The following is a 72089-nucleotide window of genomic DNA, read 5'->3' on the forward strand; positions in this document are numbered from 1 at the left end:
GCCTGGCCACAATCACCTCAGATCTCGCAAGATGGTGGGCTCTCATTTCATGCAAGTTTGTCCTCCTGCCAAAGCTCCTGGCATCCCCCAGCACTCCAGCATCCCTACTTCCTCACCTCTTCCCTAGGTCCACTCCACAACTCCAACCCTGCTCCTCAGACAGGGCCAATCAGGTTTAGACATGTATTGCTCTTAGGGAAGGAGCATCCCTCACGGCTTCCAGTTCCAGCCCTGTCTTACTCCTTAAAGCAGGGCATCCTCAGTGCTTGGTGTCAACTTATGGAGCTAATAATTTATTTATGTTTCTGGTTTTGTCCCTGTCCCTCTGCTCCTTCAATTCTTTGTATGGAGTAGCTATGATTTCTGTGGAGATGGAAACAGAGAGAACAATCAGCATAGCTGGCTTTCTGTGAGAAAGCATTCAGCCAGTCTGTAATTGCAGCAAAGGATGGTCTGTCTGAAGGGAAGGAATCTCTGTCTGACAATCCAGCTCCCTCCATCCTGATCATTCCTTCCCACAAATGAGGGGAAATAAATTACCAGGGCTAAACTCCATGTTTAACCAAACATGTTGTTTGACTTCCCTGTAACAACCAGTGTAAGTCAGATTGGTTGTCATGGATGGATGGACAGATAGACAGACAGATATGTTGTATAGCTGTATGTCAAATGAGCATTTTTTCAGTTTCGATTTGTACCAAATCCAAATCAACCCCATTTTGTATTTTGTCCGAAATTAAGCCTTCCGAATCACTCCAGTTTTGTTTTGTATCCAAATTAATCCAAATCTGAATTAATTCTGATTAAAAAATGGGCCACATGGTCAAAAGAGTGGGTGGGGGTTATAGTGCACAATGAGTGGAAGCTACCACAAAAATTTCAAAGGAATTGGGCAAACTGCTGATTTTTGGTGAATTTTTGAAGTTTGCGCATCTTTCAGTTTTTCCCCATAGGGTATGATGGAGGTTTCAGGAAAAGTATAGCTTCACGCAGTGGGGGGGAGGGGTGGCCCAGAGTGGAGTGTGGTTGGTAGTAGTGCCAATTGGTACAAGGAAGCTACCACAACTTTTTCAGAGGAATTTGGCAAAGGGCTGATTTTTAATTAAGGAAGTTATGTGTCTTTCAGATTTTCCTTGTAGGGTATAATGGAGGTTTCTGCAGTCCCATAACTCCACTTGAGGGGCACTACGGTGTCCCAGAGGAAGTGGCAGTATAGTGCACATAGGGTGCCACCCACCCACATGGGTTGCCAACCCATAAAGTACAGGGTTTTGTTGTTCTAGAGGTGTTCTGAGAGTAGATTCTTGGGTAGCATATGAGAGTTGATTCATGGTTTTTCATTAAAAATATCATTTGCTACCAGAGAATCTAAACTCAATGCCTCAGAAACAACAAAGCCCAGTACCCCAATGGGTTAGCAATCCAGTGGGGTGGTTGGCACCCTCTGTGCACTACACCACCACTCACTTCAGGCCATCCCAGTGCCCCCCAGGTGGTGTTATGGGGCTGCTGAAACCTCCATTATTCCCTATGGGGGGGAAATCTTAAAGACGCGTAAACCTCAAAAATTCCTAAGAAATCAGCCCTTTGCCCTATTTGGAATCACCCTTTGGGCACTGCCACTCAACCCACTGTTTTGCCCCTGAAGCCCCACATAAAGAATTTGAAAGAGTAAAGAGAATGATGAACAACAACGACACTTAATTTTTTGGTACAGTTATTTGAGAATTTTTGCAGCTGGTGTGAGCCTGTCCCTGTGGCACTAGCACAGCAGCACAACCCATTTCTGGATTCAAGCAATCTTTCAATAAAAACACTCCCTCCCCATGGAACAGTGACTACGGGTCATTTGAGATAGCAAGATAGAACAATGAACTGCCTTGGTACAACTAAGATTCCTGGGGATGTCAATAGATTGACAGGGGGTATTCCCCACCCCCCTCCTTTTGTCTCCTGTAGTCCCATGTGGATGACCTGTCCCTGCAATGGCAAAAGTTGTGAACCACTGGCTTAGACATCATGTCCCACCAAATTTAAATTACATTAGAATGCTCAACTTGGGCAACAAAACTTAGACACCACTATAACCCATAAAAATCAGAAGAACAACAAAATAGCTCTTCAAAAGAGCCCTGAACAAGTCAAGAGATTCTTTCGAAACCTTTGGTAAGAAACACCTGTATAATTTCAGAACTTTCCTAACCAGCTTCTCAAAAAGCTTCTCCACACAATTTATACCATGGCTTTTAGCAAGAGCTTTGGAATTGCATTGAGCTCCCAAAGATATTTGGGTATTTCTGTTTCAAAATGCTGTCTTCCAAATCCCTTTGCAAGGTCAGTTTGCATTTCAATCACACAGAATACAACACATACTTAAGTAAACCATTCATGAGCATTTTTTGCATATCTTTTTGTATATCTTATCTTCTGCTAATCACTCAGCGCCTAAACTGGAGTGGAGAGTGTCAGAGAAGTCAATTTGAATTGCATTGCTTTTCCTAAGAACAAATCATTCTGTCTGAAACACAGTCATTTCTGTTTTTTAATTCTTGATTTTGTTTTGGTTACAAAACCTCCAAAATTGCAATTTTCGGGCACAAAACGTTTTGTACCTGAATTGAAATGCACAAGCCTAGAAAATACATAATGAAAATACATAAATAATACTGGCTGGCATACTTCAGAAGACTCCATTAGCCTAGGAATGGAGTGTTTACTTTTTAAAATGACATTTCCTAAGAGGCCAGAATCCTTCTTGTTGGGAATAACTCAAGGAGAGTTCTCTAGAAGAAATTTAACTTTTTTAATGTATGCAACCATGGTGGCGCAGAGATGAAAAGATAATTAAATGCCATCAAAAGAAGACTGGTTGATAAAAAGTTTAGAATATGCGGAGATGGCAAAACTTACAACACTTATAAGGGACAAAAACTTGGAATGTTTTAAAGATTGGGAACCTTTCTTACTTTCCTTTAAGAACTATTTTTATAACATGGACCTTTCAGCTGGGTTTGAAATTTAGTATCACAGCAGGTTGGGGTAGGGTAAAATCGAATTGTAAGGTGGAGTATATATATTTTGTAATATTATAGCAATGGCTTATATGTATAGTTAACAAGAACCGCGCAGACTGGTAAGCGGGAAGTCAACATTTACTTAATTAAGTGTAACTTGATTGTTAAGATATTGTAAAAATCAATAAAAAATTTAAAATGGCAAAGAATTGAGTGTTTACATAGTTGCACAAAAGAGTTCTTGCATAAGACCACACAATTGTGTGAATGCAGTTGTATGGTAGAGGACTCCATCCCCAAAATGGTTTAGGTCTTTCCAAATGAATGAGACCATTATTTTTTCCCACTGGGAAACTACAATGCCTCCCTTAACTAGTGGACCTATTGTGATTTTCAGTATTGTGCAGAATGCGATTCTATGAGTCCTGTAGGAACTGATCATATAATGCTCCTGATGTCTCTTCCAGTGAATTATGTACTATCATGTTGCAAGCCTTTCCCCGCCTACTAGAAATGTGAAGTGGGCAGAGCAACTCATAAGATAACCTGATCCATATGGTGAGTTATTCCAGATATTACAGTGGTGGAGGAGAGAACAGACATGCGGAGGCTGTGTTCAGTGATGCCTCTGTGGGAAACATAGTGAAGCTATTCTCACAAGCGAGCAAAACCAAACTGAGGGACCCCAGCCCAGTTTGAGCGCTTGTGAGAACCACTGGGCTCGAGAGTGAGCCCAGTGGTTCCACAGCCTATGTAGCCACACCCTTAAATGAGGTTTACAGAGCGAGCACTCCATTAACCCTTTTTAATCGACCGTGTGTCAGCCGCAGCTGCTTGCAGCTGTGGCGGACACACTCAGGGGGAGGGGGATCCTAGCAGTACATTACTGGGGCTCTTGGGGTGGGGCGCCGCATGGTGGCGCTTCCCTGTGCCTGACCCCTGGAGCTGCCAGGTGAGCTGTGGTTGGTCATGGGAGCACTGAAGTCAAGCCACCATTCATCTGGGTGGGCAATCCGCCACACAGCAACAGGTGAGTGATCATCTGCGGGGAGAGTGGGTCAAACCCTCTTGGCGCTTCACACTGCTTTTGTGAAGTGCCTTAGTATGTATTTCTAAGCTTTAAAAGAGGAAAGTCAAGCAACTTGATAATCAATATAGCAAGGCTACTGACTGATTGATCGATCAATTGACTGAAATATATATATCCCCTTCAGTTCCCAAGACAGCATACAAAGTAAGGAATACAATCAAAACAACAACAACACCCCTTACTGGTAATGGAAGCAACTTGGCAGAAGGCATGAAAATCCCTTTTCTGGTATTATTTTCTTACATGCCCAACAATATTGGTATGTTTTGTTTCAAGAGTCAATTGCCTGCCATCTAACTGATACATGGGCAAAATTCTAAGAAGCCTGACACTGGAGAATACGTAAACAACAATGGAAGAGCAAAGCTTGAATACAGCACAGTGGACTCCAAAAGCAAATTGATGAATTCACATTAAATGCCAAACCTGACTCAATTTCAAAGGAATTGAATTTTTATTTATTGTGGACATAATTAACATCAAACTAATAAAATGCTCATTATTGTGATGATGTGGGAAACATGTGTGAGAGTGTCCTGGAATGCCGAGGCGGAGCCACCATTGGGCCAATGGGTTCAAAGAACCCGGACCATGCCCAATCAGGGGCCGTGCCTCGTGGCCCCGACACACACTCCTGCATCTGACATCAGATGTGGGGGTGCAGGTTTAGCTCCCGAGCGGGGGCCGCGTGGCCCCTTCGGGAGTTAAACTCCAACTCCCAAACGGAGCCTCAAGGCTCCGTTCGGGAACCAGACCATGCCCCCCGCAACTGACGTCAGATGCGGGGGTGGGATAAGTGGGACCACAGCCGCACCCACACACAGGCCGCTGGTGGTCAGGCTCCACCACTGTGGAATGCCCTGGAAAGTCCCATTCATCCCTGTGAAGCCTCTTGTAGGATCCAAGTTTTTCCTTCACTGTAGAAGTGTTGTCAAGTACAGTGCTTTTCTTTCCCCCCCTTAGGAATGAATGGCAAGCATATGTTTAGCTGGGAGAAAGTGAAGAGGTAGAAGAGTAAACCTGCACCCTATCCTTGGCCACTTTTCGCAGTGAGGTCTGTACTTTAGCCTTACTCTCAGCTCGGGTTCTGTTTCTTGGTCCCACTAAAGTGTTAGGGAATGTTGGACAACTGGTATGCATTGGTAGCTGGAGAAATCGTGTCAGCAAGACTCACTCACTGTTGTTGCAGGGCAATGTTCTTTCCAGGGGAAAAGGGGGTGGGGAGTAGCAATGGAAGTAGGAACAGTGGAGACAGAACCATCAATCAGCACCATTAAGGTGAATTGGTCTGACTAGCCCTAGCTGATGTCACTTGCTCACTGGGGCTGGGTACTAGTTAGAAACCACATGCTTTTATGGTGCTCAGTTGCTCCTTGCCTCTATTGCTACCTCCCAACAGGTAAGGATGTACTTTCAGTGACTCATAGCAACATGGAGATTCCTTTCAGTGAGCTGCCTCATAGGTTATTTCATTAAATGGTGGGAATTATCTTATGTCATTGCCTCAAATACTGAGGGAATATGTCCATGAGGGATGTATATATGAGGTACATATTCCTGGAGCTAAATAGCAACTTTAGAGGGAGGAGAGATCAGCAAAAATCACTCTCTCCTCCAGAAGCGTAGACACATTTTCCCTTCCCAGAAATTTCCCCCTTATAAACCACTCAGATACATCTGCAAGCCAGCTCTGAATATGAGTGAGCCTTTTAGCACTACATAGATAAATGAGTAAAGTTTTCAGGAGGGTAGGAAAGAAAAAAGGTGTCCTCTCCACCCCCACACACACACTTTCCCAAAATCTGAGGTCTCCTTTTTCTCTGAAAGAGCCTCAAACCATGCTACAAAGCTGGATGGAGCACTTCTGTGTTAGGGGATGGGTTATGATGCAGTGTTTTCTTACAAGGAGAGAGAGAGAGAGAATGATGATGATGATGATGATGATGATGATGATGATGATGATTCACACTCTTTGATTCATTTTACCTAGATCCAAGATTAATTATGTGAGTAAATGTGAAGTGTAGTATTCTACCGGCAGGGAAAGATGTAGCCACAAGAACTGAACTATTTAAATGTATGGGGGATACTATATGCCAATTATGCAGCAATGTAATCCTTGAATGGTATGTGGGCAGGAGGGCATCTATCTTCCTAGAAACAGTACCAAGTTCAGCATAAAGAAAGAACTATTTGAGCATAAATAATAAACGACAGTTGAGACAAAACTATGCAGGTGGGACTTGCAAGTAGGCTCAGAATAAAAATCTCAGCTGCCTGAAAGTTCAGAGGTGTTCAGAGCTGAGGTTTGTCTTCCTCTCATTACAGACAAAGTGCCAGCTATAAAGGATGTTGGTAAATCCCAAATTTCAGAAAACTGGAGGTGGTTTGATCAAAGTCTGTTTCTATGATCACAGAACTGCTTTTGGCTTCCCCTGCTGATTAATGCATTAAATTTATTATCCCAAGCAACTCAAGAACGTCATTCACATGAGCAGCTGTAGCAGGGCAGGAGTGGAAAAACCTGAGTAGCAAGGCTCGTGTGGAGCCTCAGGACCCGCTCCCATCCTGTTGCTACAGAGCAAGGCTACCCTGGAATTTAACCTATGCTTTAACCCAGGTTAAAGGGGTAATGCCATATCTTACTGTGGCAGCCCCGATTTTTTGTGCGATCAGGGCTGTGTGTTGCAGCTTCTGGCAGCCCAGCTTCCTTAATATCACAGAGTGCCACTTAGAGAGTGGACAGGAAGCCAGGAGCTGCAGCATTGCCATGGGCAGCCTCTCTGCTGCCCACACAATGCATTGTGCTATACTGGAGGATTTCCTCCTCCATATCCCAAATGTAGTAAGCTCCACTGTGCTGGTAGTGTGGGTGCATGGTGCAGCAGAGCACTAGAGGCATTATTGTCATGTGGGGGAAGGCAGGTATACTCCTGCATTCCCTCCGCCCTTCCTAGCCACCAGGGATTTGGGTCATGTGAATGACCTCAAGGTGCGACTGGTTACCTCCGCTTTCTGGACACAGTTCTTCAGGTGCACCCCTCCCTCCTCCCACTAGTGCTTTGACTAGGCTCAAGTCACTGTAGACACATAGTAAGTACTCAGGTGGGATTCTTCAGTGTGATTTTTGCATGATGCCATTACAAGTCTTCAGCATGGAGGCAGCTGTTGTTTCTCAGAGTTGTTGTACTAGCTGTTTACCTCATTAAGAGAGCTTGGCCAGAGTTTAATTTGTGCTGCTCTGTTTCTCTTCTAAACAACAGCCGTCAATTCTCCACCTCCCCAGATGGCTCTATTAATATTAAATGACACACTGAAATAGAAACATGTTGCTTCCAAACCTTTCTCCAGTTAGAGCATGCTGTCATTTATCACATTTCAATATTGACTTGGTAAGCACTTTTACAGGCTTAGCCGTCATCTTTCTTTTCCATGTGCTTTGTGCTGAATTGCAGTGTTTTGCTGGTTCCCAAACAAAGTGCATAGAGGTGCAGCCCTGAGGGATTCGAGAAGCACTAACAAAGATGTGCCATTCTAAGTAGTGTGAGGCGGGATCGCCCGAACGTGCTGTCAGAGTTGCCACAAACAATTTGGCCTAACTACTGCCTTAAAAATACTCAGTGTGGGAATGTAAAAATAAGCATTTCAAGTGGCTGAGGCAATTCAGTCCAAATAAATTAAGGCAGCATCACATGAAGGCTGCCTTGTGCTTGAGGAACAATTTTGCCCAAGGTTTCTATGTTATAGAGCCCCAATCCCACAGAGTTGTCAGAATGCTCATGATTTGCCTCTTGTATCAACAGCAATAATAATAAAGATATCCAGCTATAGTTCCATCTCCAACCCTGATAGACTATATTTCTTCTCAGTGGTTGATCTTTCTTCTTGTTTCTCCATTTGTTGGCAGATTTGCAATAGGATTATGCAATTGTTCTTTTAAATATCTTTCAAAGCCCTCATCAAGCTGCTCCATGGTGTCACTAAAAGATCCAATATAGTGACAACAGCAAGCAGCCATTAGCCTCTGCATTTTCCTGTTAGTAATCCTAATTCTGAAATTCACAACTTTTAAATGACATATTTCTCCCTTCTTTGGATACTGGCCCAGAGACTAGGGGTGTGCACGCAACTGCCTGGCCCGGTTCGGTTCGAGACCAGACTCAGACCGGGCCAGTTCAGTTCGGCACCCCCTTGAACCATCCTGCCCCTGGTCTGGTCCAGTCTGGGGGGGGTGGTGGTTTCACAAATATGTATATATATATATATATATATACACACACACACACACACACACACACACACATACACACACACACATACACACACACACATACACACTTAACCCCTTTGAGGTAGTTGTTGGAAGTGGCTGGGGCATCTACAGAGGTTCCCCCTCCTCCCGCTAGCCTCCCTTGCAGCCCAAACAGGCCAGCAATTTGGTCTGTTTGGGCCTTCCCCCTCTGGAGCGGTGGCCATTTTGGAAGTCGCTGCACCTGCAATTGGCCTTTGCACAGGTGCAGCAGCAGGGGCGTATCTAGGGTGGGGCAGGCAGGGCATGTGCCCCTGGTGCCACTTGAAGGGGGCGCCATTTCTTAAAATTATTTTTTTTTTAAAAAAAAGAAAGGCTGCCAGAAACAAAATGACCACAGTGCATGCTCAAATGGCCTCTTTGAGGCCCTAGGCCATACCAGGCCTCACAGAGGCCATTTGAGAATGCGTGGTGGCCATTTTGTTTTCAGCTGCCATTAAAAAAAAAATTTAAATGGCCACCGCACATGCTTAAATGGTCCCTGTGAGGCCCTAGAGGCCAGCAGGGGGGAAGGGGAACCTTTTCAGACCCCCCCCCCAGCCTTTAGAAGCCCCCCAAAGGGGCTACAGATAATTTCTTTTTTAAAATTAATATAATATAAGTCACGGTACACATATTCAGATATGTGACTTGTATGTGACCTTCAGACTTGTATTTTTCCACTGATATTATAGTAAAGTTATCTGAAAGATGGGTGTCAGATGTTTGGACAGGGGGCACAATTTCAATGCTTGCCCTAGGCACTATTTTCCTTAGATACGCCTCTGTGCGGCAGCCTCCAAAATGGCCACCGCACCAGAGGGGAAGGTCCGAACGGACCAAAGAGCTGGCTGAATGGGCTGGTTTGGGCTGCAAGCGAGGTCAGTGGGGGGAGGGAGGAGAAGGAACCTCTGTGGAGATTCAACATCTCCCACAACTACCCTGAAGGGGGTAAGTTAAAAAATTATTTTTATTTTTTTTAAAAAATGTTCACGAACTCCCCTTGGACCAGACCGGGGGGCCGTTCAAGGGGCCAAGCCTAATTCCCCCTTTGTTTTGGGTCCACATCTGCCCCCCATCACCCCAGATTTGATTTATTTTCTGAATCCGAATAGATTTGGGGCAAAAAAGGGGTTCCAAGGACAAAAGAGCTGGGTGGGTGGTAGTGTCCAATGGGTGGATGCTACCACCCAAATTCCCAAGTAATTTGGCAAAGGGCTGATTTTTTTTTTAAATTGAAGTTGGCGCATCTTTAAGCTTTTTCCCATAGGGAATAATGTGGATTTCATCAGCCTTAGTTATAACTCCCGGCAGAGAGGCACCAAGGTGGCCCAGAGTGAGTTGTGCTGGGTGGTAGTGCCCAATGGGCGCAAGGATGCTACCACTCAGATTTCAAAGAAATTGGGCAAATTGGGAATTTTAAACATTTAAAAAAAATTTTCACAGATTCGGAGCAGAAAAGGTGTTCTAGGGGTAGAAGAGTGGGTTGGGTGGTAGTGCCCCAATGGGTGCCTGCTACCACCCACATTTCAAAGAAACTGGTGAAAGGGGTGATATAAAAAAAATTGAAGTTGGCATGTCTTTAAGCTTTCCCCCCATAAGGAATAATGGGACATTTCAACAGCCCCATAACTCCACTTGAGGGGCACTAGGGTGGGCCCAGAGTGAGTTGTGGTGTAGTGCACATAGGGTGCCAACCATCCCCAAGACCACAAGCCCATGGAGCACTGGGTTTTCTTGTTTTCAATGTCTGAGGTGTTCTGAGAGTAGATTCTTTGGTGGGGAATGAGGGTGGATTCTTTCTAAGTTCATTCATCATTTTGCACCAAAGAAGCTTATAAATGAACAAAGATGAGCAGTGATATTGGATAACATATCCACTATTAGTGCCCCTCAAGTGGAGTTCTGTGCGGCAGCGATTAATATCCGGTGGACAATGACCTCCCACGTGTGCCCAGAGCCCACTTCTTTGAACTGAGGACAGCCACAGCTACTGCCTTAATGTGGCAACCCAACAACCTATAGAACCACAACTTCCTAGCTGCCTGTATTGGATTTTAATTGTATTTCTCTGTACCTTTTATGTCCTTATATTATATGATATCCTTTTAATGCACATTAGCTCTTATTATTTTAAGTGATGACTGTCATGATTTTATTTTATTTTTTAATTTAATTCATATTTTATAATCTTGCAATGCAATCTAGCCTACTGCTGCATGGTTTATTCCTATGTTTCTTATTGCAGCCGTAGTTAAATTATGTTATGCTAGTAGTACCCGGAGTCTACTATGTGTCTTATTCCAGCCATAGCTAGATTTTTATTGCAGTCTTATGCCTATATTTTATATTTTAAATCATTTTATGCTAGTAATGTATTTTAGTGTCTTTTATATTTCTTATTGTATATTTAAAATCATCTTATGGTAGTACATAAGAACATAAGAACAGCGCTGCTGGATCAGGCCCAAGGCCCATCTAGTCCATCATCCTGTTTCACACAGTGGCCCACCAGATGATGCTGGAAGCCACAGGCAGGAGTTGAGGGCATGCCCCGCTCCCGCTGTTACTCCCCCACAACTGGTACCCAGAGGCATCCTGCCCCCGAGGCTGGAGGTGGCCTACAGCCCTCCGACTAGTAGCCTTCAATAGACCTCTCCTCCATGAAGTTATCCAAGCCCCTCTTAAAGCCATCCAGGTTGTTGGCTGTCACCACATCTCGTGGCAGAGAATTCTTAGAGTGTAAAATCTATCGCTACTTAGGTTTTAAAATGTACTTTATGCTGGTCTGTGACCATAATAAAAATTGATTGACATTCCAATTTCAAAAAATTATTTAACATCACCCCTTAGCCCAATTCCTTTGAAATCTGGGTGGTAGCTTCCTTGTACTCATTGGGCACTACCACCCACCACAACCCACTCTGGGACACCCTGGTGCCTCCCACGTGGAGTTATAAGGCCTCTGAAATCCCCATTATTCCATATGGGGAAAAGCTTAAAGATGAACCAAATTCAAATTATTGTTTTTAAATCACTCCTTTGCCCAATTTGTTTGAAATCTGTGTGCTAGCTTCCACACATTGGGCACGATCACCCAACCCACTGTGTCCACGAAATGGAGGTCCAAATCCCCAAATTTTTTCAGGTCCAAATCTGGGTGATTTGTTTTGTACCCGAATCTGGGCAATTGAGCACAGGGACTATTTGTTCTCTCTACAGATTGTCTATATCTGCTAGATTTGCGTAGAAATCATTTTGTTACTCGGATCGATTTGCACATCCCTACTAGGAACCTTTCAATCTGTGATGCCAAAGAGCTGGTCACACTCTTCCATACATATTTATAACCAATGAGATATCATGCCCAAATAATCTGAAAATAGTATTATAGTTTTTAGTATACCATGTAGAAGTCACATTATGTAATGCTTTGATGAAAGAACCATTTCTAATTTATGCCATTGTAACATCCAACATTTGGAAACAGAGCAACTCTGGCAAGATATTGCAGCAGATGGCATCTTATTAAATTCACTACATCTCATGGGTCATGATAAGTCAATAGTACTGATTTAGTCTGCTGGCCTTATAATCCATGAATTAAATATGTTTGAAATACTAGTCTTGGAATGGGTGATATTCCAGAGCATCAAGGGAGCTATTAGAATCTAATTTGCTAAAGAGATCAGTCAGATCCATCAGATTCAAAGCTAATGTGCATATTAGACACATTGTCTTAAGGTTCTGATGACCAGCATTTCAACTTGGAAGTTTGGTTGTTTGGGAAGGACTTAATATAAGACTTACATAGAAAAGTTTGTTTTCACTCAAGCGTGGCAATTAATAAAGAATCTATAAACATGATTTAATTTAGGATTATATCGCTAACCTTGTGTGTACTACAGAAAGTTGGCAAGACAAGACAGCTGGTTGTGTTTGGCTAGCCATCCTCTATAATGTTACCAAAAGGCAGGAGTGAACAGCATATTTTCCATGAGAAGTGGTAGAGAGCTGAAAAGACTGTTTGCCTAAGTATTTGGCCAACATTCTCAAAGCTTAGGACAGATTTGAAATGCTGGCATTCAAGCCATTCAGCTGCTTAGCAACTATGAAGCCTGTAAAGCCACCCAACTCAAATGTTCTAAGGGGCGACAACACTCTAACCCTACTCAGGGCCAGACTGGGGGCACTGAGAGGGCAGTGGAATGTATGTGGGGAGGGCGCCTGGTTTTGAGCAGAATGGGTAATTAAGGGTGGGAGTTGGGGCGCAGGGGCGCCCTGTGGGTGGGGCGCACCGGGAATATGCCCTCTGGGCCAGTCCAAGCCTGACCCTACTGCATTTACTTGCTTACTTACTTACATCCTACAGTATACCATCAGTCAAGGGTGCTTTATAGCAATTTAATCAGACTTTTTGGCCCCCGATGATAATCAGAGGCTTGTCGCAAATGGAAAAACTCCTCAGTACTATGCTGTGAAACTAATATTTTGTAATGCCTTGGGTACTGATTTCCTTATGATTAGGCATGTCAAAGTAATAAGGTTGACATGGCCAGTCAAACCATTACTGTCTAAAACACAGTTCCCTGCATTCCTACAATGAAAATCAAGTAGTGGATAAATTAGGCTTCTGGGATCCCAGAAACACATCAAGTCCACTGAATTTCCAAACCTTCAGAGGGAAATACTATTAGTGTTGAGGGCTTGGTTGAACTGTAGAACCCATTTTTCAGTTACTGCAGCAGAGCACTGTCCATATAAGAAATGTTCTGTTCTAGGTAATGATCGCTTGGTGGGAATAGTTTTTCAATGATGAAGAAACCAGGGCTTGTCACAATATATGTTGCTTGACTCAAGGGCTCCTAGATCTAATGCATAGTGAGAATTTAAAGGTTCATGAGGCTCAGTCTAGTTTTAGCACAGAAGAGATTATTGAATGCAACAAGTATAGACCCACAACAAAATATTGCAATATATCCCTTGTATGCAAGTGTTATACCTGAGCCTCTTACTGAGCATGGTGAAAAAACAAGTTTGCAACAAAGACAGGAGTCCCTACTCTAAATTGAGTTTTACTTTGTCTGCAAATCTTTTTTTCCTCCTGTTTTCTGTGGCTTTTTTGTGGAGGGTGGGGAGGAAGAGGCACTGGTGCTAATCCCAGTTCCTTTTTATTCAACTCTAAGAGCCCATACCATTCAAAGATTACTGTTAAAAAGCTGGGTTCTTCAATTTTGTGAAACTGCTACAGAGCAGACCAGGCCTGTGTACCATATGGCCCATGGGCCACATCCAGTCCATGAGGCCTTTTTTCTTGGCCAACAAGGCCATTCCCACTGCTTGCCGTATGCCTCCCCCTGCCACAAACCCCCATGTTCTTCTTTTTTACATTTCAGCCGCCACACAGCTGAGGGGATGGCTGCCGGGGGTGAGCCAGTAGTCTTACCCACGCCCCCAGTGGCGGTGGTTATCAGAGTGTCAGGGGTCCTGCCATTTGGCCCGTGACTCTTCCCAACTGCGAGGCATGCCTGCACAGTTGAGAGATTGTCCCAAGCCCGTGATGCCACGGGCTTGCGACAATCTCTTAACTGTGCAGGAGTGGCTCACAGTTGGGAAGAGAAACTGGGCCAAACGGCAAACTGCTGCTGGGGGGGAGGGGTAGAAGGACTACTGGCTCCCCCCCACCAGCAGCCATCCCATCAGCCACATGGTGGCTGCAATTAAAAAAAGAAGAACAGAGGCTGGCAGCAGGGGGAGGCAAGCGGCACGAGGTTTGGTGGGGCGGTTCTTTCCATCTCTTTCTTTCTTTTTTAACTTTCTCTCTCAAGCCAAACCTACCCATCCTCTTTCCATCTCTTTCTTTTTTTAACTTTTCCCTCTTTCTTTCTCTCCCTCCCCTCAAACCTGCCTCATCCTCTTTTCCTCTCTATCTCCCCCCCCCTTTCTCTCTGGTCAAGCCTCCCTCATCCCCTTTCTCTCTCATCTTCCACACTGGTGGAGTTTGTGGTGAAGGATCAAAACAGTGTGTGGTGAGGATCAAGGTGTAATTTTAATCAACATTTCAGAGAAAAACTTCTCTTAATTTATTCCTTACAAGTGCTCCATGTTAAGTGGGGTGATTTGTATGAATAATAAACTGTGAGACCATGGGGGCTTGTATGATTTTTCCTTACAAATGCACTATTTTCAAGTTTGTGAATTATCAAGAAGGGCTGTGAATCCATGGAGGAGCCTCTGCTGTTTTTCTTTTTAACAAGTGCATGTATGTATTTTATTAGAATGAAATTTGATTTTAACTTAATCGGGGCCTGCCAACAAAAGTTAAATTGTATTTAAATCCATTTTAATTTGATTTAACTAATTAATTAATATTAAGTGTTACTTTAATAATCAGCACCCTAAAGATTGACCTTGGCCCCCACACGCCAAGTCACGGTCAGTTTCAGCCCACCAGGGCATTTGAGTTGAGCACCCCTGGAGTAGACTATGGCATGTTTCTTCTGTTACATATTATTGTGATTTTTCTGGAGCTCCAGAGTGTTCCCATCAAGCTGGGGAGTTGTGAGGTCTTGCCCACCAGCACTTGGAAGGGCAGTATTACAAAACACAAGAGATTAACTGTGTCAAATTCCTTCCCCTTCAGAAACAGAACAGGATTACCTGATTGGTGAGGGAGCCACAGAGTTTTGACATTTTATTCTGTGGAGACTATTAGACAGCATCCCACTCAGAAGCAGAAAGGGTGACTGTTGACAGGTTTCCCACCTCTTTTGCTCAAGCCCTCCTCCTGCACTCCACTGATTCTGCAAACATTCTGTCGCATTGACTAGCATGGGGACAGTGGGGGGAGGGGCGGTGGCCCCCTCGGTTTTTTTCTTCAGATTGTTGCGAAACTGATGTATTTGCAGATCACCCCAAGTCTGTGGGTACCTCCCACCTGCCCACAGGAGCTCCACCTCTCTGTTTATAAGGATTGTAACATTTCCAGCTCTTATGAAAATAGTAAAGCCCTGAACGGCTTAGGTCCAAGGTACTTAAGAAAGCACCTCCTTTGTCATGAACCTGCTGCCTACCAAGATCATCTGGGGATGCCCAGTTATGGTTGCTGCCAGCTTGGTTGCCTGGCCTTCTCTGTGGCTTCCCCGGGGCTTTGGAATGCACTCCCTGTCAAAACAAGGCCTTCTCCACCTCTGCTTGGTTTTTAAAAGACCCTTAATACAAGCCTGTTTTCTCAGGCTTTAAATTAAAACTGTTTAATTGTTATACTCTCAGAAATTGTTTTAATTGTTTTATTCTGTGAAAGAAGCAGTTCTCATGAGCAGCCAAGCCCCGGCCTAGGCAGCCAGGCCTAGGCTTGGTTGCCAGAGAATCACTGGGATCCCTGTGGATCCTGGTGCTGCCATGGGGCCAAACCTGGCTCTCAAGCCTGGCAAGTGCTCCATTAATGGTTAATGGTTGCTCCATTAATCGTTAATGGAGCAAGTGCTCCAGGATAGTGTGTCAGTGTTGGCTGCTTGCACCCCTCACTGATAAAGAGATGGGCGCCTAGAGTGCCTGTCCCCTGGGGGAATTCCCCAATGCACCATGCTCATTGCACAGTGCATTGTTAGATTCCCCCAGCCTCTGGAATGCCGCGCTGGTTGCTGCCACAATGATCATGTGCACAGCAGCATAGCACGGCTGGGGCCATTCTGGGATCATCTGTGTGGGAAGGTAGGCTTAACCTTCCATGTGATCATGTGAAAGGCCCCCAAGTGTTTATATATATGCATGCGCGCACACACACAGACACACGCACACACACAGATGAATGTTTTAAATTGTTAATTGCTCTTTAAATTTGTTAATTGCTGTAATCTTTGCATGTGCTACATTTTTGTCAGGAGGGCTCTCATCTCCACCCCACCCTAAATTGTCAGCTTGGGTTGGAAATTCAACATTTTCTAACATTCCTGTCAGACCCTAGTTAAATGGCCAGCAAGCCACTTCTCAGCTAACAAGTGATTTTCTGTCTATTTAATTTTGTTCCAACAGGAATGTTGGAACTCCAACAGAGTTTGAACACAACACCAGAGAGCTCAGTTGGAGATTCCAGTTGTCCTGAACTCATTCTGATAATGCCCAACAGTGGGCATATCAGGTCCAACATGCCTGTTGGATCAACATAATTGCACCATCTTAATAAATAAAATTTATGTTCACAGAGGATGAATGGTAGGCAGAAAACCTAAACTCTAGATTTGAAAATATTATTTCTTGTGCCAACAAATTGGCCAGTAGCGGCTGGAGAGAGCCGCTTCGCAGGGGGAGGGGGAGCAGTGAGGGCAAGAAATTACCACTTTAAATAGCACAAACCTGCCCACTCTTGCACCCAAAGTTCTCTATGGGGCAGACGCACCCAACCCAGCATCCCGTAGTCAGCCTGCCCTGCCCCTGCTGCTCAGTTTACCTTCATGCATGCCACCATTTGAGGGGTTAGTATGGTAGGTTTGTGCCATATTAAACCCTCAAATGATATCTGCACATGTGTGGAGGCCAACTGAGCAGGGAAGACAGGGCAGTCTGTCCACAGAATGCCAGGTCAGGCACCTTTGCCCCATACAACGTTTCAGGTATAAGTGGCAGGTAGGTTTGCCACTGTTTAAAGTGGTATTTTCCCAACCTCACTGCCCTCCCTGAAGCGGCACTCACCAGCCACTACTAAACTGACCTGAAGGTTTTCCTTGACAACATTTGACTATATTGGCTTAGTATTTCACCATTCTACAAACAGAAATTTAGAGCACAATGCTAGGCATGTTTACTCAGAAGTAAGTCTTATTGAGTTCCATGGGACTTAATTCCCAGTTAAGTGTGCACAGCATTGCAGCCTTAGATCATTATTTATTCATTTACATGTTATGCTTAGTTAATTATTCTAAACTTTTCATCTATATCAGATTAACACATCTTTTTATCAGTCAAGAAACATTTGTAAATCCTGCTGTGTATTTCGAATTCATTAAGCAGCATTTAATAGCTGAATTCCAAGTTTATGCTGGATTTCACATTCTTATATTCTACTTACAATTGAAGACCTTGATATCTGGGGAAAGGATTTTAAAACCCTGCAATTACAATCAGTATTATAAATGATATTCTCACTTAATTGCAAATCCTGATTAGATATTACAATGCAAGCTCTTTCCTAATACTAAGATGTAATAATGAGCATCGTTAAAACTACCTGGTACCATCTTACACAAAATTGCTTCTAAATATCAGCCTAGAAGAATGCATTCTTTAAAAGCCTCTTAGCTCTTTGGGTAGATTGGGTTGTATGATCTCTATTAGCATTGCTGCTAGTTTTCATTTAATGATATAAGATGTCCTATCTCCAATGTTACATCCTCAGCTGGATTTGGAGTCTGGAGCTTTTCAAATATAAGGATTGTGTAGTCAGGTCTTTCACTGACAATTAAATCATATGTACTGCATGTGTGGGGAAGAGCAAGGTCACAGTCAGATGACCTTACTTCCAACCTCTGCATATGCATCTGAATGACAGAACAGACTCCCTGCACATTTTTATTAACATAACTATTGTTATTATTAAAAAATATCTATATACCACTCCCTTTCCAAACAGGGCTCACAGTCCAAACACATACTCACTAGCATTACCCACGGGGGAGGTATTATGGTGAGCTGAACAGGAACAGTTGTTCTCCCCTACTGAATATAAAGTGTCACCACTTCAAAAGGTGCTTCTTTGCCCAGTTAGCATGGGGTAGGGTCTACCACTGTAATTATATTCACTACCACACATATTCAGTATGCCTGTGGTTTGTTTGACCAATGACAAAATATAATGAGTTAATCAGTGGGAAAGAAACTGACCTCCCAATTAATGAGTTAATTAAGGCTTTGCAAACCACGAGGTAAGTTGTTACAGTGTTAGTACTCAGCCTTCTTCAGATGCTTGTGAGCACCAGTGCACTAATGGGAAGTCCCACCCAGGAGCTGTCACTCACGCCCTTGAGCCAGCACTCATGGTTATGGCACTGTTTGTATGAAGGAGGAAGTGCTGTAACTGTGATGGCCAGTGGTTACTGTAAGCAGCAATCTGGATCACCTGAGGCTGCTGCTCACAGAAGCACCAGCTATCATGGTTATTTATGGTGCTTCCCCCTTCAGATAATTGGAGCCATAACCTTGAGTATCTGGCTCGAGGGGGTGAATGACAGCTTCTGGCTGGGACTTCCTCTCTACTTTGGGAGTTGTAGCCATGAGCACAGTGGTGCTCACAAATGTCTGAAGATGTCTCTTGTTATCATGATTCAAATCCTTGTTCAGCCATGGCTCATCAGGTGATCACTAGGTGCTAGCCTTCAGGCTCTATACAACAAATAAAAACAAAATCCTCTCAAGGCTGTTGCAAACAAAGTAATGGTCAAGACCAGATACAGGTACTGTATATTGTGAAATAAATGACATTAAGGTCATTTACACAACCCATTTACCTGGGCCTGGGGAGGCAGGCTCCTACCTGCACATGATCCTGCCACTCCCCATCCTTCTGCTGCTTGTGCACCCACATGAATGGCACCACAGCGAGCAGCAGAGCAAGGAGATGGAGGACAAAGTCCTCCAGCATCCCACAAGTGCAGTGCATGGGGTGATTTCCCTGCCCAGCTCTGGGTATCCACACAGGTGGGGAGTGGGGAAGAAGAGCAGCCACTCAACTGGAGAGTGGCGAAAAATGGCAAACCCACACCCTTCTACCTCACTATTAGCCCGGGTACAGAACTCAGGCTACCCCAGTGCAGAGTGCAAGGATTAGGACTGATCCCAGCACCAAGTTGATTATTTAACTCTGCAGTTTTTCATAAGGCTTCCATTTCCTGTTAGAGGGTGGGTTCATACATAATATGGAGCCTACCTGCAAAGTTGGTAACCAACTTGTCTGTGACTATCTGAACCCACACCAAAGCAGGAAGCTGAGGTTTACTCAGGGCCTCAAACTGAGATAACCAAGATTTGAAGTTGGCTTGCCAATCAAGTTCTGCTCTCAGTGAGGTGCACAGTATATCTGAATCTGAACTCTTGATGAACCTCTGGTTCATTCCAGGTGAGTCCAACCCTTTGTCATTGGGACAAATAGCTACAAGGAAGAACAAGCCAGGCTAGGATAGCATTCAGGGCTTCACTAGGAGGCACAGCTAGGAGACATACCTCTGGAGCAACTTGGCTAATGCAAACAAATGGAGGTACAGGTATGTGACTGTCTACAGTAACAACTTCAGGTTTCCTCCATATCTGAGATGGAAGAACCTCAAGTTCCACGTTATGTGTAAACTGCCCAGTATAAAGTGGACCTCTAACCTTCCTCCCTTCCAGACAATAGCCCTATTGCTTGTACCTAACAGTTTTTGGGTACAGTCTCATATTTTCACTGTGTTTAATATCCCCCCTCCTAAGATTTGTTTAAGTATCCAATTTGTAGACATTTATGATGGTGCAGTATTTATGACTAAAAAAGCTCCATCTCCCCAACAGAAGCCCCTGTTGGGACCTACTATAGGGTGAACAGAATACAAGACTTTTGTAGTTTGGGTCAAAGAAGGAAATTGTTTTATTACCACCTACACAGAGAAACATTGCTATATGCCGGCCCTCCTCATGTGTGCTCACATTTCCCACAAATTATGAACCCAGTTGCAATACATTGCTGCCAGGCTTCATCTTCATGAAATGTGTCAGTTTTCCCATGAAATGCCATTCTTACATTGTCTCTGTTGCACTTTTGTAGAGGGCTCTCTGTGGACAAAACAAGCACTCTCTTACTTTGCTGAAGACAAAGGAAAATGTCCCTTTCTTGCAGAAAAGATAAAGACGAAACTCACCTTTCCACATGAATGTTTTTTCAGCTGATCAGCAATCTGATCAGGGTTATAGGGTGTGCTGAACCAGTTTCAAATGAACCGGGCTTGAGTCTCACCAGCCCATTTGAACCGGTTCAAACTCAAACCAGACCCGCTGATATAGACTGGTCCAATATGAACCAGTTTGATCTGGTTTGTGGGCGATGCTTGTAAAGCAAAGGGGTAGGGGAATCCTTTAAAAGTCTTCTAGGGTGGCCGGGGGGACAGTGAGAGGATCCCATGATCTCTGCACATCCATGGAGGACACACAAATTACACCCGTGCATCCATGGAGGCCGGAAAAGGGCCGCCACCAGCCTGTGCTGCTGGGGCAGATGGTTGGTGGGTTTTTCAGGAGACACTGATAAGGTGCCCTCTTGCTGACCTGCCCCGAGCCACCCTTAGAAGACTTTTAAATGATTCCCTCACTCCTTTGCTTGTAAAGGGGAATCCTCACCTGATGGGTCTTGAATTGGTTTGACCCAGCCCTTGAACTGGGTCAAACCAATTCGACTTGGTTCAACCAAATGGACTGGACCACTGGCCAGTTTGACCAAATCAGCAAACAGACCGGTGGTTTGGTTTGAATTTAATTCTAATTCAAACCAAACTGCCAAACCTGGTTCCGTGTACACCCTTATCAGGTTACCTATTGCCCATAGTTCATTCTGATTGCTGCTAGTCCATGTTGACTAACATGATTAATGGTCATCATCATAGGAGAAAGGGCTGCTATTGTGTCAAAACAAAAATGTCAAATCTCAACCCTTGCCACAGAAAGCATCTCTTTAATAAGTATGTTGTCCTGCTACTGTTGATGATTTGGGGAGCTGTAGACCTTTTAAAAGGAAATTGAGCCCAGGTGCTATGCATGGCTTTTGACCATTTGGTTTCTCTGGCTTGGGTTTAGTAAAACTTTCAAATAATGGATGAATGAGTTCTCTTCCAATTCAAGAATTTTCAGATATCTTTTAATAGAAGTTCAGATTGGCTGTTGATTTCATGCTATGCTTGAAAGCTTTCAAATAGCATCTGGCTGACTGATGAACATAGAATGTCAGAATAAATGGACCTTTGGTCTGATTTACCAGAGCTCTTCATATATATTTGAGTCCTTGCTTATGTGCCTAGTATGTGATGCATACAAAACATTTTACAATAGGGAAGTGTGAATAGTTTTGAGGTAGAATTGAACCGACTCCAATTTGGTCAATTTGAGTGATTCAACCACGAAATGAATCTGCCCAGACACCCGTGGCCAAATTCAAGTTCAAATCTAATCTCCCCAGATTCTATTCAAATCAATCTGAGATTTCAGTTTCAAGTTTTCCCTTATTCCCAGCTTTCATTTAAAATAATAATAATAAGCCAAGGTCTAGCCCTCGTAGAAGAGGAGTTATGAAGCAGAATGTGTGGTCACTATTTTTTTATGGGTTTAGACTCTTTGGTGTGTAATGAATTCTCATAGGGATTCATTATGAGGGAAAATTGTCATCATCATAATTATCATTATTATTCAATTTCTATACCGCCCTTCCAAAAATTGCTCAGGGCGGTTACACACCAAAGAGTCTAAACAAAAATAGTGACCATGCATTTTGCTCCATAACTCCACTTCTACAAGGGCTAGAGCTTAGCTTTAAAAAGAAAGAAAGAAAGCTGGGGATGGGGGTTAGGGTTTAGGTTAGAACTGATTTGAATCCCCATTATTCCCCATGGCCAAAAATATCATTATAAAACCAACTGAGTACCTCACTGCCTTGAAATATGGGTGGTAGGTGACAGCCATGGAGCCCTACCCATCACCCCATGTTGCTGCCCCCTGGACCTTTAAAATTGGGTCAAATCAATTTGAATCGAATCAACTCAAATAAAATCTGATCAGATTTGAGTTTTGAATCAAGTCTGGCTGATTCAATTCAACTTCGAATTGAATCACAAAAATTGATTTGTTCACATCCCTATTTTTAAATAGTTTATTTAAACTATTTCTGGTTTTTGATGATATGATTTTTTTTTTACTCAGCCAAAGAAAGTCACTAAAATATTTTGAAGGTGATCAAATAAATATACTGGTTTTAACCATTAAGCAGCAGAGGAGAGATCAATTGCTGATTCTATGGCACAGCTTACCCCCACAGAACTCATGCATTGTTATAGTTATAAAATTTGCTGCATTTTTTAAACAAAATTGAGTGTGCTTAAATAGAAAATTAAGGCATATTTATTCTTAGAATTCAAGAAGCAAGCATGGCATACACATGTGAGTCTTATCCCACAGAACCATTTCCTCTTATAATAAATAATGCATAATATGTATTAATAGAACTGCTATCATCTGCTGATGCAGGATCAGGTAAATTGCTCTAGAAACTGGTTTGAGTCTAAATTGCCTTTATGATTTCTTTTATTAATAGTTTTGTTTGTAAATGATAATCTAATGCTTTTCATTAATTTAAACAATATCTGATTGTACTATTCTCCTAGGATCCTATGGGTTTCGGGCCGAAAGGTTACTTTTTTCTTTAAAAAACCACCCACTTGCCCATTTCTTTTGTGGGTTGGACAGTAACTAGAACCCATCATATCATACCACCCAACCCACTTTGGTGTCTAGACGACCTACCCATCGGGAAAATGAGGTGATTCAAGTTCCCTATTGTTTCCTATGGCCAAAATAAGCAGAGTGCACAAATTTTGCAACCCTGCCTTGAAAAACACTGCAGTACTGAACCACACAGTCTCTCCTAAAACTGAACATACATTGTTCCAAATACACAGTCCAAAAATGGCCAAAAAAAGAATCACTGACCCTGAATCCACTGCCAGCCACAATGCCTGCACTGTAGTAATGTAACTGGCAAGTTGCTCTTTCACACACAATTATGACTCCTTATTTCAGCATTAAAACAGCTGCCATAGCAACACCCTTAGCAGCCGGCATGCATAGCCATAACCATAAGCTCAATTATAACAAGTTCTTCAGCCACATTTTGATTGAGTACATCTTGCAATGCTTAATACAGATAGAAGAGCAGACCAGAGCAGTGAGTGAAGCACAAGTTAGTCTCAAGGCAGACAAGGAGCTCATCACAGCAGTCACCAAGAAATATTACACAAAGACACACAGAGCTGAGCTGCCCCAGTCCATTTCTTACCACAACACCATTTTACAAGCAGACTAAACCACAACTCAAGGATGGCAGGCAGGCACACAAATTCTGCCTTTGTCGATCTGAGATCCAAAACCAGATAGTTAACAGCAAGCATATTGAAAACCCAAAAAATCAAATGTCCCTTCCTTTCATCCTGCCTGCCACAGAGAGACAGGAGGACAGAGCAGTCATGGCCTGATGGACCAATGGTTTGACAAGAAACAAAGTGTATGCTCTTACCAGGAGAATTCTTCTTTCTTCTAATCCCCAATGTTCATCCCTCCATCACTTCCTGCCTGTGTTTTGATAACACCACAGCCTCAGATTGGTGCTGGGCCCCAGCTCATAGGCTGACACATGGGTCAAGGCACCAGTCCATCATCATCATCATCATCAGACATGGCTATGGCATGCGTGTCTGTCTGCATGTGGCAGCAGCACTAACAGGCAGACTGTGACACATCTGGGTTTGGGATTGGCCAGGGTGGGGTGAGCTACCAGAGGTGTTGCTGTGGGTGGGGATGACCATGAGTCACTCACCCTCCATTGCTAGCTCAGGATAGCCCAGCAGGGGGAGGCTGGCCTTCAGGAAGAACAGCTGCACCACCATGTCAGCATCCATGCATGTACAATGGGTTGTCACCACATCCCCGGCCATGGAGAACACCCTCTCACTCTGTATGCTGGTTGGCAGGCACAAGAGGAACCATCCGGTGACCACCACCAAGTCCAGCCAGACTTGGCACTGCATTGCCCAAAACTGGATTGACTGCCACCAGCTCCTGGAGGTATTGCAGCACACACTGCTCAGCACTGCTGCAGGGCTGAGTGGGCTCCTACCATACCACTGGCAAGGAGCCAAGGAACCCCTCCATGAACTAATGGTGGAATGCAGAGGTAGAACCATCATCTCACTTGGTCCTGCCAGGGACACCATCCTGCTGGACTGAGAAGTGGTGGTGACACTGCTGCTAGGTGGGGACTGCACACTAGCAGTTGGTGCTCCAGCACCCTCCTCCTGGTTGTGCCCCAGCCTCCTCTTCTCTGCTTGCCTCACCCTTGCAACCAGGAGGTCGCTCCACCTGGGCAGCTGGACAGGGGTGGGTCACATAAACAGAACAAAACATATGCTGCTGATGCACCCAAAGGGTTGCTGAGCTGATCTAACACTCCAGTTCACAGCCAACCTGCCAAGATTATTACTTCCCCAGTGGCCAGCTTGGACTGGAGCTCACCCACCATGTTCTCAAGAAAGAGCAGCAGGGAAAAGCCTGGCTCAGCCTTGTTGCCTCAGCACACAAGTTGTTAGTAGCAATAAAGAATGGTTTGAGTGCCAAGACAACCTCGGAAAGGAACAACCAGTCTTTGTTGGATAGGTTGCACACTTCCAAGCCACACCTCCTTGCCAGGATATGGCTGGGAAGCTCTTGCTCCTGCAGGTGCCAGAGAAAGAGAAACGTGGAGTTCCACCAGGTCTAAACATTCTGAGAGGTCAGGTGTTCAGGTAGGTGGAGCTCAAGCTGCTTCTCCTTGAGCATCCACCTACCCTTTATGCTCTGGGGGAAGAAAACTGCTATCTTTCTGCACCTCTCTACAAGAGCAGCCATGGCAGCAACAGGAGGGAACCCAGCACCTGCAGTGGGGATGTGTCACCTGGCTGCAGCCCCAGAAAGGCCAAGTGTACCACACATGACAAGGTTCAGAGTATGTGCCACACAATGGAGGAACGCAAATCGACCCTGCTCAGCTGCCTTAGTTATGTTGGCAGCATTGTCGGTGACCATGAATCCCCAGTGAAGGTTTAGCTACCTGGACAGCCATCCCCACACCTGGGGATCCATAGCAGCCAGCAGCTCATCTGCCATATGGTCAGTGTCCAGCACCTCCACTTGCAGCACAGCCCACCTATGTTTTTCTACATTGGAGAGTCTGGCCACACCACCAGCAGCAGATGTCCCCTCACTCTCCTGCCCAAACCAGTGTGCCATGAAGAACAGGAAATCAGTGTGCAGCCCACTCCTGCTGCTCTACAGATCAGCAGTGACATGCACACTGGTGTCAGAGGCCACTGCACACTACCACCCTGACACAGCCTTCCTCCACAACTAGTATAGGGAGGGCACCACCCGCCTGCTGAAGGTGAAGCATGAAGAGGTGTAGTTGGGGGCAAGCAGTCAGAGCAGTGAGTGGAAGCTGGCATTCTCCACCATCTGTAACGGCTGGTTGTACAAAGCAATCAATTTATTTATTTATTTATTTATTTAATTCATTCGATTTTTATACCGCCCTTCCAAGCTGGCTCAGGGCGGTTTAAAATTAAAAAACAGAAATCATTAAAAACAATTAAAATAGAAATACAAATATAAACATCAAATTTAAAAACATCTTAAAAACCAATTAAACTATCAAAACAATTAAAACCCTGAAAACCAGGTTAAGATTAAAACAGTTAAAACTAAATTAAAAACCCTGAAAGGCCAGGCCAAACAGATAGGTTTTAAGGACAGCAAAGAATTAAGACTATGAATTTCTGCTGGGAGTGCATTCCACAGTCCAGGAGCAGCCACAGAGAAGGCCCGCCTCTGAGTCGCCACCAGACGAACCGGTGGTAACTGGAGACGGACCTTCCCAGATGACCTTAACGTGCGGTGGGGATCATGTAAAAGAAGGCGCTCTCTAAGATATCTCGGACCCAAGCCGTTCAGGGCTTTAAAGGTAATAACCAGCACTTTGTATTTTGCCCAGAAACATATTGGCAGCCAGTGTAGCTGTTTCAAAACAGGCATCATATGGTCTCTCTGGGTTGCCCCAGAGACCAACCTGGCTGCCGCATTCTGAACTAACTGAAGTTTCTGGACTATGTACAAAGGCAACCCCACGTAGAGCACATTGCAATAGTCAAGCTGGGAGGTTACCAGCTGATGCACCACTGTTCTGAGGTCATCCTCTTCGAGGAATGGGCGCAGCTGTCGAATCAGCCGGAGCTGATAGAAAGCACTCCTGGCCATGGCCTCCATGTGACATACCAGGGTGAGGCCTGGGTCCAGGAGTACTCCCAAGCTGCGCACCTGCTCCTTCTGGGGGAGTGTAACCCCATCCAGCACAGGAAGATCTAACTCGCTCCTCAGCGAGTTATCTTGGCAATGGCCCAAGTGATGAGATGAAGCTCTGGGCAACCAGACTAATGGCCCACCAACTGCATCCACCATGCAGACAACTTCTGCTGCTTGGGAGCTGGAGCAGGTACCTTGCCACTAACCAAGGACACACCAGGCCTAACAGCAGACGTAGGGACCCTGGGTGATGCAATCACTGATGCTGCAGCATCTTCAACATCTTAAGATGCTTGAGGTCCTTCTCCTTGCTGACCTATGTCCCAAACTATTCAGGCAGGTAGCATAGTGTGGGTCATAATGGTAAAGCTCAAAATGGTCCCATACCAGGCTGCTATCAGTCCAGGATCATTTTGGTGGTGGTGGTACTGGAGCTACTGGTTCATTCTGGGGGCCACCAGCTCTCCATCTGGGACTGAGAAGGTCCAGGAAATTGAGATACTTCCTGCTCCTCCTCAGTCTCAAACTGGGGTGTCACACTGTGAACAAGTATTGGGGAGGATGGAGAGAGCAATCATCCACTGCCGCCTCCACTGCCACAGGAAGGAGAGCTTCTTCCCTGACAGGGGAGAACCTCCCTCTAATTCTACCTTAGCCACCACAGGTGGCTGCACTGGGGAACCAGGCTCCTCCAGAAAGTAAAGCCTGTGCATAACCATATCAGTGGGGACTGGGGCAACTCAGGGAATAGGCCCCTTTGCCGGCATCCACCATGACCAGCAGCATGACCCTTCCCTATGTCTGCCACTCTGCCCCTGGCTCTGCTTCACACCCTCCCAGACATCCTGGGTTTTTTTTAAAAAAGCCCTAATTCTAATGTGGGGGTTAAGAGTGGGGAAAGAGGAAGTGTCTTTAAGGGTGTGTGGGCCCTGGTCTATTTATGCTCTGTGTGCTACGCACAGTGCCATCTATAGTATTGTGGTGCACACACAGAAGTTAGAAAAATTAAATCTCTCCAAACAAAGAAGCAGGCTTGATAATTGTTTAATTCTCTTTTAAGCAATCTTTATAAGTGCTGTTTCTCATAAGGGTAGCAGGCTTTATTTGGGGATTGGGGCTTTTTTTTTTTAGGGGACCGAGCAATGATGGGGCAAGTCTAAGGAGAGGGGAAGGCAAATGGCAGGGGATTACAGTGGCCTGTCTGACTCAAGCACACCCCTCCTGTCCTACAGTCCTGCCACTACCTACCTAATCCCCCTTCCCCAAACTAGGCCCTATTTAAAGAATTATACGTTCTAATAACCTATCCAAGGAAGGGACTCTCTCACCTTCTGGTGTCTTCAGCTAGGGGGTTCCACTCCGGTGTCTTTGGCTGAAGTCTGTCAGTTGTTGCTCTCAGAGGCACTCTGGGCTGAGCAGACACCGGGACTCCAAAAGCTGGTGGGAGAGGAGGAGAGTTCCAGCAGGTGGGCACACACCTCCATCTCCACCCACCCCAAATAAAAACAAAAACACCTGGTGGTGGGGAGGGAAACAGAGAGAGCCTGGCAGGCTGGGCACCACACAGAAGACACCAGCCTACAAAACCCAAAAATAAATCCACCAGACACACAGACAGCAGCAGCAAAGGTAGCAGGGCTGCAAAATAAGAAAAATAATAATCACATCACCCCAGTTATTAAAACCACTGGGGGATGACTATAAGCAAGAATAAGAAGACATCCGAATAACATCAGATTCCAAGCAGCACCCAGTTAAAGCCACTGGGGGCTGCTGGTACATTTGTTTAAAGAGGGGGGTGGGGGAGTTGGGCACGAATCAGCAGAGCAGGTATTAAAGCCAATGGGGCTAGTTACAAGCAACAACAACAACAGCAACAACTATTTATATGCTGCTTTTCAACAAAAGTTTCCAAAGCAGTTTACATGGAGAAATAACAAACAAATAAGATGGATCCCTGTCCCCAAAAGACTCACAGTCTAAAAAGAAACATAAGACAGGCACCAGCAGCAGTCACTGGAAGTACTGTGCTGGGCGTAGATAGGGCCAGATACTGTCCCCCTGCTAAATAAAGAGATTCACCATGTTAAAAGGTACCTCTTTGCCCAGTTAGCAGGGGAGATTCAAATTTAAAATTCCAAGCAGCACCCAGTTAAAGAGAGGGAAAGGGGAGGGGGAGAGGCACAGAAGCCCAGCACGCAGGAACTCTTTGTCTCTCTCTCACTCACTGGGCCAGGCAGGCAGGCCCAAATCCCCACCACCAGTCTCTGCTCTTGGTAGTGGTAGTGCTGCTGCTGCTGTCACTCTCTTATGATCCTTCTCTCCTGAGGCACAAATGACTCTGTCTTTCTGCTTCCATTAGCAGCCCTTTAAATATATTTTGAAAATCCCTCCTTTGGCCTCCCCCCCTCCCCCCAGCCAATGGGGGCATAGCCCCTGACAACACTTGATTTGAATGAGAACAAGCAAGGAGATCTCAAGCCAATCAGAAGTCAGTGCCAGTAAACCAATCAGCAAGGGGGAAACAGCCCCAAATGGTGCTCACCACGCGAATCAATTTGAGTGATTAGAACTCAAATTGGGCCGTTTATTTAGGAGCAATTCGATTTGAGCTCAAATTGATTCAATTCAAATTGATTTGCACATCTCTAGTTGTTATAAACGGAGCTTCAAAATACAAGAGACTCAAAAACTGCTGCATCAAATCATACACACATTGCCAATAGCAGAAGTACATAATCCGGTGAATTTTAAGATAATGTAAATTACAATGGCTGACATCCTAGCTAACAAAGTACCAGCCCTTCTAATAAAACACTCATGTTTCACATGCACAGTTGCTGCTTCCAGACAAAGGAATATGCACACTTGCATGGGGTGGGGGGATTTTTGTTCATCTCCTCAAACTACTTCCTGTGATCCGGAAGTGGGTCTGTGAGGCTCACACAGTCCTCAGGGACCCACTTCTCTACACAGGGAGCACTTCAGGGGGTGGGAGAGATCAGTGGAAATCTCCCCTTCCACTCTGTACAACCAATGAGGTGCTGCTAGTCTGCCGTGCAGAAGCACCCGCACTCTCCACAAATCGCTGGTGCTTCATTAGTCAGTATGTCAGCCACTGATTTCTGTGGAAAAGATTTAGGCATATACTTAACCCACGTCTTCTGAAAATATTGGGATTTAAAAGTCCTTACATTTGGCTGGATTCTGCCCTAACATTATAAACAGATTAAGATGTTTGAAAGGAAAATAGAAATTAAAATTCAAAATAAAAGGAATATTGTGAAAAAAATCAAATTCAGAAAGCAAATTATTTGTTCCACCCTCAGAATCTACTATATTAATCTTGCCTAGTGAAGTAGAAATGAGCAGGACTGTTAGAGTCTGTAGTCTATTATGAATGGATACTTTTAATGGTTACTTCTTTTTAATATAAAGAAGTCTGTTACTGCATCATTTCAGTTCCCCTCTAGGTATAAGGACTTCTGGACAGCAGGAGCAGGTTAGAATAAGTTCCCTAGTGTGTGAAAGTCTGTGAAAGGAAGTCCCAGGGGCTGTAATGACATTCTGTAGTATTGAACTTTTAACTGATTAAAATTTATCAGCTTCAGCACACAGTTAATTAACTAATGACCCAATTCTATAAGCCACTGATTGCCTAATGAGTGTATAGGATGGGGAGAGCTAGCGTATTGTAGGAGCTAGAAGCACTAAGAAAAACCCAGCTACAACCCCTCTCCCTCAAACGATAAAGCTCACTAGATGCCCTTGGGCAAATGACTCTTTCTCCGTAACCAAGGTGTTATGGGGATAAAAGGAGAACAGCATGTGTGCTCTCTGTTGTGGCCTTGAGAAAAGGTGGGGTGCCCATATGGTGGATAAAATAAGGGTGCTGCACCAGCATGTTACCAAAATGAAGGCATGTGGCATTCATATACCTGCCAGTCATAGGCCCTCAGCAAAACCTAATTCACAGGATAGTTGTGAGAATAGAATTGGGATGGATAATCTCCACTTGATTGCCACAAGATTCTTAGAGGACTGTGAGGAGGAAGAGATTCTGGCATTATATTAGATTAGAGCAGGCCTGCTCAATTTAGGCCCACCCAGCTGTTTTTGGATTACCACAATCCCCAGCTACAGTGGCCAATAGCCAAGGATTATGGGAGTTGTAGGCCAGCATCTGCAGCAGGGCCAAAGTTGAGCAGCCGTAGATTAGAGTGTCGCCCATGAGCTTGTGGCAGTGCTATTACCCTGCCAACTGGCCTCTCCTCAAGGCACAGAAAACCCATGACGGGAACAGGGAACTCAGGATGACTCATTTATGTACAACTACAATGTCTATGTGGTCACTACGTGACTGCAATGACATTTCCTCGCCTCCTGGAAAAGATTTACTTTAATAGGCTTTAAACACAGACAGACTTGTTCACAAAGGATGCTGCTGTTGCTGCATTAGGGCAAGCTGCTGTGTGCTAGTCACGGCTAAAATAATTGATAGGCACCAGATATCTTTAACTGATCTAAAGCCAGGTATGTTTAACTAGTCGAGAGACCATCTGCTCTCCAGGACACTAGAACTGAACCTAAATATTTACATTGATTCAACATCAGTAAAACTCTTCTTTTAAGTTTTACATAGAATTCTCTTTTGCAGCCATTTTGTTTTGAATCTGGAAAATAACACACCCCATAATGGCCACAACAAGGAGCACCAGCCTATGAATACATTACCATGCAATGGTTTTCAAACCATAGGCCTGGATAGTGACCAAGATGAATAGCCTGCATAATGTTAATCTTCAAAAAGGACTTGTTTCTCAGGTCATCAGAAAATCCTTCTCACAAGTGATGGAGTTTACCCTGTAAATTAAATCTCTCAACTAATGGAAGAAATAACCCATGACACTGGTGAGGGAAATTAAATTAGAGTCACTAATAGTAGGTCAGTGCAGTCTGAGCTGTGGTAATAGAAGTGACCACATGAATGATAAGCAGGCTTCCATGAGACTGTGACAACTGTCTCCCAGCAGTGGTGATGAACATCCATCTATGTGGCAAGCAAATCACAATCTAGACACTAACATGTTTATAGTGTAGTCTGACACTCCAACTCAGCCAGAGAACGTCAGTCTTTCTCAGCAGAACACTCTAATTCCATAATGAAGGAAATCTTTGATGCTATTCCCTTGCTAAATCAATTTGTCACTGCTCAGAACCCGTTCTTGCATTGCTGGGCAACCTATTGAACCAGTCCCTGCTAGCAATCAAAGCTTTGTATTTCTTTACTTTGCAGCAAATCTACTCCAAAGCCCTAAAATAGAAAACGTGTTGATAGGTTAGAAATGTGTAGCTCTAGCATATTTTCAAATATATTGCAGCAGCTATTGACAAGAGACTATAGTCGATAGATGGGTAGAAATGGGATTTTGCTCTGCATCAACTACCTTGGAAGCTCGGGCAGTGATTTATTCATTAATACCCCACAATAATCAGTGAACTCTTGGTACAGAAAACATAATAGTGGAATAATAGGACATGGGCATGGAAAATAGAATTTGGTAAAAAAAAAAAAATCATAAGGTAGAGTCAGTAAATCAAGTATGACTGATTGTTGCCTCTGCAATCTAACCATTTCCTTACTTACTTCACCTTGGCATCATGGCTGCTTTAACAGTTATCCTAAGCGAGTATATTTTCACAAATAACGTCAAGCCCACTGAAATAAATAATGATGTTGATTGGTAATGATCTTTTTTTATAATGTCTCTAGTGCACAAATTTCTGTTTAGGTAATTAAAAAGACAGAAAGAAATGAGTGTTTACATTATCCACAGGATATATGTAATTTTAACCTTTTAGCATTCTATTAAAACAAACAGTATATTAAAATGGAAATTTCCCCAGAGTTCATGATTTGCAGAGTGAAATAATGAACTTCATATCCCTTGTTTATTCACTCTACTTGCTTCCATTTAAATGGTGATAATGATTTTGCTGCTGTTAATGATCACTTGGTAATATGTGTTTTCGAAAACTAAAAAGCACAGCTACAGGGATTATATCACAACTAATAACTACCAACAAAATTATAATATCTTCTCAATGATCATCTTGATGATATAATGCCACGGCTCCTCAGGTTGCCAAGGGGCTTAATTGTCACAAGTATGGAACATTCATAGGGGTTCACTTCATCTGTGTGAACTAGATATGTAAGAAAAGTCCATTCTAACTTTGCACCTCACCATTACCTAAATAGTTATGGCTGGTTCCTGATCCAAAATGTATTCCTATCTTAGATTTCCTAAGTATGTTTGGAATTGGGGAATTCGTAGTCTGTTGTTTTGTTACATAGGTCCAGTGATTCTATCTGCTGCAAAACAGGGGGAAACTTCAGCTTAACCTTAGGCTTGTGCATTTCAATTCGGGTACAAAACGTTTTGTGCCTGAAAATTGAAATTTCGGAGGTTTTGTAACCAAAACAAAATCAAGAATTAAAAAACAGAGATTTTTCTTTCCAAATAGAAATGACTGTTTTTCAGACAGAATGCTTTGTTCTTAGGAAAAGCATTGCAATTCAAACTGACTTCTCTGACTCTCTCCACTCCAGCTGAGGCACTGAGTGATTAGCAGAAGATAAGATATGCAAAAACTGTTGAGCATGAATAGTTTAGTTAAGTGTTGTATTCAGTGTGATTGAAATGCAAACTGACTTTGCAAAGGGATTTGGAAGACAGGATTTTGAGACAGAAATACCCAAATATCTTTGGGAGCTCAGTGCAATTCCAAAACTCTTGCTAAAAGCCATGGTATAAATTGTGTGGAGAAGCTTTTCGAGAAGCTGGTTAGGAAAGTTCTGAAATTACACAGGTGTTTCTTTCCAAAGGTTTAGAAAGAATCTCTTGACTTGTTCAGGGCTCTTTTGAAGAGCTATTTTGGTTTTCTTCTGATTTTTATGAGTTATAGTGGTGTCTAAGTTTTGATGCCCAAGTTGAGCAGTCTAATGTAATTTAGGCTACAATGTAATTTGGTGGGAAATGATGTCTAAGCCAGGGGTTAACAACTTTTGCCATTGCAGGGACAGGTCATCCACATGGGACTACAGGAGACAAAAGAAGGGGGTGGGGAACACCCCTGCCAATCTCTTTACATCCCCAGGAATCTTAGTTGCTTCTCTCTTTCTTGTAACCATGATCCATGGTTTTGCACTTTCTTAAATGCAGTGATGATAAATCTCAACAATTCTGAACAGTAGACTGATTTTTTTTTTTGGGCTATGGCTCACTCCAGTTCAGTTAAATGAACATTTGAAGCTGTTCCATAGTACCAAGGCAGTTTTATTTTATTTATTTACATTTTATATCCTGCTCTTCCTCCAAGGAGCCCAGAGCAGTGTACTACATACTTAGGTTTTTCCTCACAACAACCCTGTGAAGTAGGTTAGGCTGAAAGAAGTGAATGGCCCAGAGTCACCCAGTTAGTATCATGGCTGAATGGGGATTTGAACTTGGGTCTCCCTGGTCCTAGTCCAGCACTCTAAGCACTACACCACACTGGTCATTCTCTTCACTCTTTCAACTTGTTTATGTGGGGCTTCAGGGGCAAAACAGTGGGTTGGGTGGCAGTGCACCCAGATTACAAATAGGGCAAAGGGCTAAACATTCTTAGGAATTTTTGAGGTTTGCACATCTTTAAGATTTTTTCCCCATAGGGAATAATGGAGGTTTCAGTAGCCCCATAACTCCACCTGGGGGGCACTGGGATGGTCCGAAGTGAATGGTGGCGTAGTGCACAGAGGGTGCCAACCAAATTGCTAACTCATTGGGGTACTGGGCTTTGTTGTTTCTGAGCTGTTGAGTTTAGATTCTCTGGTAGCAAATGAGATTTTTAATGAAAAACCATGAATCCACTCTCATATGCTACCAGAGAATCTACTCTCAGAACACCTCTAGAACAAAACCCTGTACTTCATGGGTTGGCAACCCATGTGGGTGGTTGTCACCATATGTGCACTACACCACCACTTGCTCTGGGCCACCCCAGTGCCCCTCAAGTGGAGTTATGGGACTGCAGAAACCTCCATTATACCCTACAAGGAAAATCTGAAAGACATGTAACTTCATTAATTCTTTAAAAATCAGCCCTTTGCCAAATTCCTCTGAAAAAATTGTGGTAGCTTCCTTGCACCAATTGGGCACTACCACCAACCACACTCCACCCTGGGCCACCCTTTCCCCTCCACCCCGCATGAAGCTATACTTTTCCTGAAACCAACATCATACCCTATGGAGAAAATCTGAAAGATGCACAAACTTCAAAAATTAACCAAAAACCAGCAGTTTGCCCAGTTCCTTTGAAATTTTTGTGGTAGCTTCCACTCATTGGGCACTATAACCCCCAGCCACTCTTTTGACCACAAGACCCATTTTAAAATCTGAATTAATTCAGATTCGGATTAATTTGGATACAAAACAAAACTGGAGTGATTTGGAAGGCTTAATTTCGGACAAAATACAAAATGGGGTTGATTCGGATTTGGTACAAATCGGGGGGGGGGAATACAAAACGCACAACCCTACTTAACCTAAACATCACAAGGTCCCTTGTGAGGAATCTCCTTCTGGTCAAATAGAAAATAAACAAGTATTTATCAAGGAAGCTTTAGCTATTTGTTTAGGCAGTTGGACTAGATTATTTGTGTAGACTATTCCAATGCTATGTTTTAACAATTTGATATTTAATATGCATGTGTATTGCTTCATTTCTCTTTGCTTGATTACTCAGCCCTGCACCCCACCCCAGACGTCAGTACAGGATAGGAGGCAGCAGAATTGGGAGCAGTGGCCATGCCTTTACTTTTGACTCGCTTCAAACTATAAACAGAGCTGTGTACACAGGAGATTATGTTTATCCATGGCTACTAGTCCTGATGTCCTCTGAATACCACTTGCAGGGAACGTTACCAGACCCGCTTGCTTTGCCATTTGCACGTACTTCAGTGTACTTCCTAAACATAAAGCCATTTTTTTGTCCTTGTGATTACCTGGAAGAGAAACGCTGACTGCCTTCCAGGTAAATGGTTGTTCTGACAAGGGGGTTTCCTTAAAAGGCAATACTCAGCTCCATTTGAAGAAGACCTGCCACAAAGCCAATGAAATACCCTCACTGATTGCATTATGGCATAAGCAGGTGAAATACAGAACAGACCCACCTGAATGCTGCAAAAAGAAACAAAAAGAAAAGGAATACTAGTTCTCTTTCCTCATGGTTTTGTAAGAAGCTTCCACATGTGAGTCAAGCTCTATATTACATTTCCTCCCTATCCTTATCAGAATTGAAGGTCTGTTCCAGAGGGTGTGATGTTCCCTCCTCTCTCACCCTCCTCACACATGGGATCACACTTTTGATTTTGCGATCATACCTTGCTGTTGCCATTGCATCTGCCACATTTGCTGTCCGTGCACCTTGCCATTGGACGCTACACCCCCAATCTGCCCAGGTGTACCAATGGACTCGCTCTGTCCTTGATCTCCCTGGAGAGGGGAATTCCCACTGCAAGATCTAGGTAGATATGACAAACAGCTTCCCTCTTTCTTTCTCTCTTTCACCCCAAACCCCCTTCCTAGTATAGCAACTTAGTAATGTTCCTAACCAACTACCTTTTCATTCACTGTGCCCCTATTACTTCTCAATAAAGCAACTCTTTGTTTTCAAAGTCACATCCTCTTTCTTTCCTTTTCTAGTGTGCCCATGTCACAGACACCACCTGTACAGCACTGAAGGTATTCTTATTACTGTTCTTGGGTATGTACCCATTTGACATGCATTTCCCCCACTTGTGCCAAAACACAGTCACAGAGGGTGGTAGGTGACACCCCTTGGAACAGGAGCAACAGCAGGAGAGTGACGTGCCTTCATTTCCTGCTTGTGAGCTTCTCAGGGGCATCTGCTGGGCCACTGTGGGAAACAAGATTCTGCACTAGATAGGCCTTGGGCATGATCCAGCAAAGATCAAAGTGTCATCAACCCTTTAGGGAACAGTGACCATAGTGTGATCAAATTCAGCATACATGCGGGGAGAGAATCACCATGGAAGTCTAACACAGACATTTTGAATTTCAGAAGAGGAAACTTCTCCAAAATGAGGAGTATGGTGAAAAAAAAACTGAAAGGGAAAATCAGAAGAGTCACTTGGCTCCAGAATGCTTGAAACTTACTCAAAACCACAATACTAGAAGCCCAGTTAGACTGTGTACCCAAAAGGAGGAAAGGTACCACTAAGTCCAGGAGGAGGCCAGCATGGCTAACAGGTACTGTCAAGGAAGCCATAAAAGGGAAAAATACTTCCTTCCAAAATTGGAAGGCCTGTCCAAATGAGGAGAACAGAAAGGAACATAAACTCTGGCAAAAGAAATGCAAGGCAACAATAAGGGAGGCAAAAAGAGAGTTTGAGGAACATTTAGCTAAAAGTATCAAGGGAGATAACAAACATTTCTTTAAATACATCAGAAGCGGGAAACCTGCCAGGGAGGCGGTTGGACATTCAACAGTGAGGGAGTGAAAGGGATTATAAAGGAGGATATGGAGGTTGCAGAGAAGCTAAATGAGTTCTTTGCATCCATCTTCACGGCATAGGATACTGAGGATATGCCTGTTCCTGAACCAGGCTTTTTGGGGATGGAGGCTAAAGAACTGAGTTAGATGGAAGTGAAGAAGAGATGATGTTCTAAACTGTTTGGAAAAACTAAAAACTAACATATTGCCAGGGTCAGATGGCATCCATCCAAAAGTCCTCAAAGAACTTAAATGTGAAATTGTTGACCTCCTTGCTAAAATATATAACTTATCCCTGCAATAGGGCTCTGTACCAGAGGACTGGAAAGTAGCAAATGTAACACTAATTTTCAAAAAGGGATCCGGGGTGATCCGGGAAATTACAGGCCGGTTGGCTTAACATCCGGTCCAGGCAAATTGATGGAAAGCATCCTCAAGGATAAAATTGTAAAGCACATAGAAGAACAGGCCCTGCTGGGAGAGAACCAGCATGGCTTCCGCAAAGGTAAATCTTGCCTGACCAACCTTTTGGAGTTCTTTGAGAGTGTCAACAAGTGTGTGGATCAAGTTTATCCAGTTGACATAGTATACCTGGACTTGCAAAAAGCTTTCAACAAAGTTCCTTATCAAAGACTCCTGAGGAAACTTAGCAGTCATGAGATAAGGGGACAAGTACATGTGTGGATTGCTAACTGGTTGAAAGACAGGAAACAGAAGGTAGGTATAAATGGAGAGTTTTCACAATGGAGGGAAGTAAGAATTGGGGTCCCCCAAGGATCTGTACTGGGAGCGGTGCTTTTTAATTTATACAGTGGGTATAGAAAAGAATTACCCCCTTTGATAGACCTTAAATTCTGGTTCCCTTACATCCTGAAATGAAAACACAAAGAAAATTCCCTGCACCAGCTGTACTTATCCAATGCAACCTATAACATCCAACTGAAAAACATCACAATTACAGTCCAGAAAAAGTGTCAGAAACAAAAAACAAGAATTACTGAGATTGAAAAAGGATCACCCCCCCCCCATGTCAATATTTTGTTGAACCACCTTTTGCTTTAATAACAGCCTTGAGTCTGTTGGGATACTTCTCTATCAACCTTGCACATCTAGATGGAGCAATATTTGCCCACTCCTCCATACAGAACTGTTCAAGTTCGGTCACATTGGATGGTAGGTGTTGGTGGACTGCTATCCTCCCTGGATCCGGTCGGCCCTCCAAACTGGATGGAAGAGCAAGGAGGAAACTGGTAAGAGAGGTTACCAAGAGGCCAATGGCCACTCTTAAAGTTAAAGTTAAAGGACTTCATGGCAAAGAGTGGTTGTTCTGTGCATGTGACAACAATTTCACGAGCACTCCACAGATGTGGCTTGTTCAGGAGGGTCGCAAGGAGAAAGCTACTTCTCAAGAAAGGCCACATTAAAGCTCATTTGAGCTTTGCCAGAAGGCACCTTGAAGATTCTGCTGCCAAATGGAAAAAGGTCTTATGGTCAGATGAGACCAAAATTGAACTATTTGGCCTCAACACCAAACAGTACAACTGGCGTAAATCCAACGCAGCTCACCATCCACAACACACCATACCTACAGTGAAGCATGGAGGTGGCAGCATCCTGTTGTGGGGGTGTTTCTCTGCCTCAGGGACTGGGGCTCTCGTTAGGGTAGAAGGAAAAATGGATGGGGCAAAATACCGTCAGATTCTGGAAGAAAATCTGCTACCCTCTGCCAGACAGTTGAGGATGGGCAGAAGATTCACCTTTCAACATGACAATGATCCGAAGCACACAGCAAAATTGACCACACAGTGGCTGAAGGAGAAAAAAGTGAACGTCCTCATGTGGCCCAGTCAGAGCCCAGACCTAAATCCCATAGAAAATCTGTGGGGAGATTTGAAGATAGCAGTCCACCAACACCTACCATCCAATGCGACCGAACTTGAACAGTTCTGTATGGAGGAGTGGGCAAATATTGCTCCGTCTAGATGTGCAAGGTTGATAGAGAAGTATCCCAACAGACTCAAGGCTGTTATTAAAGCAAAAGGTGGTTCAACAAAATATTGACATTGGGGTGTGTGTGATCCTTTTTCAATCTCAGTAATTCTTGTTTTTTGTTTCTGACACTTTTTCTGGACTGTAATTGTGATGTTTTTCAGTTGGATGTTATAGGTTGCATTGGATAAGTACAGCTGGTGAAGGGAATTTTCTTTGTGTTTTCATTTCAGGATGTAAGGGAACCAGAATTTAAGGTCTATCAAAGGGGGTGATTCTTTTCTATACCCACTGTACATATATGGTCTGGAAGTAGGGGTAAACAGCGAAATCCTGTTTATCCTGGACTGAACTAATATCCTGAATTGATCAATAATTGTCAGGAAACAGGATCTAGAAGATAACAGCAATTTACACTTTTGAGATTTATGACAGATCAAAAGGACCAGCTTGTATAAAAGGGGCCACCTGTCACGTGGCCAGCTAGCAAGCTTTGCCTAACCAGCAGACCTTTGCTCAAGAGCGATCCCCAGACTTAGCTGTTCAAGCCACGGGACTAAAGCAGGAATTCTATCCATGGAAAGGGACTGTCTGTGATTTCTGCTGTGTAGTGTGAAGTCAAGACTACCCAGCCACGGCTCTCTCATGGCTCTCTCAGAGCAAAGCAGAGGCCTTGCTCTGAGCATCTACCACTAGCCTGCTGGACTGCCTGTACCTGCATCATTTCCAAGCCTGCATCATTCCCTCTGGCTGAGCCTGCATCATTCCCTAAGCAACAAACAAGTCCTTTGAAGCCTTCTTCATGAACCTGGTGAGATGCTTTTTCAACCGACAGCTCAGCCTGATCCCCCTTCCCTCCTCCTTACTAATCACTGCCATCCCTTTCCTAAGCCTTCCCTTCTTTCTTCTCTCTCTGTTTCTCTCTAAATGTTTTATTGGGATTTGTTAGACAGCTGTAATTACTGATTGCATATACATTTGATAGCTAGGCATATTGCACTACACTTTGAATTGAAAACATGTTTAATTCGATGACCAGTTTGAACTTTATCCTGATGAGCAACTTTCTATAATAAAGCCCACTGAACTTTCTGAATGTGTCTTCCTCTGTCTCTGTTTGCACACCCAGATCCTACATGGCCACTATCTCCAAGAACTAATGCAGTTTATGTAAGATGTGACTTTCCCTCTTTCCCTCTGAGCATATACAGAGTGCGAAACCAGATGTAGCTCACAACAGTGCCCCTGCTATATTGGCTCATTCACCCATGCATGTTTAAAAGACCTGAAGGCGTAAATAATCATAACTAGCTATTCACATAAATGTCCCTCACATACCAGATGCACGGGCATCTTTCTATCATCTTGATTTCCAAAAATGCTGAACCACTGCTATTTCCTGTACATTAGGAATTCTGACTCTCAGTGCCTATAAGCACAGAATACAGAGCTGACCAGCAAGCAATAGCAACTAATGCATTGTGTGTCTACTAATGTCTCTCATCCGATAGGAAAGCAGCAAGAAAACAACTTATCAGCAAAATTCTGACGTGCGTCAAAATAATGATGGGCAAAGTACTCTAGAAGACCTTTCAGGAGATAAATATTCTGACAAATGTATTGATTTCAACCTTGCAGAGCCATGTTGAAAAGGTGTATGAGACATAACTGGAAATTGAAAAATGATGTTGAAAAACAGCAACAACAAAAAAGTCATTTCAGACAATTGAAAAAAGTTTATCTTATTTTTTTTCCTCCTAACATCTACAATTTCATAGGTAGCTATCTTTTAAATCCTGCCCCACCGAAAGTTACTAGTTTAACAATTAGCAGTAAACCCAACACTCTTATCCTCTTTTCTTTTAGATGTACCAGAGTACAGAAAAAATATTCACTCATATCTAATTCAGTGGGGGAAGAGATGGTAGGTTAAGAAACAGGTTGAGACTTCTCAGCATCTCAAGCTGTTCTTTAATCTTCCCTCCCTTAGGGAAAAAAAACCAACTGATTATAAAGAACCAGCTCTTGCATAGAATCATTCAAATAAAGCAGCCGGACCACAGAACAATAAGCAGCACATGGTGATAACTTCACATGGAATATCAGAATATTTGTTGAAATATTATATCAGAATATTTGTTGAAATAGGTCTTGTGTTAAAAATACTGGGTAACATTCAGAGTAGTTTGTGACTAATGGTGCCTAAGCACTACAATAAATTAATCATGACTAACCTAAGTTCCATTAATTTCCATGGGACTTAGTTACGACTGACTTAGGGCAGCTTAACAAGATCCACTGCAAGTAAGAATGGCAGGGAAATATTGAAATTGGGGATCAGCAGCGCATGCAGATGAGTATTTCATGTGAACCACCCCGTGTTCAGATCCCAAGTCTGCTGCCTGACATTCTCCCGAGATTTTCTACCTAACTCCAGATCTTGGTCGAAAGTCAGAAGGACGTTGTGTGGAAAATCTTGGGAAATGGACTTGGGTGGGTTAGCATGAGAAACCTGCCAGGAGTGCACACTGCCACTTTCACATTTCTGCAACACTTCCCTGCCTCCCTTACTTGTGACAGATCATGTGAAACCACCATTAGTCTAAATGCTGTCCACCATAACTTGTAAACTCCACATTTTTTTTTAAAAAAAAATCAAAATTAAAAATATGAATATGATGAAAATTTATATACCACTTTTCAACAAAAGTCCTCAAAGTGGTTTACATAGAGAAATAACAAATAAAATGGCCCCCTGTCCCCAAAGGGCTCACAATCTAAAAAAGAAACATAAAATAGACACCAGCAACAGCCACTAGAGGGATGCTGTGCTGGCGATGGATAGGGCCCAAAACTGAACAATATGTCTTGCTGAGTCTGATGAACCACAGTGTGCCTGTCCCAGCACTGTGTTTCAAGCAGCAGGTAGCAAAATGCCTCTGGAAGTTTGAAAGACGGACATGAAGATGACTTCTGCCCCTCTCGTTATTTTCCTCCACTATAACTCAAATTTTGCAAAATTTACACCAAGAAAAACTGGATTTGCAAATACTGACTAATTTTTACTTATACCTGGGGTAAAGGGCACAAGGGTCATGGGGTAAATTTATGGGGATAAAGGCTTGGAGTCACGTGTCTGCTCAGGCTGCATGCAGCCCTAGCAACACAGAGACAAGCACCTAGAGCACCTGTCTGATGGGGGTGTCCCCCAATGCACTCTACTCATTGTGCAGAGCATTGTGGGATATTTGGAAGCTGGGAAACATCATCCCCGCCTCTGGAGATCCATGCTGCTGGAGCAGTGTGGATCATTTGGGAGTATGAGTCGCACTCCCAGCAGTATTTCTTTGCTCATATGGAACATAGGAACATAGGAAACTGCCATATACTGAGTCAGACCATTGCTCTATCTAGCTCAGTATTGTCTTCACAGACTGGCAGCGGCTTCTCCAAGGTTGCAGGCAGGAATCTCTCTCAGCCCTATCTTGGAGAAGGCAGGGAGGGAACTTGAAACCTTCTGCTCTTCCCAGAGCGGCTTCATCCCCTGAGGGGAATATCTTGCAGTGCTCACACATCAAGTCTCCCATTCAGATGCAACCAGGGCAGACTCTGCTTAGCTATGGGGACAAGTCATGCTTGCTACCACAAGACCAGCTCTCCTCTCCTGGGGGAAAAGGTAAGTTGGATCCTGCCTTCACTACCACCTCGTCTTCCACCCGCTTCCCCCACCCGCCTGCCACCTTTGAATAGGCTTTATGCGTTATTAAATTGGGAGTGGGCATATTTTAAAAATAGAAAATATATGACCTATTATGTAAATTACAACAAAAAGGGAAAATAGAACTACACAAACCATTTCCCCAGTTCTAGAAATAATTCTAACTCTATATATAATCCCTGGGGGGTGGGGTGGCGCACGCACGCTGAACACGTAATCTCTATTATGCCAGCTAATGGTTTATATCTGACGAGAGTCAGCCTGAAAGCAAGTGTTCAGCAAAGTTTTGACATGAGTCAAAGGGTTATTAGGTAGGTAATGGATTACAAATGGCAAAAGACACTTAAAACCCCAATGTTAATCACATTTATTTGGAAGAAAGTCAAATTGATTATATCTGTATAAATGTACTTAGGCTGCAATCCTATGTACACTTAGTTGGGAGTAAGCTACATTGAACACAATAGGGCTTATCTGGACAGGATCAGGGCATAGATGACGTATTCTAAGGTTATGATTTTATTCAGTCATGTGTGCAGGTTTCATTGATGTATAGGCTTTACCTTCAAATAAGTGGGCACCTAATGGCACAGCGGGGAAATGGCTTGATTAGCAAGCCAGAGGTTGCCAGTTCTAATTCCCACTGGTATGTTTCCCAGACTATGGGAAGTTCACCTATATCGGGCAGCAGCGATATAGGAAGATGCAGAAAGGCATCATCTCATACTGAGGCACACTTGACGGCACACTTTACCTTTTAAATGGGCAAGACTACAGAATGATGTCTGCACAATTCTACTGGCCAGTCTCCAGAAGAAGCAGCTCGTGAGAACCAGAGTAATGGTTTTAAGGCCCATGAGGGACATCACCTCCTGCATTGGTGGTGCTAGGACCCAATTCCAGACCTAGAATAGCACAGTAGCTTTCTTAACAATAAAGCCTTGTCCAAACATGCATGTTCTTCATATGAACTAACTTGGTTGCATGTGTTAAGAAACTATCATATAACACAAGTATATATATAACACAGTACCAATTATATATTTTGAAGAATTGGTTGGTTGGTTGGTTGGTTGGTTGGTGCAAAATAAAAGTCATACTTCCCAATTACCTACAGATACCAAATTTTGCATATACAATCCTGCCACTGAAATTAGCTAAAAGCATCACTTTGTACACCACAATATGCTTGGTGAAAATTTAAATAATTTTATATTTTTAAGAAAAAATTCTGAATATAATTATCATATTTTAACGGTTATTTCTCTCAACAAATTTTTAATCTGTTTTTTTTTTAAATCCAATCAATGATGGGCTTCACCTACTATATTAAAATGTTTATTATATTTATTTATTATACAGAGATGTAAGTTTTGGGCAGTATAAGAATATTTTAAATAATAATAATAATAATAATACCACCTATATCTTTGCTGGATTCTAGCTAGAGTACATAGTTTTCCTAGTTGTCTTTCGTCCAGGTACTGATCAGTGCCAGAACAGTATCATGTCAAGAAGGCTGCTGTACCAGATACTTTTCAAATTGTGCCCTAGTTTTAAGAATAAGCAATAGTTCCAATGAGTCAATACTGCTTACATCAGGGCTGCACAACTTTGGCCCTCCAACTGGTCTTGGACTACAGCTCCCATCATCCCTGACTATTGGTCACTGTGTCTGGAGATGATGAGAATTGTAGTCCGACAATAGCTGGAGAGACAGAGTTGTTCAGTCCTAGTTTATGTGTTAAGCTGTGATTCATTGAGTAGTCAAGAGTTGAGATATCAAATGATGTGAATGCAAGAATAAGCCAGCAGGCAAGGATTAGATGCTGGGAGGTAGAGATCTATCTGAACAGAGTGGTGTGTGTGTGTGTGATCATTATATTGCTTGGTGCATGGTCTGGTATTGGTGCTGGTAGTGCTCTGTGGAAAATACTTTGTATGATTTTTCACAACTTAAAAGCATTAAGCAAAGCAAGAAGTGCACCTTAATTCTCCTACAGTGAACCCAATGAGAAGTGGAGGAGGGGCAATATTGGCCGTTGGCAGGCATGTTTATGATAATGATGCAATATTTGCATATTTAGAACATTTATTCCTTCCAAAGTGCAGTTATGCATATGAACTTCATAACTGCACAGTTCTAATGCATTTGTTCAGGGGAATAATATGCACATATTCTAAATTCAGGAAAGTCATATATACAGTACATTCAAAAAACATCTGTCCCTTACAATTAAGGGCCAAACAACACATTACATTAGTTTGGCTTTTTCCCCTTACATTTTTAAATAACAGCTGAGGGGAGCAATTGGTGCTACAGCATGGCCGGGGTCTTTTAAAAAAACCATTTCTACCATGCTGCAGTCCTGACTATACCATCATCTTCATCTCAAGCTGCTTTTGTGTCAGGACATCAGCTGTGATTCAGAGCAAGGGGTGTTTTAATTGGGACCACAAATGTGTGGAAAGAGTTGGTGGGGGGAGGGGGAATCTCCACCTGTGCCAGATTCCCCAACCACAACTGCTATTGAAGACAAAAGCAGAAACAAAACCCCAAAGCAAATCCAAACTAAGTATCGAATTAAATATGTAGTATGACCCTAACAATGCAACTGATAGAAGGACATGTTGCAATATATACAGAATATTTTGTTTATTTTTTACTTTTTATCAGCAATTGATATGATGGCCAGTAAGAACAGCATAAAAGAACAGCACTACTGCATCAGGATATCAGAACAAATAATAATTTACGCAGTAGTACATGCTTCTTGGAATATATGACTCTTAACTGTATTATAACTACAACCAACAATGGAGCCAGACAGATCACTCACAGGACAGTGCTCCCTAAGTCTGGATGTCCAGAAAAGGTCCTGTCAGGGGTGTGCACGACACTGGCTGGTCCGGTTCAGTTCAAGTCTGAACCAGATCCAGACTGGACCGGGCCAGTTTGGACCAGTTTGGGCCTCTGCGTGGCCTGGAATGACACACACCATGCAGAGGCCCACTGCTCAGGTGCCTCAACTCCCATCATCCCCCATCAACTACAACTCCCATCATCCCCCACCACAATTATCCCAAAAACATTCTGAATGCAAAATGAATGAGACAATGGTTCCCAACTAAAATGGACTCACAATCTAAAAGGGAGACACCAGCAACAGCCACTGGAAAGAAGCTATGCCAGATTGAATATTGATATCTTCCCCTCTACTGCTAAATATAAGAAAGCACCACTTTAAAAAGGTGCCTCTTTGTCCAGTTAACCTCTACTGGAAGTGAAAAGGACCACTACAGGATGGAAAATCTACATCCAGCACTTGGGAATATGTAGCAGCATAGATATCCAACAGCAAGGCTGCACAGTTTCAGCCCTCCAATAGTTGTTGGGCTACTATTTCCTTAATCTCCAACAACAACAGCCAATAGTCAGGGATTATGGGAGTTCTAGTCCATATGCAGGAGTGCCAAAGTTGTGCAGCCCTGTCCTACAGAGACAGGAGCTATCTTCCCCCAGTCTACCCTACCCATTATGAACCCTAAAATGCTGTCCAACACAGTCAGATAATTGGATTGATTGATTAAGTGCCATCAAGTCAGTGTCGACTCTTAGCGTCCACATAGATAGATTCTCTCCAGGATGATCTGTCTTCAACTTGGCCTTAAGTTCTCTCAGTGGTGCATTGATTGTTGTCATAATTGAGTCCATCCACCTTGCGGCTTCAACTTTCCCCAGCATTATGGACTTCTCAAGGGAGCTGGGTTTTTGCATAATGTGTCTGGAATATGATAGTTTGAGCCTGTGGTCATTTGTGCCTCGAGTGAAAATTCTGGATTGATTTGTTCTATGATCCATTTGTTTGTTTTCCTGGCTGTCCATGGTATCCACAAAAGTCTTTTCCAGCACCAAAGTTCAAAAGCATCAATACTTTTTCTATTTTGTTTCTTCAAAGTCCAGCTTTCACATCCATAGAATGTCACGGGGAAAGCCATTGTCTGAACAATACTAATCTTTGTAGGTATAGACACATCACAGCATCTAAATATCCTTTCCAAGGCCTTCATTGCAACCCTACCAAGTGCTAGTCTGCAGCGTATTTCTTGACTGCTGGATCTTTTACTGTTGACAGTCAATCCTAAAAGGCAGAAGCTATCCACCACTTCAATGTCTTCATTGTCAATTCTGAGGCTGGTTGCTGTACCTGTTGTCATTAGTTTAGTCTTCTTTACATTGTCGTAGTGCCATTTTTTCACTGTGCTCCTTGACTTTCATTACTAGAGCTTGCAGATCATCCACATGCTCAACTATCAGAGTGTTGTCATCAGCATAGTGCAAATTATTGATGTTTCTTCCTCCAACTTTAAAACCACACTCATCTTCTTCCAATCCAGATTCTCTCAGTCTATGTTCAGTATATAAGTTGAATAAATACGGAGAAAGTATACAGCCTTGTCTTACTCCTTTGCTGATATGGAACCAGTCTGTTTTACCATGTTCCATCTGGACGGTGGCTTTTGTCCTGTGTATAGGTTTCTCATGAGAACAATGAGATGTTCTGGGACAAACATTTTCCTAAGGATATTCCACAACATGACTTGGTTGACGCAATTGAAGGCTTTTCTGTAGTCAATAAAGCACATATTAACTTCTTTTTGGTATTCTTTGGCTTTCTCAATTATCCAGCATACATCAGCAACGATGTCTCTTGTTCCTCGGCATTTTCTGAAACCAGCTTGGACATCCGGCATTTCCCATTCCACACAGGGCTCTAATCTGTGTTGGATGATCCTAAGCATTATATTGCTAGCATGTGAAATTAAGGATATTGTGCAATAGTTTGCACAATCTGTTAAATCTTTCTTTGGTATGGGTATGTAGACCAACCTCTTCCAATCTGTTGGTCACTGTGTCATTCTCCAAATTTACTGGCATAGTTTGGTTAGAGCCTTGACTGATTCTTCTTCTGTTGCTTGCCATATTTCTGTAGTGATTCCATCAGTTCCTGTAGCCTTCTGACTTGGTAATGACTGGAGTGCTGATTTAACCATCTTCCCATACTAGAGATACTTGCAAGTAGGGAATATCTTCTTGAGTATCTTGGATGTTGACGTCCCTGCTGTACAGATTTTCAGTATACTCCTTCCATATCTGTTTGATCTTCTCTGAATCAATTACTATCTGTCCTTTGGCATTCCTTAACATAGCAAATCAAGATTGGAACCTCCTTCTGTGTTCAGAGATCTTTTGGAATACTTGCCTTGTTTTTCTGTACCTATTTCCATCCTCAAGGTCTTTACAGATGTCATTGTAATACTGCTCCTTGTCTCTTCTAACAGCTTTCTGAAATTCCCTATTAAGTTCCTTCCTGAGGTCTCTAACTTTCTTGACTTTGGCTTCTCTCCTCTTCTTGGCAATTTCCACCATCTGTTCTGACATCCATTTTGCTTTCTTTTGTTACTTGGTCTTTGGCAGTCTCTTTTCACATTCGTCCTTAACAACTTCCTTGATTTCATTCCACAATTCCTCCGGTTCCCTATCAATGAGGTTCAGAACTTCAAAGCAGTTCCTGATGTTTTCCTTGAAAATGATGGGTACATTCTCAAGATCAAATCATGGAAGTTCAATAGCTTTGTTTTTTCGCTTTAGCTTGACTTGGAACTTGCACATGAGCAGTTCGTGATCTGTTCCACAATCAGCCCCCAGCCACATTTTTGCTGTTATAACTGAGCTCTTCCACCTCCTTGCACCAATAATGTAATCCATTTGATTTCAGTGTACTCCATCTGGTGAATTCCATATATATAAGCACTGCTTTGGTTGGTTGAAGAATGTGTTAGCAAAGAAGAGATCATTGGCTTGGCAAAAACTAATAAGTCGTTCTCCTGTCCCATTTCTGTTTCCTAGGCCATACAGTCCAACTGTGTTTTCCTCTTTACCATTACCAACTTTGGCATTCCAGTCTCCAACCACCAGCAGCACATCTTGCTTGCATGTTCTGTCAATTTCAGACTGAACTTGAGCATAGAACTCATCAACTTTCTCTTCTTCTGCATCAGTCATTGGGGCATAGACTTTAAGAACTGTCATATTAAAGGGTTGTCTACAAAATCTAACTGATATTATTCAGTCACTGACTGCATTGTACCCAAGTGCTGTCATTGCTATATCCTTCCTGACTATGAAAGCAACATCATTCCTTCTTTGTTTCTCATGTCCTGAGTAGGAAACAGTATGATTTTTGTCTGAAAGTGTTCTATTTTAGTCCACTTTAATTCAGTGATGCCCAAGATGTCAATCTGTAGTGGATTCATGTCCTCTTTCACTGCGTCAAGCTTTCCCATATTCATGCTTCTTACGTTCCACATTCCCATTGTAATTCTGTCTTTCCAACTTCAGATTTTCTTTTCCTGCATGGCAACATCAGCTGCTAGACATCTAAAATGCTTTAGTCTAACCGCGACATAAACACCATTGGTACTCTGAGAGATCCTTAGCTCTTCCTCAGTAACATGTTGAGTATTATCCAAACTGAGGGGCCCACCATCCGGCACTACATCAACAATCATTCCATCTTGTCTATCCATGTGGTTTTCTTGGTAAACTACAGGAGTTGTTTACCATTGCCTCTTCCAGCGCAGTATGAAATGATGCCTTTGTTGTTGTCACTGAAGTGATCGTCTGCCTCCAGCACCTTCCTGTATCACCGCTGCCCAATATAGGTGTCTGCTTGCTTTACCTGAGCATCTGGGATGACCTTTGCAGTTTGGGTGACCCTACTGGGAGTATACCTCCCGGTGTACTTTGCTCATCCTTCCCAGGAACATCCCCCTCCACCACGATGAGGCAGCATAGCAGGACTTGGGGGAGGGGGTGTCAGATAATAGCCCTCTTCAAAATGCTGTACTAACATACAGCATCTCAAAGCAGGCCCAGAAGACAGGGCCTGTCTCCTCTTGAGAGGAGAGCTGGTCTTGTGGTAGCAAGCATGACTTGTCCCCATAGCTAAGCAGGGTCTGCCCTTGTTGCATATGAATGGGAGACTTGATGTGTGAACACCGCAAGATATTCCCTTCAGGGGATGAAGCCACTCTGGGAAGAGCAGAAGGTTTCAAGTTCCCTCCCTGGCTTCTCCAAGATAGGGCTGAGAGAGATTCCTGCCTGCAACCTTGGAGAAGCCGCTGCCAGTCTGTGAAGACAATACTGAGCTAGATAGACCAATGGTCTGACTCAATATATGGCAGGTTCCTATGTTCCTATGTTCCTAAGACAGGACCAGCCCAGTCAATCACTCAAGCATGCTTCTTACAGTTACCGTGGCGTTTGTTTGCTGAGGGAAATTCTATCATTATGATGGCTGCCATTTCCATGATTGGCAGTCTTGGGCACCCAATGTCACACCCAATCACAGAAATAGCAGCCATCATGGCTACAGTGTTTCCTGCAGCAGACAAATGCTGCTGTAACCATGAGTGGGGCGCTGCCCGGAGTGGACTGGGCATCTAGACCTGCTTTGAGATGCTGTATGTGAGTATAGCATCTCTTTTGTAGCATCGGAGGAGAACTATTTTGTTGCGGGTGGGAAGAATAGCAGGTGGGCTATTGTGCGGCAGGTAGGGAGAAAACAGGAACAATCCCTAAGGCTGAACTTTAAAAAAAAAAAAAAACCACCATTATACTTTTTTAAACCCCATTATACTGCCATTATATTTTTTACTGATAATGGAGGTACAATTTTTAAAAATGCTCTAAAAAGAAAATGGTGCAGGCCACAAGGCAAGTCTATCGTAGTATTTTCAGTCAGAAAAATAAACTCCACTAAATGTCAATGAAAATGAGACATTTTAAACTCAGTCGAGGTACCCCATGGCTTTGTTAAAGGGAGGTGTTCTCTGATTAAGATGCTTCATGATTTCCAGGAGGCATAAAAGGCAGAAGCAATTTGTCCAGCTGCTGATTGCTCTGTGCTTAAGGCCTGCTAGTAGGCTTATTTGCTGATAGGCTTGTTTGAGAGTTAGGTCATACTGCAATCAGAGGTGGTCCAAGACATTTGCTGCCTGAAGCAGATAATATCATGCCCCCACCCACTGTCAGTAGGTGCTCAGCATTCTCAGGTCATGCTGCTGAGGCAATGGCAGCAGCACATGAGCATTTCCCGACTATGCCACCAAGCCAAACACAGGAATATTCCTAGCTCCCACCACTGGATGCGGGGGGGGGAGGGGAGGAAGAGGACAGAAGAGGGGGGCGGGGAGGAAGAGGAAGAGGACAGAAGTGCCTCCCCGAAGGGCAAAGAGGGGAAAATGAACAGTGTGCATCACTGGGATGCAGATGGGTGGTGGCAGCTGGCAGCAGGGAGGCCAATGGACTGTAGCCTGTGGTGGTGGGGAGACTGGTCCTTGCCATGCCCTGTACCCTATTGACTCCCATGCCTAAGGCAACCACCTCACCCTGCCTCATGAAAGGGCCGCCCTGATCACAATGTATCTTAGGAGAAGGAGGAGGCTTCTGAAGGCTTTCCTTGCTTATTTCTGAGATAGGATTGAAAAGGTTTTACTTCCAATAGTGGCTTCCTGGGCAAACCAAGACAAAACCTAATGGATAAGTGCAGAGCCTTTGAAATCTAGCAAATCAGGGATGGAGCTAATACAAATCTGGCAGTCCAAAACAGCCAAACAAGTGTCTGGTGGATTATGGGCAGAATCTGGAGTTTCTTGGCCTTTCAGGCCAAAAGCCTGAAATAGGTTACCTTGCAACTTGTGCTCCCCTCTCCCTAATGACTGGTTAATAAGCCCTTTCAGAGAAGATTTGCTTAAATCCAAGGGCAAAATTTAGCAGAACAAAATAGTATTCCCTTCAAGATTCTGAGGTATTAAACCAAAATAATAAAAACATTTGAAAGTCCTGGTAACTTACTATTTAGAAAGCCTCGTTACAACCAGTCACATATTTTTGCACATGCTGAAGTGTTTTTCCCCCATTTTCAGCATTTGCCATTCAGAAGCTGGTGTGCCTGAGTAATCACTTTAAAGTGTTTCCAAATGGTTTACATCCAGTAATGTTATCGTTTAGGCTAAATCTTGGTTTGGAGGAACACATTTATACCATTTATCTGAAGTGATTGGATCCTTGCCTACAGTATTGCTTTTGTCCCAGGCAGCTCTGGGCACAATGATAGGAAACAAACACCAGCTGGGCAAATAAGCCTACCAGCAGCCTTTGAGCAACCAGCAGCTGGACAAATAGCCTCTACCTTTTCCTTCATGCCTGCTTGGTTTTCTACATCATTTTGCACTTAGGTCCGGAAATCATGAAGCATCCTAATTAGCGCATGCAGCCCTTCCATCAATCTTTAGATGAGTTATTTACAATGCTAGTTTTGGAAATCACAGCAGAGCATATTCCTTTTGTGGACTCATCCCATAATAAACTGAAGGAACTGCACCATTTTCTGCCATGTTGTAGTTAGTTTGGTTTAACTGAGCATGTTAAGGTGTTATAAAACGGTTGTCTTTAGTGGGGGGATGATCTATTGCTTACATATTTGAGCAAGAAATTTCAGCCCCCATAGGATCATTTGGAGTTCAGCATTAGACTGGGATGTTCAAACAGCACAAGAAATAGATGTGGAAGGTGCTTTTAAAAAACACAGTTAAGAATGATCATAGACCAAAATATGGATGGCAGGGTGTCAGAGTTCATTTCCTGGGCTTTTCCAAATGGCAGTAAAACATACTACAGACATAGCTTGTGAATAAATATAAGATGAGAACTTATAGAGACTCCAGACACTCCTGCAGATTATCACTGTCTTTTCTTCTGGGATCTGAGAAGGAGGTCACACAGGAAGAAGGCTTCTGGTGTAGTTTCCATAGCACCACTTTTGGCCAGCTCTTGCTTTCCATGATTAACTCACATTCGCCAAAAAAGCAGTTTGAAAAAGTGGTGGGTTTATTATAGAAGGCAATTATGAAATATTTATTTGCAAGCTGTGTACATAGCGTGTCTAGAAAGCCTTGAAAGAGAGGAGAGAGAAAAGAAACAAATGAGCCAGGATAGAGAATTCTCAAGAAGAGGCTGCTGGAAAAGAAAGACAAGGAACCAGCAGAGTAAAAAGGACCCACATTCAGGAGGACCTTACTATCCATGGGTCCAACACTCATGGAGTCATGTATCCACAGTTGGGAAATTAGAATCCAACCTCAGTGTATGCGGGAGGTGGGGGAGGTTAATAAAGTGTTACACTCACATATCTGTGGGTCGGGGGTGGCCGGAAATTACCTCAGAGGTAATTTCTGGCTGTCATTTTTATTGCTCAGGAGCCATTTTATGGCTGAAATCAAGGCAAAACCCGCAAACTTTGGTCTGATTTCAGAGCAGTATGGCACTTTGCAGCATGGTAGGGCACTTTTGGGGTCATCTGGAGGTGATTTGGGGCAAAAATGGGAACAAATAACATTCAATCTCTCTCTCTCTCTCTCTCTCTCTCTCTCTCTCTCTCTCTCTCTCTCTCTCTCTCTCTCACACACACACACACACACACACACCCCAAACCTACCCATCTTCTTTACATCTCTTTCTTACTTTTTTATCCTTTTCCCTCTCTCTTTCTCTCTCTCCCCTCAAGCCTGCCCCCATCCCCTTTTCCTTTGAAAGAGGGATAGAAAAAGGAAAAGGATATTGAGCAGGCTTGAGGAGAGAGAGAGAGAGAGAGAGAGAGAGAGAGAGAGAGAGAGAGAGAGAGGAAAGAGATGGAAAGAGAATGAGTAGGTTTGGCTTGAGAGAGAAAGAAAGAGTGAGAGGGATAGAAAAAGGAAAAGATGATGGTGCGGGCTTGAGGGGAGAGAGGGAAGAAGAAAGAAAGAGAGAGAGAAAGCTAAAAAATAAAGAAAGAGATGGAAAGAGCTGCCCTTCCCCTCCAAACCTAGTGCTGCTTGTCACTTTCCTCCTCTGGCCACGAACCTTCATGCCTTTTCACTCCAAAACCTGAATTTGAACCCTCAGATTGTAGTTAGTTTCACTGCTGAAAACTGATGGTGCTGAGGGACCCTTCCCAGGGCTTTGGTTGGTCAACTGGGCCAGGCAGTAAAAGCCCTCCAGCCTGTATGTGTATCTCTATGGCCAGGCACTCTCATGAGAGAGTGGTCTGTTTTGCAGCAGGATCCGTCTTCATCACACAAGAAGAATCTCTTGTGTAGTTTAATCCTGCTCTAAATGGACAGTTCTGCTCATGAGGTTTGGCCAAGACAAACCATGTTTGCGCCCAGAGGAAGGGTCTAGGCTCCCCTTCACTTATCAACTTGTATCATCCTCCTCCTCCTCATCATCATCATCAAGGCATGGTTGTGGGGCTTGGCATGGTTGTGGGGCTTGCGTGCTCTGAGGAAGGTGAGAGCTATGCCAAAGGTCCAACCACACTGGACAGGTCTCACCAGGGGAGCCAGACAAAGAGTGCCTCTCCCATCAACAATATCGTGAGACGTAACTTTAATAAATCTATACCCGATCGGTCGTCACCCGGGTCAACAAGGACCACACCAGGTGCTGGAGTCCCTGGATATCTGGTGGCAAGTGGGCAACAGGACTCAGGATCTTCAGTTGAGCAACCAGGGCTGGAGACTGCAAGGTTACTGGAAGAAACATCGCTTAACCGGAAAAAATATACGAAAAATGCCAACAAGGAAATAATGATCTGCTATTACAAGTCTAGTCCAACTAGAAGAGGTTATTTAAAAAGAATGTACCAAATTTGGAAAGAGAAGCATCCAGATACAGAAATAACAGAACAAAGGCTAGCAGACCAGAGAAGATTCATAATAAGAAATAAAGTATTCACAGGAGTTGAGCTGGAAGAACTGCAAAGAGCAACACAGGCTCAAGACATGGAAGAAGAATTACCACCAACTGAAGAAGTTGCTCAGGCACAAGTGGAGGAGGTGCTGGAAATAGAGGATGCCACTGTTGCTGAACTGTTTCAAAATCAAAACCAGGCAACCGCCCCTTTGCCTACACCTCAAAAACCCAAATGCCGTTTAACAGAAAAGCAACAAGAACTAAAGCAAAAAATAACTGAGCACATGAACCAAACAACCACCAGGGTTCGACTTCCAGCTCTAAAAACAGTTGCCAAAAAACAACTTGCTCAGGCATTAAAAGATGTCAATGCTGCTCTTGCAGAAATAACAACCAAGAATTTGCAAGAAACAAACCAACTAATGTACTGTGCAGCAACAATAACAACACAAGAGCTCAGATATAAGATCAGCGGACCTGTAAAAAAAGAAAGCAGTACATCACCTAAATGGAAGATTCGATTAGAAAATAAAATCTCCAGGCTCGGATCAGATGCTAGTAAATTGAAAGATACAAAAGATAAGAAGCTGAAGAATGAAAACACCAAACAGTATCTGATCCAAAAATACCACCTTGATTCAAGGAAAATTAGAGAAGTCCTGGAAATAATCAAGCAGCAAATAACAGCAGTGTCAAAGAAGATTAGCAGATACGAAGCCAGAATTACACAACACAGGCAGAATCTCCAATTCCAGTCGAATCAGAGACGTTTCTAACAAAGCATAGAAGGAGAAACTGCAAGAAACGTTGAAACACCAAATAAAGAAGAAACAGTGCAATTCTGGGGGAAATTATGGGACAATCCAATAGATTATAATAAAAAAGCAGGCTGGATGAAAGAGGCCAAAAAATGTAACCAACAAATGCAAGATCTAATAATAACACCAGAATTAATAAGTGAAAGAGCAAAGAAAATTAAAAATTGGACTGCGCCAGGCGACGATCAACTGCATGGCTTTTGGCTTAAACACCTAACAAGCCTTCATAAAGAACTATCAAAACAGTTCAATCACATTTTGCAAGCAGGTGATATTGAACAATGGCTAACAACTGGGAAAACTCATCTCATCATGAAAGACCCAGCAAAAGGTGCAGTTCCAAGTAATTATAAACCAATAACCTGCCTGCCAACCATGTTAAAATTATTAACTGGAATAATAGCAGATGAAGTAATGCAACACTTATTAACTAACAAACAGCTTCTAGTTGAACAGAAAGGAAATTGCCCAAACACCAGAGGCACAAAAGACCAGCTGCTGATTGACAAAATGATTTTAGAAAATTGCAAGAGAAGAAAAACCAATCTAAGTCTTCCATGGACTGACTACAAGAAAGCCTTCAATTCATTGCCTCACACATGGATACTAAAATGTTTAGAAACAACTGGTGTCAGCAAAAACATTCAGATATTTACAGTATAAAAAAGCAATGAGCATGTGGAGTATACAGTTAACAATCAATGGCGAGACACTTGGACAGGTTAGCATTAGAAGAGGTATTTTCCAAGGGCACTCACTATCCCCTCTGTTGTTTGTAATCACCATGACCCCACTTTCACAAATACTAAACAAAACAGGCCTTGGATATCAAACATCTAAAACATCAAGTAAAATCAACCATCTGCTCTACATGGACAATCTGAAGTTGTATGGAAAGTCCCAGTCAGAAATCAAATCACTGCTAAACACTGTCTGTATATTCAGTAGCGATATAGCAACGGAGTTTGGACTAGACAAGTGTGCTGCATTAATAATGAACAGAGGGAAAATAACAAAAACAGAAGGAATAGAACTACCCAATGGAAGCAACATCAAGAACCTGTAAGAGAAAGAACATTACAAATACTTGGGCATTCTCCAGGCTGATAAGATTGCACACACAGAAGTTAAAAGAAAAATGGGAAGTGAATACATCAGGAGAGTTAGGAAGATCCTCAAGTCCAAACTCAATGGCGGGAACACCATACAAGCCATAAAAACCTGGGCTATACCTATTATCAGGTACACTACAGGAATAATAGACTGGACCCAGGCAGAGCTAAAGACCCTAGATCGTAAGACCAGGAAAATAATGACCATCAATCATGCTCTGCACCCCCGCAGTGATGTCGATAGGCTATACCTCCCTCGCAGCTCAGGTGGAAGAGGAATGCTGCAAGTCTATCAAACAGTAGAGGAGGAGAAAAGAGGCCTTGCAGAATATATCAAGGACAGTGAAGAAGATGGACTTCAAATGGTCAATAATGAGAAACTATTCAACGCCAATGAAAGAAAGCAGGCCTACAAGAAAGAACAAGTCAAGAACCAAGCAGAAAAATGGAAAAATAAGCCCCTGCATGGTCAATATTTGCACAATATAACTGGAAAATCAGACATCACCAAGACCTGGCAATGGCTTAAGAATGGCAACTTGAAGAAAGAAACAGAGGGTTTAATACTGGCTGCACAAGAACAGGCACTAAGAACAAATGCAATTAGAGCCAAAGTCGAAAAGTCAACAACAAGCAGCAAGTGCCGCCTTTGTAAAGAAGCAGATGAAACCGTGGACCACCTAATCAGCTGTTATAAAAAGATCACACAGACTGACTACAAACAAAGGCATGACAAGATAGCAGGGATGGTACACTGGAACATCTGCAAAAAATACAAGCTACCTGTAGCCAAAAATTGGTGGGACCATAAAATTAAAAAAGTTGTAGAAAATGAAGATGAAAAAAATATTATGGAACTTCCAGGTACAAACAGACAAACATCTGCCACACAATACTCCAGATATCACTGTAGTCGAGAAGAAAGAAAAACAAGTCAAAATAATCGATAATAAAATTCAGCCATCCCAGGTCCTTGGGAAGGACTCGATGTCTGGATAAAACAAACCAGTCAATAACACATGTCTGACTGTGTAAACAACAACAACAACAATAATAATAATTCTATCAAAAATTGAAGGGGGAAATTCTAATAATCTCGACCTGTTCCTAGCAGTCTCATCCTATTGATCCATACATAAGCACTCATACACAAGATAGGGGTCTAGGGGGAGGAGAAAACAGAAATACCTGGAGAAATACCTGGAGAAATGGGAGGGGGGGCATACATCTCCTGACATATTTGCTGAGAATGGGCTGGTGTGGGTGTGTCACAAATGGCCATTGCCAGTAACAAACTCATTCTGCAAACGTATGAAAAAAAGTAGAGAGAATGCGTGTGCAGTCTATTTTTAACCAGTACAAGTGGGAAGAGAGGGGTCCAGTCCTCTCTTCCCGGGGGGGGGGGGCGGGGCACAAGACCCTTCCTTCCCAACTGCACAAGACTGGTGTGAGTGGTGTGAGGAAATGATTAAAATGTCTTTGCCCTGCCAAGGATGGGCAAAAACTCCCAAAAAGACGCAATCACGCTGAGCACACTCCCTCTAACATTGTGGCAAATGGTTGCAGCTTCACTAGCATGCCGACACCTTGCCCATGGTCTGGCGATGCAAGAAGAATGGAGCTTGCTGGGATGCAGCCAGGGTGGACTAGGAAGAGGGAGGGGTTCCTCTGCCCAGAATCTGGAGGCTGCCAAACCACAGTTAGTCAATCGTCTGCGGCATCGTTCCCAGCTTCACAGATTAACCACAGTTTAATCTATGGTTCTTTCATGCTATGTCCAAATGGGGCCATGATGTTCGTATCACATTGCAAGTCAGGGTTGTAGCTTGCAGTGATGTGTCCACTGTCAATCATATAGGCTAATATAATAGTTTGAGCAATGGACATTTCACCTATCATGTTCTCATAATATCTATAAAATCAATGAGAAATATTTCCAGGTATCTGCTTGGGGCTGGAGTGCCAGGAAGACTAATGAAATGCATAATACTGATCAGACAGTATTACAGTAATGTATAGTTCAATTACTGAAATATGCTGGGCTGTAAACAACCAAAAAAACACCAACTCATCTGGTCTTTGAAATCTGGTCAAAATGAAGTAAGTGATATGCATAAGGGGGGAAATCCTACTAGTAACGAGAGACTGATAATGGAGAAGTATGCACCTCGACATAAGGGTTCATGGACTTCCAGCAGCACATTAGAGCTTCTGTTTGAGTGTGTGCACACTGGAGCCACTCAATCAATATTTTTCTAGCATGTGTCTCACCTATATGCCTCTCATCCATAGCTTTTTGTCCCCTCGTCCCCCTCACCCCCGCCAGTTAAATAAGATAATTGAGAACCAGAATGGTGCAGCAGTTAAAGTATCATATTGTAACTGGGGAGACTCAAGTCTGATACTATCCTGATCCCCTTGGAGGAATGGCAATACTAAAAGTAGTAATACTAAATGTAATAGTACTAAAAAAAAAAAATCAAATCAGAATGCACTTTCTTCTCAAACTTGGATGTATGCATCCACTTCCTTTGTCTTCATTTGTGTGCATTTTGACAGCCTAGATTGATGACTGACAGTGCCAGTAAAGCTTCTCCCACCCACAATACTGCTGCATCTAGTGTGTCTAACACTCAGTTCTCCTGCCATGATCAACATCTTGCTCACTTCCTCATATAGCTGCTATGTTAACTTCCAATTTTCCAGTTCATGAAAGAGAATCCACAATTTCTCACAAAGTTAGCAGTTCTGGCTGCAAGTTACACTGCTCACACATGTAGGGTATTCATGTGAGCAGTTATTTCTGCAAGTGAACTGATGGTTAATCAGAAGTTTAATTCTGTTCATTTCTCTTATCTTTAATCCCTCATTCCTTCTAACAAACTAAGAAAATATAAATATTAAAATATAAAACAACATTATCAAGAAGTCTGAGCGCTCATCCCTTCAGCCTAGTCATGCTTGCCCATCTCTCATATTAAAATGAATACTTTTAAACATGTGCTTCTATTAGATTTCAAAATATTTACATCAGAAGTAGGAGGGAAACACATATACTAATAAATAATATGGAAACTGAGGTCCCTGAGATTCCTTTGAGCCACCGAATGGGTCTGGACTCTATGAATAATTGGAATGGGACCCATTTTATGCATATAGCTGGTATTATGGAGACATTTATATTATATTTATATGGTTGCCAGTGAACACTGACAGGCTGTTGTACGAAACCTGAAGCAAAGTGCCCATTCAGAAATATAATGTGGCACAGCTGCCATAGCACTGTATCATTTCAAAATGCAGACTCACATGTTTGAATGTTCCCCCAGGTCAAAAAACATTCAAACTAGCACATCAGAAAGAAGAGTTTGACATGCTAGGGGAAAATTCAGCCCCTCACCCTGCCGTTCCCTGCCACATCCTCTACTGCACAGTATTCCTAATAGCAAACCTCCTGCCTTCTACATCCAGCTGTGTCTTTGATGTGCTAGTCTTTATGTACTCTGAGTTGTTTTAGGCAGACTAGCATTTAGACATGTAACACCACTGCTTGCATTCTGAAAAGACACAGTCCTGAAAGGACTGTGCCAACTTAAATTCTTGAATGTGTAATTCAGATATTTCACAGAAGGAAACAAAACACACACACACACACACACACACACACACACACACACCCCACCAGGTATGCTGCTGTTCCCCAAAACTGTTATCAGGGATCTGGAGTTGGTAGCACTATATAGATATGCTTAACCACCCAAGGGCTAACTGGTGTCCCATTGATGGAAAAATAGTAAGAATCATGTTTTAATCATACTTTGATGCTTATTAAACTATTCAAGCAGGTTGTTAGTGTGCACACTAACAATTTTATCTGAAAACATACACCAAATAATAACAGGAAAATAAATCAAAATCCTAACACAGTGAATTTTATTCAGAAAAATAAAGATGTATTGAGGGATGCATTGAGAAAAGTCCATTATATTGATTGCAGTAACTTCTCTTCTTCCGCACCCCTTTAATAATTGTTAATATCAGAGAAAGCCAATGCTAATTATATTCAATCTGATTTTCCTCTTCTTAACTGGTGGTTAAGTTTTAAGGAGGAAAAATGGTTCTGCAAATGCATATCGACAGTCCTTTGTGATTTTCACAGTCTGTTCCTCTTAGCAACAAATGAAAATAAATATAGAACAAAGCCTCCCCTCAGTACAGGATTGCTCTTCCCCCACCCTTGTTTTTTTTTTTTACATGAGGTTTTCAGTATCTTGTAGTTGACTAGTTATTTATTTGTTTGTTTTATTCCTGCTCATTAAATTCTAATTTTCTAGCCCATTTGACCATTTGCTTGTAACTCTCTATGTATCAGCCAAAGAATAATGACCAGTAAATGGTAAATGTTATCTCAATGGTTTACATCAATGGTAATTGCCCGTGATTTGTGGGTGAGTAGTGACATTAATGACAAAAGGGGTGACGAAGAAGAATGCTTTTAAACTGGCAGTAAAGGACACCATGAAGACACTTTTCTGCATTTTATAATACATTAAGTGACCCAAGTAAGGCTCTCGTCCTTTAAATCACCTTTTGAATTATTCCCTTTTGACATTTTCATGATAATATAGGTAGGATTATGTACTTAAAAGGAATAGCCACAAATACTATATCAAAAGCAGTGTCGGAAAAAGAAGATTTCAGAAATTCCTGGATGACTTACAGACCAATCTTCAGAATGGTTGTGTCAGCAGGAGTGCCATCAAAAAAGGAAGAGAATCCCTGCCTGCATAAGTGCATGAAGAATCAGACTGATTTGATCATATGCCCCCATTTGCAGCAGACTTTGAAGCCAAAAATCTTGCCTTCCAATGAGAATGGCCTGTACTCATGTGACCAATTAACTGTAAAGGAGTCCCAGAGGAGTTTAAAGGCATGGATTTATAAAGGACATCATGTGAATAAGACATAACCTGTCACTTTTAATACACATGCATACCCTGGTACAGGACTAGTGCTGGCCATAGGATCATGGTCAAATTGAAACAGGTGAATGGGATTTGGAAGGTAGCAACTTTGTGGCCACCTTCGCACATAATGCCAAACCGGAAGCAAAGGAGGCAGAGGTTCCATTTTGTGGTCATCTGAATGCGTGAAACCACAGTTTTGCCACAAAAGTGACCTGAGGTTTTTAAACCAAAACCGTAATCTGGACCATCGATTTGTAGTGAGTTTCGCTGCTCCAACTTGAGGTTTGAAGGTGGCATTGTGACATCTGAATTCTGCTGCTTCCGTAACCTGGGTTTTGTGCTGTGGCTGCTGCCAAAACCATAGAGAGGGCAGCTTAGACCAGCCCAGAAATGTGCTAGCTCTATGCCTGCCATGCTTCTTGCTGGCCGCCTCTCTGAGCATTTGCCCCACTCCCCCGCTCTCTCCGCACTCCTCCAGCCATTGCCTAGCAACAGGGAAGCCAAGTTGCTGCGTCCCAAGCTTCGAAGCATGTCAATGTGAAAAGCTATATTGGGAGATGCCCACTTTCCATTGTGTATTGTGTTCCCCGCTTTGGCAAGCTGCAGAAAAAGGGGATGGGCTGACAAGACTGTGGAAAGGTCTCCACTAATCAAGTGATAAAGAAGTATTTGCAAATGCACACTGAGTCCCAGTGGCACCATGAACTGGGCAACCCACTCCCCCCCACCCGCCAAAAAAAAAAAGAAAACCTTTTCTCCAGGGGAGTGATTCCCAGGGTCTGGGTTGAAAGTAATTCTTGAGTGGCTGTGCTCTTTTTTTGTACAAATTACTAGGAGAAAGGAGACCCACCCCCTTCCCCTTGGGTGCAAGCATACACTCTGTGGCATTACTTATGAGTAGAACCATCCTGGGGTCCACTGGGATGGTGTTTCAAGGACTGAATCATTAATAATGTGTGTCAATGCTCTTTCTCCCCAGGACTGCTGTCTTGTGAGAGTGGCAGGCCATAGGGACAAGCATGCAGACTAGGGATGTGCAAAGACATTCAATGAGCACAGTGACAATTTTGTAGCCTGTCACACCTGGTCAATGGGCCTCTTCATGGCCTGGGTAATGCCAATTTATGGACTAAGGGAGGCCAACGGGGGAAGGGAAACGTCCGTGGACACACACACACCCCGTCACCTCAGACAACTCCCCCAGAGGGGGTATGCTTTAACAAAAAAAAGGAGATTTTTTTTAAGAGCTTGCAAACCACCCACCACCCGGACCGCACCGGGGGGGGGAGTGTTGAGGGAGTGCTGGACCGAACTGGCCCGGTCTAGTTCGGGTCCAGTTCAGACTCAAACCAAACCACACTAGCCAGTTCCATGCACATCCCTAATGCAGGCTGGAGGGCCCAGGCCCATTGCTAGATCCATACAAGCCTTGAGGAAGTGTACCACAACACCACCTTTCCAGGTTGCGGCAACTGACAGCAGAAATGGAAGCACTCACTCTGGCAGTCCAGTCGTCCCTTGGCACATATGCATTTTTACTTTTGCCCAGTCCAGCCACCCGGCTTGCCAGAGATTGCTGAAAATAGGGACTTCCCTCACCCGCAATTCCCCACAGTGGCCAATATGCCTACAGCACAACACCAGTCCCAGCCAGGAATTTTGAATGTGTACTAGGAGCCATCCCCAATCTAGCAAGACTGAGCCCACAGGGAAATGGCAGAACACAAGGAGCATTTGGAGGTCCTTGCAAGTCTGTAGGGGTAGAGTGTGGAGGGGAGGTCGAGCAGTGTGAATCAGTGTGGGCCCCTATAGTTGGATGCCCTAACTAATGAGAGTGCAGTCCTACAGAAATCCAAAGCTTATGGAGTCTATGGTCCACCCCAGTAGACTGGCCCTCATGAGAAGATTAATTGCCAGCCAGTCAGCTGACACGGAGGCAGGAGTATGTTGGGGGTTCCCCTGGGTGGGCAGGCATGCCTAAAGGCACAATCGTGCCAGCCACAATCGTGCCAGCAACACCCCCTTGAAGGTTGTGGCTAATGGTTGCCACTATGCTGACATGCTAACGCATTGCTCACAGTCTGGTAACGCGAGTGCTACGGAGCTTGCTGGGATGCAGCCTTGGCAGACAAGGAAGAGGAAGGGGCTTCTCTGCCCTGAAATCAGAGGTTGCCCAGTCCAGGTTGGAAGATTGTCTGAAGTACGATTCTAGAGTTCAGGAATTAACCTCAGGTTCATCAACCCACAGTTTGGTGTTATGTGTGAAAGCGACCTGTGTGTCTTCTAATATCTAGTTTCCACTGTAAGACGTTGCCATATTTAGATTTTGCTCTCAACTACATGCTTATCAGAAGTAACTTGTTTGAAGATGGTATTTTTAAGCATCAAACTACTTACTCAGAACTAGTTATGCTGGACTCACTTGAACTGTAACAGAACAACTACTGTTATGATTGTATTTCTACAGCCTTCCTGAGACAAAGTCTTGGGTTTACACATAGAGAGATCTAGTCTGTGCCTTTATCAACTCTGTTTTCCCCTGATAACTGGGAGAGCAACTGTCCCTATTCGTCCCCAGCACAGCATCCAGCATCCAATATGCAGCCAGAGCCTCCTGAAATAGTTCTAATTCCAACAGTGTTGAAATAGATTTGTATAATTTATCTAGATGCTTCCAAATCACTTTTTTTAAAGCAAGCTAATTTGCTAAATTATTAAAATAAATATGAATACCTAACAATACCATAGCCTAGTCAAAAAGAAAATTTGTGATTACAGGTACAGTATATCAATGTTTTTAACAATAACAACTTAGACTCATATAAAACTTTTCAGAGATTCTGTGTGACAGACAAAAACTGAAAATGAGCTTTACTTTCCCTGTTATTGTTTCGGGAAGCTAAATCCAGAGAGACATCAAACTGTGAAGTATGCTTTAGTCAGTCTATGCACCCGTTTCTCTGTCATGACCTGAAGGTTTTGGCATACAGTCAAGTGTGCCAGGAGACAGTTTTTGACTGTAGGCTCATTGAGCTCTAAGATAACCCGCTGTCTCTGAAAAGACATCTTTAGGAATAGATGGACTGCAGGAAATATGGAAAGAAGAAATCAAGACACTCAATACACAATGACTCTTTGGAACTTTTTTGGCTGAAGGCATTTTTTGTTGTCTTGGTCAGTATCTACTGCAGACTCAGGACACATGTAAGCCCTTTTCTTTGTGAGCAGCTGGGGTTGTGTAGGTGGGCACTGAGTGAAAGAATTGCACACAGTCTAAACTGAAGAAAAAGGTGATGAAAGGTGGAGAAAGGAACAGGCTGGCAAGAGGCTGAGGTCATACCTGCACAATAAGGCTATGCAAAGCTTTAGAGGATTTATTTGAATTTTGCCCACTTTGACCGGCTTTCCTGGATCCCTTCAACCTGAAGTGAAATGCTGTCTGGGGACTGAAGGGTCAAAGCAAAGCAAACCAGGCCAAATCCTTGTCCTATAAAAAGAACACTTTTTTATTTTTCCTATGGCGTCCTGGGGAAAGTTGCAAGTGCTACTGGGATTTGTAGTATTTTCTGAGGCTGCAGCCATGGTTAACCCTTTGTGGTGGAAAACTAAGGCCACATTTGCACATAATGCAGAACCACCATTGAATAGGCCTGTGAGTCCGCAGACATTATGTCCAAATGTGAGGCACCGAAGTCAGGTGTGGTAACAAAACTGAAGTTTCAGGCTTGGGACCAATCTGAATCCTTGAGCTGAATGAAGTTTAGTGGCCACAACCCCATGGTGTCCAGCAGCCTGCAGTATATCCAGATTCAGAACCGCAGGCTGCTGGCCTTGGAACTGGAGTTGAGGGAGGAAACTCCTCCCTCAATTCTCACCTGATTCGCTGTGTGGCCTGTCCTTCTGTCAAGAAGGAAGCCCAAACAATCAGCTCCCTGGCCTCTGCAGTCTCACTGACTGAAGAGAGGCAGCTTTCCTGAATGTCCAAATTTGGATGGGAGAGTGGCGGGAGGGGGCATTGAACCATGGGTCCAATTCACTTTAAGAAATATTAGGGCTTTTTCTTCTCACCTCCGCCAGTCCTAGTAAGTAGTTTGACAGATGGGGTTAAGGTGAGGGAGATGGGCAACTAGAGCTTCACTTCAAACCAAAGGGATTTGCATTGGCCCCCATTGGCCTTGTTTCACTTTGAGGCAAATCAGGGACCCTTCAGAATCCCCAAAGTGATCCCCAAAGTGAAACCTGTTGTGCCTTGTTTCGCACATGCCTACTACAGAATAGTAATTCCTTTTTCTCAGGAACTCAGTAACAGAATTCTCAGCAATGGCATCATCACCAAATTATACCTAGTTTTCACAAACAAAAGATATGGAGGGAAAATTGCCCCCCCCCCATCACTTCAGACCTTTAGTTCACATAATTATATGTCCCCGCTTAGCTAATCAAAAATAATGATAGGTTCCCATTCTGGATGGTGGGTTCCCATTCTAGCCTTGCTGTTGACATTTACTGATAAGTACTGTCACATCCCTAGGGACTGAGGATTAGCAGTTATTGTCCCCATCTTTAAAAAAAGGTAGGCAGGATGGGCCAGCAAATTATAGATCCATCAGCCGGCACAGCACAATCAGCAAGCTCTATGCCAGACACCTATATTGGAAACTAAGAGACTGGTTGGAACAAGAAAACCTCCTAGTGGAGGAACAGGCTGAATTCAGGGAGGGATGACACACCATTGATCAGTGCCTAGTACTCCAGCCTCTTATTGAGAAATATTCCACCCACAAAACAGTCTCCCTGTATTCTGCCTTTATAGACCTCATCTGCATTTGCTTCTATCTCCTGAGCCAAACTGTAGGGAAAACTGGAAGCCTCTTTGATTGACCGGTGCCTGCTATCTCTCATCCTTACCTTTCACAATGGTACATCTCTGAAAGTCTAATGCAACCCCACAAGGTCATCTGTCAAGTGCTGACCCTGCCTGTAAGAGCATCAAGCAAGGTTGCATACTTGCCCTGCTTCTATTAAACTTCTACATAAATGCCATGGTGGGCCACTTAAACAACCTGGACCTTCATGTCCCCAAGCTGGCAGAGAAACACATCTCCATCCTGCTCTATGCAGACAATGCAGCAATTCTCTCTAGGACCCCTATAGGACTTAAAAGATCACTGAAGACCCTCACCCGATACTATAATGAGGATCAGCTGGAAATAAACTATCATAAAACCAAAATTATGGCCTTTGCCAGAAGACCAAAGATACACTACTGGCACATAAATGGAAACACAATCGAGCAGGTCTCAAGCTTCAAATATCTGGGGGTGATCTTTCATGCATCCAGCACCAGAAAGACCCATGGAAACTATGTTGCCCAAAACACCCGGAGGAGCACTGCCACTATCTTAAAATTATTCCGGACAGAAAGAGGCCACTACATACCTGCAGCCCTATTTGAAAGCAAACTGTTTGAAGCAAAGTTGCTGGAGCAACTCTAAGAGCCCAGCTGGGCCCCTTCTCCAACATTGCCCCGCTGGAGCTCATGGAGTCCAAATTCCTAAGAGCAGTATTCCAGGTATCCTGCTCTGCCTCTAATGCTGTATAACAACTGGAGGCATGCCTGGTGAAAGTAGAGGCCAGAGAATGGTTGTCCATACTCAATTTTTGGCTAAGACTATTGTGAATTAACCCTGTGTATGATGGGAGTTATCCTCCACTGGGTCTCCTTTACAACTATCCTTCTTCCCAATGGGCCTAGCCCCCTTAATGCTGGAGGTTGATTAGTAATCTACTTGGAAGCAAATTTTGCCGGCAAAACTAACATTACTTGGGCTCTTCCCCCCCAAACTACTTTCCTTGGGTTATGAGCAGACTAGGACACTTCTTAAATGGTGCATAATGGACACAAAACATAGGGACATAGGAAACTGCCTTATACTGAGTCAAACTTTGGTCCATTTATCTTGGTATTGCCTACACAGACTGGCAGCAGCATCTCTAAGGTTGCAGGCAGAAGTCTCTCTTAGAGATGCCAGGGAGGGAACTTGGAACCTTCTACATGCAAGCATGCAGATGCTCTTCCCAGTGGCCTCATCCTCTGAGTGGAATATGTATGGTAATGCTTACACATGTAGTCATTCTAATGTGAACCAGGGCAGACCCTGCTTAGCAAAGGGGACAAGTCATGCTTGCTACCACAAGACCAGAGTGCCAAACCGACCTAGGCAGGGCCCCAAACCTCCTTATCACTGAAAGCCTAAAGTAAATATTGGCACCTGCTGCATATCTAACACAGCTTGAGACTCCTAGCCACAGAAGAGACGTCACCCTGGCTTGCTGCAGCACTCTCCCTTCAGCTGCGTTAGATGGAAGATACAAGAATATCCCCATCCCAGAATGTCCATGTCCCTGCAATGCTGGGCAAGTTGAAACAGTATACAGTTTTCATGTTATATTTTTCATCAAATCTTAATTCTAATCTAAACTGTTGTATAACTTCTCATCGATTTTAGTTTTATGCTCACAGTCTCTAACTTCCTAATCCCTATGCTTTTATTTTATCATATTTTAATTACCATTATAACACCCCATCAATTTTAATTCGACAACAATAAGATTTTAACTTTAACTTCACAGTCACTGTCTCCACGTGCATAGGCTGCTTTAAATGCTACTTTTGTTATGTTTAATCTTATGCTGGTCAAAGACCTAGATAGATAGATAGATAGATAGATAGATAGATAGATAGATAGATAGATAATGGAGCTATTCTTGAGATCAGCAAAAATTGGACTAGGAGAGCCTAGCCCGATTTTTGCTGATCGTGAGAACCACCGGGCTCGGCTGCGAGCCTGGTGGTTCTAGAGCAGGTAACCCGCTCAAGTACCCCTCCCCTTAGCCCGGGTTTGCGGAGCAAGCGCTCCACAAATCCGGACTATCTGATCATGAGTAGCTGCGCATGTACTAGCTCAGCACCGTGGCTACTCGCTAGTAGACCCCCAGAGGGGAGACAAAAATCCACCTCCCAGCTCTGGGGGTCTCCCCAGTATGCCCTGTGTGCTCACGCAAGGCATACTGGAGCTTCCGGGGGCTGTGCAGCCCCTGAGCTCCCCAGCCCCTGATGGCTCTCTCACGGAGCTGGCAATCATGTGGACGGCCGATTCGGCCACCCAGGGCTCCGTCCCAGATCATGAGCGTGAAGAGCGGGCTTAGCCCACTCTCCCCACTCACCGTACTAAACCGGGTCTCACTGATTGTGAGACCCGGCTCTATATGTTCATCTGAGGCAGTGTGGGGGGTGAGAGAACTTCTCTATATAAAAAAATTGAGTGTTAATCAAAAGGTTAAGATAGAGCCCCTCTACTAGCAGTCTATTTTTCTAAGTGCTGTTGTCTAGTTTTCTTTGTGTTTAGAAGTTCTTTCACTCATGTCAGTTCCCATCTGCAGTGGTGGAGACCATATGCAGGTTTGCTATGTCATCTCTGCTTGTGAGAACCAGGTTTTCTTTGGTAGAAGCCCTGACAACTATGCTGGTATAAACCCATTATGTTATCTATTCATTAATTCCTTCTGCAGACCATTATATAATGAGGGCTGGTAACTATTAGGAAGTCCCACTTTATTTGGAAGTAGAAGCCTGGTTCTCTTGTGCTCCTCATTTAAATCCACTGTACTCGGTCACTCAGTAACTCAAAGGTTCTTAAAAACAACAAAAAGAAGCGAGGCCATAGTGCTTATACCTGCTTGGAAGTCATGACACCTGAGTTTTTCTCCCAATGTTTAGGAGGCTGGAAGTGCTTATGGTTCTTCATTAGTGAAGCTTAAATGGATCTCTTAAGTCCTGTGAGCATGGAGACATTCTATTGGCAACATGACATTCCAAGTTGTTATTGAACACCAAAGAAACTTGATGGTTTATCTGTGCAAACGGATTATAAAAACTGAGACAAACACTCAGAAATCAAGATTTGTGGGAGAAACAGTAAGATGAGCTGTTGAAGTACCAAATACTTAAATCAAATGGCGAGTGCATGGAAACAGACAATTAATACATGCATGAGGCTGTAGGCTTGTTTCCAGGAGCTCTTGGATTCACAATACGGATTTGTTTACATGTTCACAAGATCACTCTGGGGTTGAGGAAAGAATAAACAATTCCTGGGGTCATCAGGGGCTATGTAGTCCCCTTATTTAATCCCAGGTTGCATTTTCATGTGAATGAAAGCAAAACTGTCATCTCCAGTTTGAGTGTGGGTGTAAGGAGGGACTATGATGGTGATCAGCATTCACAATGCCATATAGAAATATAATGATTTTCCACACATGCATGTTCATCACACATTGACTGTTCTGTACTATCAAACAGTATCATAAATGGTGAATGAGCTACCATCAATTAACCACAGGCAACAGAACTTTCATAGGTCACACAGTCATCAATGGATGAAAAATCAAGTAATGTATATGCCTGTACATGGATGAGCCAAGATAGTCATGAATAAACTTGCTGCCTTTTGTATTTTAAGTGGGTGGGGGGAAATTGAGACAATATACCAGGGCTTGCTCCCTAAAGAACTATTTATACTCAAACAACTGAAACTAAGGCATGATGCCATTTTTTAAAAAATGAAAAAGCACTTTAAAATGAAGAAGTGGAAAAAAGAGGTACTAAACGCTTTCCCAACTCAACAGTTCTCTGTGCTAAATCACATTACCAAATGGACTGAAGTTATTGAACAGGAGACCTGGATAATAGGTGTTTTCTTAATGGATGAGTTCAGTCATACTAGGAAACTGGAAGTCCTTGCCTCACCTGCAATTTCTGAAGCTGTACATCTGAACTCAGCAAACCGGAGTTATGGACTAAAAGGGACCTGTTGTTTCCCTAGCCAAACTCCACTCTCTATGTTCAGTCAGAGTGGAGTTTCCCTGCCCTGAAGTCCAGTTTTGCGGTGCCCATGCTATGTTCAAATGCTGGTACCACAGTTTGGGCCTGACAGAACTCAATTGGTTGTGTGGGCTGTCTTTCTGTCAAGAAGGAAGCCTGCACAGCCAGCTCCCCCACTTCTCTACAGTCTTGCTGACTGCAGAGAGGCCCCTTTGCCCAACATCCAAATGCAGAGGGGAAAGTGGAGAGAGGCATGGAACCGCGGGTCCATTGGACCCATGATTCATGCTATGTCTGAACCCAGCCTCAATGTCAGCTTTCAATGGCTACTGCATGGACTTAGTGATTTGTTTCCTCCCTAAAATCAACAAGATGAAATACCTGCCATATATCTGCTTGATCCTGAGGGAGCTCTCAGCTGATCTTTACCATCACGATGAAGCATAGACTGAAGATAATGACATTCTTTAACATGTATAGGATAATAGGACTTTATTGGACAAAACCTAGAATTGTTCTTAGAAAATAATAAGGAGCCAGAAATAAGGCATAAGGAGAGAAACATATGTATTTTTTATCCTTACTGCAATGAATATCCCTCCATAGACACAATGTTTTGTTTGTTTTTTGTAAAGGTAAAGTGTGCCGTCGAGTCGGTGTCGACTCCTGGTGAGATCCAATTTCTACATCTGATCATTTGCAGTGTGCGTGTATGCACACATTTCTTCTCCCCCAGAGAATTTGTTTTTCAGGACAAGAAAATGTGCCACACAGCCTGCCTGTTTCTTTCTTTACCCTTTCAACATCACCCTCCCTCCCTGAAGATGAAGGTTAATATTAAACATTGTCTTAATGGCTGTCAAATCAATCATGATTTCTCTGAGTTACGCCAGGCAAAGGCAACACACTTTATAAGAAATCAGAGAAGGGCTTATGCCAGGAGTGGATGAGATAATGTAAAATCACTTATGTAGGCACTCTGGAGACAGAACCCCGTTAAATATTTAATAAAGTCATTAACCTGAGAGAGGGAGAAAGAGCATAATGGATGGCCTTTTGCTTTTGCTTATAGGACAGGGTCTTAAAAGTGCACCATTTTCCCCAGGGCAAGTATCACAAATGCCCAAAATCTATAAAAAGGGTCACAGATGGAAGGATTTTGAGAAGCCTTAAAATTCCCATTTGGATTATTTCAAAATTGCAGATGGGTTTGGGATAAAACAGTAACATGTTCTGTACTGTACATAGCCATAACCCATAGCAATTCAGATGCTCAATTAGTTTATTATGGCAACAGATGTACTGTAACAGTCAAATAACCAACACATCTGGAGACACCACATCAAATCAATTATTGAAAGAACTATCTACAGGCAAGAAGCATTACTCCCCCCCCTTTTTTTTTTGGTTCTACTTGGGGGCCTTGAAAAAATTCAGTACAGAAGTTTAGCTGCAAAGTTACTTCGCCAATCAGAAATATCCCCAAAATTTTAACTTGAGAAATCCAAACCCCTGCTAACTGAACAAAAGAGGCACCTTTTAAGTGGTAATTATCCTTATTTAGCAGAGGGACAACTGATCCTATCCATCCCCAACACAGCATCCCTCTAGTGGCTGTTGCTGGTGTCTGTCTTCTGTTTCTTTTTTAGATTGTGAGCCCTTTGGGGACAGGGAACCATTTTATAATTTTTATCTATTTAAACTGCTTTGGGAACTTTTGTTTAAATTCGGTATAGAAATAACC

General features: G+C 43.3%; 1 long non-coding RNA gene across 1 annotated transcript; it reads right to left on the bottom strand.

Annotated features, from left to right (window-relative positions):
- Nucleotides 1-20111: 20111 nt before the first annotated feature.
- On the bottom strand, nucleotides 20112-28847 carry LOC128323931 (uncharacterized). Its single transcript, XR_008306532.1, has 3 exons — nucleotides 28732-28847; nucleotides 27832-27940; nucleotides 20112-20191 (listed from the first exon to the last, which is right to left on the bottom strand). It is a non-coding gene; the product is annotated as an uncharacterized LOC128323931 (long non-coding RNA).
- Between the last annotated feature and the right edge of the window lie 43242 nt (nucleotides 28848-72089).

The sequence above is a fragment of the Hemicordylus capensis genome, chromosome 1 (genome assembly GCF_027244095.1).
Source record: "Hemicordylus capensis ecotype Gifberg chromosome 1, rHemCap1.1.pri, whole genome shotgun sequence".
Classification (NCBI taxonomy): domain Eukaryota; kingdom Metazoa; phylum Chordata; class Lepidosauria; order Squamata; family Cordylidae; genus Hemicordylus; species Hemicordylus capensis.